The 56,916-nt window shown below is 38.4% G+C and overlaps 1 protein-coding gene across 2 annotated transcripts; it reads right to left on the reverse strand.

The window, feature by feature from the left end:
• Window positions 1-1,557: 1,557 nt before the first annotated feature.
• On the reverse strand, window positions 1,558-55,365 carry COL3A1 (collagen type III alpha 1 chain). 2 transcript variants are annotated; one of them, XM_075093960.1, is made up of 51 exons: window positions 55,157-55,365; window positions 36,610-36,815; window positions 34,778-34,816; window positions 34,057-34,182; window positions 31,875-31,946; window positions 28,303-28,368; window positions 27,644-27,697; window positions 27,390-27,443; window positions 26,586-26,639; window positions 26,375-26,428; window positions 25,856-25,909; window positions 25,285-25,329; window positions 25,027-25,080; window positions 24,013-24,057; window positions 23,229-23,282; window positions 22,632-22,730; window positions 22,463-22,507; window positions 22,245-22,343; window positions 21,404-21,457; window positions 21,159-21,266; window positions 19,895-19,948; window positions 19,673-19,771; window positions 18,480-18,533; window positions 18,024-18,122; window positions 17,822-17,875; window positions 17,643-17,696; window positions 17,022-17,075; window positions 16,614-16,667; window positions 16,352-16,396; window positions 16,162-16,260; window positions 15,950-16,057; window positions 15,340-15,393; window positions 14,282-14,335; window positions 14,124-14,177; window positions 13,460-13,513; window positions 13,015-13,122; window positions 12,788-12,841; window positions 12,251-12,304; window positions 10,841-11,002; window positions 10,607-10,714; window positions 9,735-9,842; window positions 8,520-8,573; window positions 8,243-8,350; window positions 7,565-7,618; window positions 7,347-7,454; window positions 6,214-6,267; window positions 5,886-5,993; window positions 4,936-5,212; window positions 4,246-4,433; window positions 3,815-4,057; window positions 1,558-2,719 (listed from the first exon to the last, which is right to left on the reverse strand). In XM_075093960.1, the coding sequence occupies exons 1-51, from the start codon at window positions 55,233-55,235 to the stop codon at window positions 2,573-2,575; spliced, it is 4,386 nt and encodes a 1,461-aa protein (XP_074950061.1). In that variant the 5' UTR covers window positions 55,236-55,365; the 3' UTR covers window positions 1,558-2,572. The 2 variants fall into 2 exon arrangements, with proteins under 2 accessions (XP_074950061.1, XP_074950062.1); XM_075093961.1 differs by lacking the exon at window positions 31,875-31,946.
• Window positions 55,366-56,916: the final 1,551 nt, after the last annotated feature.

The following is a 56,916-nucleotide window of genomic DNA, read 5'->3' on the forward strand; positions in this document are numbered from 1 at the left end:
GAAAAAAATGAAGGTATTTGGATCAACTAAATTGTTTCATGGCGGTCTTGGCTATTTTTTTGTGTTTTCTGCAAATGTTCCAATAATGACCTTTCGTTAGTAGAAATCAGTAATCAAAGACTTGATGACTATAGGTTTTCTTTAAAAAAAAAAAAAGCCCCCCAAGCCTTCCGTTTTAAGGTTGAGTAATTGCTATTGGTCATTCACTCAGCCACAGTAGCACTGGAGATTACAGAGATTTCCATGCAGATTAACACGTTTTTTTTCCAATGCATTTTTTTTGCACCAGCCAGCATTTTTCTTAAAATTTTAACTCCAGTCAAAAGACTTCCTACCATGTAATATATGTCAGATTGATATTATTATGTACCTATAATTCTCATCTTCCATAACAGTAGCTATTTTCACCATAAAATGAGGAGATTGCCTGTGAAAGCCAATATTTTTAATGAATTGTTGGTGCTATTCTTTTATGTTGCATTAAGTACAGTCATGTCTGTGTTGATACTGCATTTGTGCTGCTAAAGTCTCCCCAGGCCCTCACTATTCTGCTTCTGTGTTGGCTCAACCAAATTCTGTCATGCTGGAGCAGGGCAGTGTCTTGGCTCAGACTCAAATCTGGTGAGGTTTCTTAAAAAACAACATTTCTCTGCCCAGTTTTCCAGCTTGGCTCAATCCAGAAAGTGTTCTCAGAGAATGCACAATCCATAATCATCAATGAGAACCTTTAAGCATCTGAACATTTTTCTCCCTAATTTTTATTGTCTGACTTGTAGAGGGTCCTTAATGACCCTGAGCTGTGGAGAAACATGTGGCGGTGTAGTAACAATGAGGGGCCAGGCTCTGTATATTCCTTCATAGGAAAGACTCAGTAGCATCTGAGAGGTCGCTACTGGGAGGTTTCATGGTCCAGATTCTGGTGTGTGGCTAGTTTCCACCTTCTGGCCTAAAGCTCAGGCACCGCCAAACTACTATTGTAGTTGCATTTCCTTGAATTTTTGCTAAGATCTGGGGGTGACTTAGTTGTGCAGCTCCAATGGCCATAAAAAAATATCGTGATGCTTAGATTGTCAGCTTCATCAAACTGCTAGTGCCGCTAGCCTGCATTGTAGGAGACCCTCAGGCCATTTATTTAAGCTGCCGTCTGAAAGAACAGTAGCCTGTGACTGCCTATGTATTTAGATGGAGGCAGGTTTTTTGTGGGGGAGGGAGGATTAAGCGCTTATATTTTCTCCAAACTGATTTGCCTAGGTGCACAGGTGCTGTTTTGGATCTTGCTGTCAGAGCTGAATCCATGCTGATAGTCAAAGAAGCTCACCATGCTGGAAAAAAAGAGCCACTGGATGGAGACAAGTGGAAAAAAGTAAAAACGAAAATGTCATAGTACGATGCCATAAACTGCATCCCCCAGGATTACCAAGTTTTCCTTCAAACAAGTTATCTGAGAAAAACCATTTAAAGTGGTACCAGAATTGTGTCTTGGCTTATTAATTTGTTTGAAGAAAGAGATACAGAGAGTAAAATAAAAAAAAAAAAGTCAGTTTTATGAAAAACAAGGAGTTTTAAGATATTTTATTATGTGTCTCTGTAAGGAATAGACCAACAACCATATAAAAGCTTACAAAGATGATTAACCTTCAACACTATAAATGTGTTAACGTGACAGAAGTAGTTCACAATTTTGCATCTTTATTGACTTTTACAGAGTGAAGGGAGAAAGTTCTCAACTATGACATGCCAATGATGATATTTGACAGGAGACATTTAAAATTGCTTTAAATTCTTTACTTTTTTTTTTTTTAAAGCAAGTCAATAACCCTGACTTGCAGAGTTAGGAGTGAAAAATACATTAGCACCATCATCTTAGTCTTTTACACTTCCCTAATTTTAGTGGTCTTGACCAGCAATGACAGGAAAGTAGAGAAGCACCTTTGATAACAGAATACAATCCAACAATAAAATTATAGTGACTACTGCCATTAAGGTATTAAACTCTTAAAATACACTGTACTTTTTTCACAGCTAATCAGTACAGAAATAGACAATTTTGTACCAAATGATTCCACCAAATTGACCAATGGGTCCAGTGTGTTTTGATTGATTTGTTTGATTGATTTTTGGTTTGACTCATCAGACACATCCCAGTTTCTGTCCATGTTGAGGTAGTTGAAACAGGGAGGTCTTTCTAGCTTTACGGACTGCATCTTAGAAAAAAAGGGTAAACTTTGGTACTGGGAGCAATCAGTGCTTTGTAAATTGGCTAACATTCAACTAATAGAACACAGTGTTGTTTTATTAAGTGTTGAAGTTGTATTATAGCACCACGGAGACATGTTTTGAAGATGGAATTTGGTAAAAAAAAATAGAGCAAAAAAAGCATTTTTACTGTACTTTGTGTAATAGCGAAAAAAAATAACCCTTGATATCAAATTGATTTTTCCCCCAGAAATTTTGTTAATAAATAACTGGGATACAGATGGTCACCTGTACTAGCTGACAAGGCTAAAACAAAGGAGCACAGTTGGAGTGTGAATCTGTTTGCTGGGGTTTCAGAAAGAGCAGGTTCTTTGATTTATAAGAAGCAGACTGGGCCAATGTCCACGCCAAATTCCTGATCAGGACCACCAATATCTATGGGTGCAATATCAACCACAGGCAACCTCATTGTCTTGCGCGTTCTGTATTCAAAAACTGTTTTACCCCATTCACCAGTGTGTTTCTGTAAGGTTAAAAAGAAAAGGAAAAACAAAAAACACGTTAGAGAAATCAGTGTTGGGCTAGGTGGAAGTTATCCTACAGTTTGCTAGATTTTATGCTTTCTCTTTCCTTAATAATGTGTCCCTCTCAACACCATGAGACTGGTTGCAGTCTTTCTAGAAATGAACATGAACATTATTTCTGGACATTTCATGTAAGGTCTTGTGGGGTTGTAGACCCCACGGCTCAGAAGGGATGGGATCCCTAGAACAATGTACAGTAGAGTAGTCCAGAGCCATACCAGTGCCCCAATTTAGGACTGAAATGTGCTCTGCATACTGGGGGATAGAGTAGCCATTTGTACTGTTTGGAAAGTGGTTTTGGCCTCAGCAAGCCGTGACAGCAGTAATGAGGTAGCGCTTCATGTTCATGTTAAAAATAGTGGCTGCAAAGAACATGTTTTCATGTGTTTATGTATCCTTAAACAGCAGGTCTGCCATATGCGTCAATGTCTGTTGTGCTTTTGGGACCTTAAAGAGCAGGAGGGAGAAACTGTGGATAGTGTTAGAGTTTTGTATTTGTTACTGAAAAGGCTGCAGATGCTCATTGACCAGCACGCTCATCATTGTTACTGCTCCTCTCTGGTACTTTCTGCTGCAGTGAGCAAGGCACAGGGAAGCAATGTTGCAGCTGTGAAATGACTGTGTTTGCCCCTTTCCATAGTTATAGCCTATGGCTTGAATCAGCTAGCCTTGATTTTCTGGTATGACTAAAATGATTCCTACTATTCTTTGACTTTTACAGAGTGAAGGGATCAATGTTTTAGAATTGAGACAGGAAGGATCAAAACTTGGTCACTGTGACTTCACTGACTGACTCTAAGGCAAGGAGATACCTGGGAAGCACAGATGTAAATGGGAGTGCACCTCTCTTTCTACAGTTGCTACACTACTGCAGGAGTGACGCTTCTGGTGCACAGAATCTAAGCTTCCCCTGCTAGGTGTAACTGTGTCCTTTCCTTACCCAGGCCATGCAAACCTCTCATCCTTTATTATGGGTCTAGTCCTCTAGAGGGAATTATTTATTAAAGTACCATACTAAAGTCTTGTTTACTTACGGTACAGCCATCTTCCAGAACAGCATAGGTGAATTTGCTGTTTCCTTCAGCCTTGATCTCACTTTCCATAGAGCTCATCAGTTTCAGAGCTTTTTTAACGTTTCCGCTGGCTTGGTCCATGTAGGCAATGCTGTTCTTGCAGTGGTAGGTGATGTTCTGGGAGGCACGGCTGGAGAGGATGCGGAGGAAAGCTAGCTGAACTTCTGAGACATCCTCTGGAAGCTCAGGATCTCCGTAGCTGAACTGCAGAGAGCAATACATAAGCAACGGTTTTTGTTTAATCATGTCTGGGGACAGTCCAAATAGTTATTATTTCACACACTAAATGTTTCAGTTAGTTTCACTTCAGATTTATTTACCAGTACATTGTGATGTATGTGAGTACAACATGTGTACTACCTTTTGGGCTGTTAACTGTCATTATATTTTACCTGGAAGCCTCCATTCATAGATTCTCCAAACCAAATGTGTTTGTTTCTACTGCTTTCGCTGGTCCACCAGTTCTTCTTTGGCACAGTGCTGGGGTTAGCATTGAGGCATGTCTCACCAGTTTCCATATTACAGTATACTTTAATAGCATCCATCTTGCAGCCTTGGTTAGGATCAATCCAGTACTCCCCTAGAGGTTAAAAAAAAATGTTAAGGGGCTTAATATATTTGGAGAAGAATCTGAATGTGTTATGGTGAAGCTTATTTCTATGCTAGATTCCTGAGTCAAATTAGGAAGCATATTAATTTTGACAGAAGAGATGCCACAGAAAATAAGATGATGTACAAATCTGAGTTCATGGAATATGGGAATACTGTAATATGACTGACATTTGAAATAAATGTAGAATTATACTTGTAATGGGATTTTTCCTATAAAATTATTTTTTAAAATAATGTTATTTTCTAAACATGGAAGGAGTGGAGTTGAAGTCAGTGTATATACTGCGTAAATGTATAGTAAAGTTTAAATTATTGCAGATCTCTGCATTTAAATACTCAAAGACAATAGCAGTCATAAAAAAAATAAATAAAAGAACACCAAAACACAAAAAACCAAAACTGAACCGCAAACCCAAACCCCAAACAAATCAAGATCTTCTACCATTAGTAACAATAAAAACCTAACATACCACTCTTGAGCTCAGGATGGCAGAATTTCAGATCTCTGCAGTTACGAGCTGGATTCTTCCGTGACCCATCAGGACTAATGATGTTTTCAATCTGGTTATTAATTGATTTCATTGAAGATATGATGTCTCCCAGATTGATATTATTTTCTTTTGGCTCATCTCGATATTCATACCCATAGCCTGCTGGGCCTTTTTCGCCAGACACAGTACCACAACATGGACCAGGAAGACCAGAAGGACCAGGAGGACCAGGAGGACCAGCCTGGCCTGGTGGACCCTAAAAAAATAGTGAACATAGCACTGAGTAGAGATCACAGGTTAAAACTAAGTGTCTATGTTGGCCCTAATCTTAAAAAAAGAGAGAATTCTCACATAAACATTTAATTTATTTTTTCATTAAATAATAGCATTTACTATGCATAAACATCTGTTAGAGTTTCCAGGCCTTTATTTTCCTAAAATTGGAATTTTCTTTTCTTAATTTTGTCAAGCTGTGACTGCTCTTCTACCTGGGCTTTGAGAAGGAGCCCTTTCCACCAAATCCAGAGAATAACCATTTCTTGGCTATAGAAGAAATTAGTATGCCAGTGACTTCTGCAGTGCTGGCCTTTCTAAAGGAGTCTAGGAAACCTACTTCATAGCTTCCAAGACACAAAGGGAGTCTGTGTTCTGAAGTGAAGAGGAGATCCTTCCCTCCCATTATACCCAGAGATGTCAATGGTTATCTGAGACTAACATAATGCCCGGTGCATCAATATGCATCAATAGTTACACTGACCTACAAATGATCTGTATTTTTTTTTAATTTAGCCTTGATAGCTAGATACCCCCTACCACAAACTCTGTCCATCAAGTACAGAATTTTCTGAGGGGTGTATTTAAATGGGAGAGCACGCTATCATTCCTGAATAATCCCTGAAGATTTGTTTGAGTGTGCACTATTTACTTACTGCAGGGCCACTTTCACCTCGGTTACCACGAGGGCCAGGAGGACCAATTGGACCTGGATAGCCACCTCTACCATCTTTTCCAGGTGGCCCAGCTGGTCCTGGGGGACCCTAGAACAATGTTGAACACAAATAATATGGTCAAAATAGTTTACCAGAAAATCTCAAATTCAGAAATACTTTGAGAGAGATTTCAAACATTTCTGTATGATTTAATCAGGTGTCTTTCTTCAGCTGTTGCCTGTTAAGATGGCCAATTTAATTTTTTTTTTTTTTAACCAAACAGTCTGAATCTTCCTTCCAGTTACACTAGGTAAGGCGTTTTTCTTACCCTTGCACCTGAAGGTCCTGGACTTCCAATTGTGCCTTGTGGACCTAGGGGACCCTATGAAGAAAGAAGTAAGTCATACACTTCCCAGTAATATTTTGTATCTAGCTGGAATGTACCTTAGAAAGAGATATTGCAACATCTTTAAGATTATATGAAACTTATAAATGCAAAATGCTGCATGTTACCATAAAATCATATTACCAGTAAATTTATTTAAATAATTTAACACTCATGTTTTCAAATGCAGTAAAAAATTTTCTCTAAGCATGCACCACAAAGAACTAAACCATATATTTAAAAATTATTAATCATCTTGCTTTCATAGTGTATATGAGAATTTAACAGCCTTTTCTTTTTGCTCATGTTAAGTGAGAACAACAGGTTATACTGTGTTGTTAAATAGGTTGGTATTGGTGGCATTTATAGATAACAGTTCCAACTTTTTACCATCATTGGTAGATTAACTAGGTGAGTTTGGGTTCCCTGATTCTCACTTGTATCATGAGTGCTATTAATAGTACTTTCAGTATAATTCCCTCTTAAAATTTTTACTTCTTATAAATACCTCAGGCATACCTGTCTATTACCCTTCAATCCTTTTGTCCATTATTAACTGTTCAAAAGGGTAATGCATGTTTACAATTCAGTAGTTTACTAAGTTTACAGTTTTGTACCTGTTTTGCCCTAATATTAATTACTGCAAAAGATGCATGACAGAAGTAAAGTACTTGGACTCTGTGTAGCTTTTTCATGGATTTAGATGGCTGTCTAGCATAGATTTCTAATAGACAAATATTTCAACCCCTATTTCTATCTTACAATTTAATCATGAATAGCCTATATAAATGAATGGAAAAAGTGTTTGTTCCAGGCAAAGGCAGACATGTAGCTGAAAAGGATTTTAGTAAACCCAGCTTTAGCTCCTAGCAACAGCTTCCAGTTCTTCATTAACACTTATTTCAGGTTGATTCAGGGAATCTGGACTTTTGAACACATTTGACAATCAAATTATACAGGTTCTTTATACATATTTTCTTTCCTCAGTATATTAGTTAAGGCTCACTAGTTCCCTGGGACCCAAACCACAGGAACTAAGAACAGCTGTAATTCCCAGTCCAATAAAATATACTCACAGGAGGACCAGGGAGACCAGGGGAACCAGGAAATCCTCTATGACCCTTTATGCCGTTGCTGCCTCTTTCACCTTGTTCACCTTTATCACCACGAAGGCCTTGGGGACCCTTTAAAAGTAGATTTGCAATAAATGGAATACATAAAGAAATAAGAAAGATACCCAAATAACAGGAAATAGTGAATGTCTGATATCACAAATACTTTAAATATGACTTACAGCAGGTCCTCGAGCACCAGCAGGACCAGCAGGGCCAGGAAGGCCAGGTGGACCCTGTCACAGAATAAAAATAAGATGACATCGATTACTTGGAGTTGACTAGACTGCCTTTATTTCCAGATAGTATATTCAAAGTCAACAGCTGTTCAGAAACAAGGGGAAGCTCCACACACACTATATAATCAGCAGGAACTTTGGTCAGTTCCTTTTTCTACCAATGTTAGTCTTACTCAACTCCTTGTAGGCACTGATACATACCACATGCACTAGGCACCTTCATTTTGTGAGGTGCTCAGTGCTCAAGCTGTGCTAGTGTCAGCACTTCTCAGAATTAGTTGAAGATTTCCAAAATTACTCTCTTAGTTTAAATAAATAACATCGCTTGTGCTGCGTAAGTACCAGATAGGATGGAAATTAAGACAGGGTCTGATGGGATGATGTGCTCTTTGGCATCCTAAGGAATATGTAGATTTTGAGCTTAATTTATATACAGTTATCAGGAACATAAACTGTGATGTCTTTCCCCTTGATATTCTTATAAAAGAGGCCCTCATTGCCAAGAAACTATGACAGTAACAAATGTATGACTCTTCCAAACTTCCACTTATTACAGCATGAAATGGGCTTTGCTTAGGAAAGGTATATAAGTAAGCAGTAAGCTATTTAATTTGGTCTTACCTGAAATCCTCTTTCACCAGCTTTTCCAGGTGCACCATTGCTACCTGCAGGTCCAGGGTGACCAGGAGGTCCTGGAGGGCCAGGAGAGCCACTTTCACCACGGTCACCCTGCAGACAGTCACAGTTAACAGGGTACGAAATTTAATGTTTTACAGAACTACGATGTAAAGAGTATATTCAGTAGAGGAACAAATTACATAGCACAGAAGTAGCTATGTATATTGTCATCTCTACATAACATTTATTTGGCAATCTAAAGATACTGGTGATTCCTTACTTTGCCTCCTGGGGCTCCATCACGTCCAGGCGAGCCTTCTGAGCCAGGGCTACCCTGACAGAAGAAAAAAACAAAAACGAAACAAAACAAAACAAACAACACACAACAAAGAGAGAGGTACAGTTTGCTCATAAGCTGGATGATGAATAGACAGCTTGTTTTCCATTAAGCTTAAATAATGCTCATCAAAGAGAAAGTGTTCAAGAAGGAAAAGTTCCTTGAGGTGGAGGCATCTATAAAAGATCTATCAGACCTACATTATTTTAGAATAGAATAGAATCATTAAGGTTGGAGAAGACCTCTAAGATCATCAAGTCCAACCATCAACCCAACACTACCATGTCTCCTAAACTATGCCCTGAAGTGCCAAGTCTACATATTTTTTGAACACCACCACCTCTCTGGGTAGCCTCTTCCAATGCCTGACCACTCTTTCAGTAAATAAATTTTTTTCAAATATCCAATCTAAACCTCCTCTGGTGCTGCTTGAGGCCATTTCCTCTGGTCCTATCACTAATGACCTGGGAGAAGAGACCAACAGCCACCTCGATACAACCTCCTTTCAGGTAGTTGAAGAGAGCAATAAAGTCTCCCCTCAGCCTCCTCTTCTCCAGACTAAACAACCCCAGGTCCCTCAGCTGCTTCTTATAAGACTTGTTCTCCAGATCCTTCACCAGCTTTGTTGCCCTTCTCTGGACACACTCCAGCACCTCAATGTCCTTCTTGTAGTGAGGGGCCCAAAACTGAACACAGTATTTGAGGTGTGTCCTCACCAGTGCTGAGTACATGGGCATGATTTCTTCCCTACTCCTGCTGGCCGCACTGTTCCTGATACAAGCCAGGATGCTGTTGGCCTTCTTGGCCACCTGGGCACACTGCTGGCTCATGTTCAGCCGGCTGTCAACCAGCACCCCAGGTCCTTTTCTGCCAGGCAGCTCCCCAGCCATCCCTCCCCAAGCCTATAGCGTTGCATGGGGCGTACAGGCAGCGCAGTGTCTTGTTCAGTTCAAAGTGAGACAGAGACGTGCTCCACAGGTAGTAAAAGGTATAGTGGAGACAGCAGGCTACACCACCTTACATGAAGATGTAATCTGCCCAGGCCCCTGTGCATCAGGCACTTGAGGAAGGCTTTGTGAACCTTAAAGCATATTTAGTTCCCCAAGTCTCCTGTTAGTAATTCACAAGCTAGTGGGAATGTCTAACACATCCACTCACATCTCTGCCAGGCTCTCCAGGTAAGCCTCTTTGTCCAATAGGACCTTGTGGACCAGGAGGACCGCGTTCTCCTGGGACACCATTGGTGCCTGGTTTACCGTCTTCACCCTGAACAAAAAGGGAAAGGATTTGGTTGCAGATAACGTAGTTAAGAAATATGATTATATTATACATCTTTAATTAAATATGCAGTGATTATGAAGGAGCCCTAATAAAGTGAAGGGCCAGTGTAACTTTGGTGATTGTGAATACTCAAAAGTAGAAGGATAAATTTTGGCCAGACTGGCTTGGTCATCACTAGTAATATTCTTGCAAGGACATTGAACCCAAGGAACGTTCCTTATTGTTTTGTCAACTAAGAAAAATAAACGGGTATGTATCGTCTTAAGTGCCAAAAAACAACAGCCAAAGCAGTTACAAAAATGCTGGTCTATCACAATATTAGCTATAAAATACAAACCAAGCTTCGCACTACCTTTTCTGGAGGGAGGTGAAAGTATTTGCCTGTTTGGGTCGTAATATTTAAGCAAAACACATATTGAGAATTAAATAAACAACGTGCGGTTGGTGAAACTATGACTCAATTCTTGTCTCAAGAGGAGTTTGTAGCCCATTGCCCTCCTTAAGTGGGCAAAGCTGGTTATATACTTCTAGAAAATCTGATCCAGGACTCCGGGGAATAGAGACTAAAGACAACCTCACATCCTGCAGCTGCTTGTAACTGAACATTTTAAATAACTGTAAGTTCTGTAGTTTCTGGACTAAAAATACAACACATTCACTACTTTTTGTAACACTAAGCTATTTTTAGCAGCTGGATTACAGTCATTGTGTTAGTTTTGAGGCTATTGCTGCAGTGAATGCACTCTCACCTTGGGACCGGCTATACCGGCTGGACCAATCGGGCCACGCAGACCTGGCAAACCTGTGCCACCCCGGAGACCAGAGCTGCCTGGGTGACCTGTTTCTCCTTGTGGCCCCTGTTTAGGAAAAGGTCAGATCAGTCAATACTGAGGATCTTCAATGTTCCATAACTCGCTTCTTGTTTGTGAGAGACATAATTCCTGTCAATTAGTATAACAGTCCCTGGCTGGACATGTACTTACCCTTTCTCCTCGTGCGCCTGGTGGCCCTTTTTCGCCTGGTACACCAGGCTCACCTCTTGCTCCAGCAGGTCCTGGACTGCCAGGAGCACCAGCACTACCAGGAGGTCCAGGAGGCCCATCCTTGCCTGCAGGCCCTGCATTACCTGGGGGACCTGGAGTGCCCTAAAAGGAATTTTAAACAGAAGAGTGTGAGATGCGTTATCTGAAACAGTAGCACACGCTTACTGGTGTTGATCTTTCCTCATGAAAGCTGGTCAGACTTGGTCCATTGCTTGAAGGTAGATTTAGGGTCCAACCTCTATGCACCCAAACCTGATCTGGTCTTATAAAGAGAATCCTTTCACCTACCACTTTCAAACCTTTTTTTTTTTTTTCTCCCTACAGTCTGGGCATATGGTTTGCATAATACAATACCTGCAGAGTGTGGATGCACAGTGTTTCTAATGCACCCAACACAAGGTACACATTCCTTACCCAAGGGTCTGCCACAGAAATTTGAAATAGTTGCAGATCCCACTGATTTCTTGAATCACTCATGCCAGACACATTTAAGGTGATGACTTGGACACATGCAGAATGAATGTCTTTCATTAAAACACTTAGCTTAGCCAATCAATGGAAAGAATTATGGTGACTTTAATGGCACCTTAAATAAAAACTTTACTTTTTCTTTTTATCCAGCAATATTCTAATTTGCATCTGTCTGTAACCATAGGACAGAAAATAAACATCTGTTCATTCAAATATTAAAAAGTTTTCTTACTTTATATCTCAGTTACCATACAAAGGATAATATATAATTTTCCTTTTAACATGGGTACATCCACTGTATTCTTTATACTTTGTATTAAACCGTTCTTATCTCAACCTACGACTTTTCTTACTTTTGCTGTTCTGATTCTCCCCCCCATCCTACTAGGGTGGGGGGAGTGAGCAAGTGGCTGAGTGGTGCTCTGTTGCTAAATGGGGCTAAACTACGAGACCATTCTACTGGCAAATAAAAAAATTCTCAACAGTGATCTACAAAATGTAGTTTTGAAAATGCATACCAGTTCAAAATCCTGAACTGACTATTTCTTGCATCATAAAAGAGCAAGATAGAAGACAGTATGTCTACCACCAACAGAAATACTCAAGCACCTGATCCAGGAGAAGGACTTCACTAACTGATGGGCTTTGGAAAAAAACCCTAATAGAAGGAGGAGTATCAAGACAGTCCATGTGAAATAAGAGGAGAGGAAATTCTCTTTTGCAGTGTTTTGCTAAGCCCCAACATAATATTCAGGGTGCTTTTGCTAATGTTATATTTGTGTCAAGGTATATACAGCTTAATATAGTTGAATATATTAATATATGTCCAAATATATCCTCAAGGTAAGAATAAAAGCAAAGGGGGATAAGACAACTTACAGTGTTACCAGGGGGACCAGGTAGACCACGAGCACCAGGAAAACCAGCAGCACCCTATGAGAGATCAATACTTTTAGTTGTCATTTTCTGAATATTAGAAAAACATTAACAAACAGATTTTTATACAACAGTTGACTTTGAATTATATTTAGCTGTTTTGCTTAAAATCTGATTAAAATGTCCTGGAAGAAGTTGATCACTTTTTTACCTTCCCCCCCACTGGAAGGTCCCATATGTTCCTCAAAGGTGAACTAATGGGCTCTGAGGAACTTAACAGAGACAGCATGTACATCTAATAACTGTTGAGATAAGCCATGTTATAGCTTTAGGTCATTGTGCCAAAAGTTATTTTGGCACCTTACTTATATTAAAACCAATATAATCCAGATTACTAAACACCTCAACTTTACTCCTTCTGGAACTCTTTGATTACTCTTGAACTGCGGATATTAAAGTTACTGAAGGTCTTGTTTTTCATTTACATCATGTTTGTTGTAGATAGTCATTTATCAGTGACTAAGTCAAAGAAATACTCACAGGGCCTCCAGGAGTTCCACGGTCTCCTTTTATTCCTTGAGGACCAGGTGGACCCTACATGGAAGTAAATAGATAAAGCAAATTATTTGATAAATAGATTAAAATCATAGGAAGTATCATTAAGTTTCAGACAGCTCAAATGCTTGCCCTTCGGCCCAGCCACTTTGAGGCTGAGAAAGAACTGAAGAAACTTCTCTTTGTAGCAATAAGGAACAACTAAAACTTACAGGTGCACCGGGACCACCTTGTGGACCTGCAGCTCCAGGGGGTCCAGCCTCGCCTCTTAGACCAGGTGGGCCTCTTTCTCCTTTCCCACCAGGTTCCCCGTTTTGGCCCTATAGAAAAATGATATTGTAATATTATGACTCAAAAAATGCAGATGATATCATTGTGGTTAGAAACATTATCCAAGAGCTCTTCTGAAGGGAATTTAAATATTAAATTAAATGTGAATGCAGTTGAACTCTATTGGTCTACCAGTACAGGAATGGAAGCATAAATAAATGTTGCTTTATGTGTGACTGAATACAGAAAAAGCAGTAAATGAATCAAATGTATGTAACAGATATGTATATTGAAGGGGTTACAGCAAGCCTTTTGGAGATGTGGATGAACTTAGAGAAACTAAAAACTGATAATCACATTTAATCACTTGTAAGTATTTTTACTTACTGGAGCTCCAGGGAAGCCAGCAGGTCCAGGAAGACCTTGTTCTCCTCGTTCGCCCTGTAGAAAACAACATGTCAGCAATGGAAGATTTTAGAGAGATAGGCTTCTCTTTACAGGTTAGAGAACACTCCCATGAGTACTGCTGAAGTTTCTTTGTCTTATCAGCCTTTGGAGGCAGAAAACCAAACCCAAAACAACAGTTACTCCTGAGCTCTAAAAAAACTGTTCGGGAATTATCTGATAGTTATCTGAAGTGCGACAAACTGATCTCAGTTACACCTGTATAAACCCTGAGCACAATTCATGGTGTTTCTCAGATCCAACTCAGATCCAAATGTGCTGTTTTATCAATCTAAAATCTAAATATAAGAATAAGAGTATTTTTAAAACTTTATTTAGCTGTAAGACAAGATGGAAACAACTACTGCTCACACTCTTGCCCTGATCTGTCACTGCAGTCCTCTGACCCCTTTACAGTGTAAAAGACCTGATTTTCTGAAGTCCTTAGCACATGTAAATCCCAAGAGTCAACAGGAGCCGAATGTGCTTCATTTATTTTGAACTCAAGCCACAAGTATTCCTGATAGGGTACGTGCAACACTGATGTCTACACTAGGCTAGAGAAGCCGTAGTAAAGTTCTACTCAGAGAAAAGTACTGTCACTTACAGGACCACCACGGGAACCCACTGGACCTGGGCCACCTGCTGGACCAGGTTCTCCCTGTAAGGAATAAGAATGATTACTAGGTGTTTTTAGTCTTCCCATGAGACAGCTCTGAGTCTGACAGTTTATGGTATCAAACATCATTACGGAGGACGCTTTACCTTCTCTCCAGGTGGGCCGGCAGGACCAGGAGGACCGATGGGACCTACATTACCCTAAGAAATTAGAAAACAGTATATTTTGTATCAAAATAAGACAATGTTAATTCCTCTGTTTTGATCAATAACATTTATGTTTAAGTGTAAACAGGTTGCCAAAGATATTTAAATAGAAGTAAGTCTACAATGCCAGTGTGTTGTTGCACATTACGTTTTGGAGTGACACTGCCAAGATTACACCATTTTGCAATGTGAGAGATCTCCAATTGATTTATCTTTTTTATATTTTTCCCCCACCATCTAAACCTAATCCAAAATCACCTGAATTTAATAGGTCTCCTTCAATGGTAGACAGTAAAATTATCCATTGACCTAACTTTTCCTATAGATAATTGGTCCATAGTTCTTCAGTATATGTTCAACATCTTGACTGGCTTCCTGACTTTTCTTTCTTGAGAATTTAATATGTACCCAATGGTTTGAACCACATTTTTGTATTTCTTCCAACTCATACAAGCTGCATTTTTGTATTTGTCATCCCTCATTATTTTGATGTATATATACTTGCATGTAGTCTTTAAATATATGTATTTCAAGTGTCTATTTTATGTCTATATGTGATAGAGATATATAAATGTATTGTATAAAGTAATCTGTAGAAGTATTCTATATGAGAATACTTACTATCAAGATGTCTTTTTTTGCTTCATTATAACCAGCATTTTCCTCATCAGTCAGCTAGATTTAGGAAGCTAGTAACATTTTCTCTACTTTTGTATTGGCGTTTTCCCTCCAAAATATTGTCCCAATTAATTGTAATCTTCTGCTTGCAAAAAAAAAAATAAATCTATTATATCTACCCTAGCAGCTGTAATCACAAAAACTAGTATTAAGTCTAATTTAGTATATGAAACCAGATTTGCACTGCTGGAATGGAACACAATGGGATCACTATTTTACCTCTTCTGTATGGTATTTATTCAGTGTAAGTCTACTCATGTTCTAAGTGTAGACTATGTAAAGCTAAATGATAAACTGTTAGCTGTTTAAAGACTACTTACTCTCTCTCCTCTTGTACCAGGAAGGCCATCAACGCCTTTGCCACCAGGTTCACCCTAGCAAGCACAAGATGTAAAGAGCATAAGCAAAAGGCAAGCATGAGGCAAGCATAAGGGGGGAAAAAACAAAACAACAAACATTACTGAGGAGAGGATCTCACAGTGAGGGTATCTCAGATTTCCTTGTCGTGATCATACAAATCTAAAACTGGGGATGACACTCTGCCCAGTAGTCAGCATCAGATACTGAATACTTTGATGGAAAAAGCCCAAATTGATTCAAAATTGAGTCTATGTCAAACTGTTTGCCCATGGTATGAACTGTTCTAATTGTTTATTAGCTTAATTAGAACTGTTATAATGTACCCCTCCCCAAGAGATCTAACACAGAACAATATCTAGCATGTATTAAACCAGGTGAAAAATCCTATAGTTTTTTTAACATACAGGTACCCTATCACACTGCTAAATCAACAGTACTGATACACAGTCAGTACCTCTGTCACCAGGCCAAAAGTGCAGACGTGAATAAAACCAGTGCCTTGTGGGAAGCTAACAGTGAGTTAGCATAAAATTGGCAGATCGTGTGTGTGGGTGTGTATGTGTGTGTTACCTTGTCCCCTTTTGGTCCAGGACTTCCAGAAGGTCCTCTTTCTCCTGGCATTCCCTGTAAGCCAGGCAGCCCTGTGCCTCCAGAAGCACCAGGGGGTCCAGGAGGACCCTGAGAGTAACAAAAAATAATTGGAAAAGATTAAAAAAAAAAAAAAAAAAAGAAGAACCTGAATGATGCACATAATAGCAGGAAGCAAGTAAGTCTGTGGGTACCTTGGCACCTTCTGAGCCAGCAGGACCTGGCCCACCTCTTGCTCCAGGAGGTCCTGGAAGACCCTGTGCACCACGTTCACCTGGGATACCATTTTCACCCTGTGGCAAAGAAATGTGTTATTCTATGTAGTCAGGCCCATAGTTCATTAATTCCTTAATGTAATTATAGAACCATTGCTGTAGGGTTTACCTTAGGGCCGGGGAATCCGGGTCCTCCAACATCACCTTTTGGCCCCTGTTTATGAGAAAATAAATGCAGGTTGTCCATACACTTTACTTAGTAAATCTGCATTGTGGTTGGTACCCTATTTCTCTCACCTATTATCCCTTAAAGCAGACTCCTCTGCTCTGCAGAGTGCTGATTGCTGCCTGAATTTGGAAACGTAGTCTAAGAAGAGCTTTTCATATATTTTTCATTGTTTTAGAAAAAGAAAAAAGGAACTACTGCTTACTGGTTCTCCAGGCTTTCCATTCTCTCCAGCTGGTCCTGGTCCACCAGGCAATCCCTATATGAAGGAAGAGTATTATCATCTCCTACATAGATAAATTATGCATTTTCCTATTTAGCAAAATTTTTTTACATCAAGATGTGTACTTAAGTCATTCCAATCCTTTACAAAGTGGGAGGTGCTAATTTGATAGCTAGAGGTTTTATGTGGCATAGTCTACTGAGCTAGCCATCTAAAAATTCTGAAATACCAAGGAATAACTTTTGTCAAGTGGTTGATCTGTCTTCAAAAATATGATGACATGCACCCTAATGAAAATGTTTAGATGCCTCCATTTTGAGTGTGAGTGTATGTGTATGCGTTAGTCTATTAAAAAGAATCAGAAACCAGTAAACAATAAACACAGAGCACCTGGAGGCCGGGTGGACCTGGTGGTCCTGGTTCTCCTCTATCCCCAGAAGCACCCTAGAATCAAACAAAAGAGAGAGAGAGAGAGAGAGAGAGAGAAAGAAAGAGAGAGAAAGAAATATTCTGAGAACATTTCAACATATGAACAGCTCCATGCCACCTCTATCTATGTCTCCTTATCACGATCTGATGGTGATGATTGCACAATCCCAAAGATTAATGTATCTTGGTGTTCGGTATTTACTCTTTTCATTCCAACTGTTAGATGTAATTCAGCAGACACATTTATACTTGATACTAGTCTGAAATGCTAGCTCTGATAAACATTAAAGGGAGCAATAATATGCTTCAATTTGAAAAGGTGGTAGATCTCCAAAAGCTCTAAATTGACTTTTCATTTCAACTTATACCAGGTATATCTGACTCAGGTTTCTCCTAACAAAGCTTTGAATATTAATTTATTAAAATAGCAAAGAAGAGGTCTTTCATTTGTCTTCACAAAACGAGATTTCTTTATACCAGTAAAAGTATTTTCCTTCCCCTAAATTCACAGTGTCTAGCTGTAGATGCCAGACTACCTTGCCAATAACTGATAATTGCCTCTTATGGGACTACCACACTTACAGTAGGTCCAGGAGGACCCGGGAGGCCAACATCACCATTCTTCCCAGCAGGACCCTACACAAAGACAAAGTTAGGCTATGGGTATGGTTGATAAAATGCGAGTCACAAAATTATTATTAATCAATATTCTGTCATTATTAAATTATTATATAATTAAGCAAAATGTTAATAAAACTTACAGGTGTTCCAGGTGGTCCACCAGGGCCTCTTTCTCCATTCTTACCTGGTGCACCCTTACAAAAGAGAAAGATCACCTTTAGCATACCTGCTCTGGTCAGCATACAATAACAAAGCTGCAGCACCAGATAGCCCCAGTATAGAGCAACTTAACAGGTGACTGATCAAACATAAGCACAGGAGAAGTGGAGAAATCCCACTCACCTCATTGCCCTTAGGACCAGGGAAACCCATTACACCTGGTTGACCACGTGGGCCTGGGGGGCCAGGTGGACCAGAGCGGCCAGGTTCACCCTGATTACCCTGGGATAAGCAAAAAAGAAATGAAGACATGGTGTCTGTTAGATGAAATAAATGAATATCCAAGACTTATTAAATAGTGAGTGAGGGTGAGATCAGGCTAGAGGCATCGTCATTCAAAACTTGTTATGTGTTTTGCGTTTCAACTAATCTGTATTCTCTGTATTTTAAGTAGTAAAAAATGACAAGATTTACAGAATGTTATTACAATGACACAGCATATAAAGTGCTCTGGCAATTAAAACAAACATAAAAAGAGGCAATTAATCTGACTGTGATAACAACCTGTCATATAGGTACTGTGGGATGAAGGTAAGTCAGTAGGAGGTCTAGTATAAAATATTTGCACAATGTACATACTGGAGGGCCAGGTTTCCCATCGCTTCCAGGGCTTCCTGGAATTCCGGGCAAACCCTGCAATTGAAGGGAAAAAGTGTTATTCTTCATTTTAAAATGTGTTGTATTAAGCTACAATACATAAATACAACTATATAAAAAAATATAAAGATACATTTTAAACTACTTGCTTGATTTTAACCTCTTTAAAAAACTTCTCCCATTTCCCCCCCATTCCATTAAGGGGAAAGATTGGAGAAAGCTAACAAATTCTTTTGTTGGGAGTTTATCGCTTTCTCCGAGAGTAATTGTATATAATCAAGGCATTGGACATTAATCAATGTGCACAAAAATTGTATTCTTCCATTATTTGGGAAGAAAACAGTTTCAGATGGTAAAAGTCAAGGAATGAAACAATTTTGACTGTGTACCTCTACTTAAAAGCAATATAATTTATAACATATTTTAGTTAACTTGTTCTATATTTTTAAACATAATTTTTGTTATATTTTAAATAATTCATTTTTATTTCCAGTAAAATCTTGTTTAGCTCCCAGAAGCCCACAGTCAGGCTAGCCTTTGAATTTCAAGGTATTTTTTTGTCAAAGTTGCTAATCCTTAGTATAGCTCACAGAATGTTGTTACATTCTGTACATATTACACAAGAGGTTATCTATGAAAATCTGACCAACAGCTTATTTGCCTTAACTGCAAATAAGAAAGAAATAAAAGTTAAATACTTAAGCATATTAAAATATACAAATTAAGGTATAATTTAGTTATTTAAATGTTAAATTTAAGCCTACTTAATTATTTAAAGATGCATATATTTAAATACAGTAATCCAAATACCTAGTAAACGTAATAAATATAAAGCATTTCATAATAAATTATAAAAATTGCTTAAATGTAAATAGACAATACAGAAAACTATCCAATGTTAATTCACATTAAAGCCATATCTCAGGATAGTACATGTCATACTCTGAGAACTGAGGAGCATGTTAGGCTTCTTACAAGCTTCCTCACTCACTTGTGACAGATGTTCTCTGAATGCCCTATGTCTCTGCATGGTTATCTATTACACTATGAATATATGTACTCTACTTAAAGGAATGAATAGAAATTTTTTCAAATTGGACTCCTCCATTGTATCAGCTGAGAAGAGACATCTCTAATAGAGTTTATCTCATTTTCTTGGAGATGTCCTGTCTTACTCTCATTCCGGGAAGACCTGGGCCTCCATCTTGTCCACGCTCTCCTGGGGGTCCACCGGGGCCAGAAGGACCTGGGCTACCACGTTCACCTGCAGGACCCTACAAACGAGATGTTGAAATTCACAGCAAGGAAATCAGCATCATATTGAATATAAAATTGTCCATTCAAACTCACATGCATCCTCCAGAAGTTTGGGGTTTTTTTTAAAGGAAGACTTATACCTTTTCACCTGGAAGTCCATTGCTACCGGGTAAGCCACGGAAACCGGGGGAGCCCTGCCAAATAAAAGAACAAAATATGGATCATAGGCAATATGACTTAGGTAATGGCAACTGGTTTTTTTTCCTAAACTATCTACCATTATTCACCATATTATGAAAATTAATGAAAGAGATGTAAATGACATTTCAATGTATCAAGAAAGCCTACAGAACTATTTTCACTTTGGATATAACCATCTCGTTGAAATAATAGCCCATCCTCCATTATTTTTAAACAGCCATGCATCAGTTACTTTACTGATGAGTTTTCTAACTTCATATCAAAAATAAAACAACACATTCAGTCTTGAACAATTATTTTCTTCTAATTCAATACTGAAAAGTACTCTATTGTATTGTTTTAATATTTATATTTACTATCTTCATTGCTTACAAGAAATTTGAGTTATAAAATTTAATTTGCAGCCCCATTTATTTAATTAATATGAATAATTTATTCACTATAATTCTTTGGTTTCCTCACAGCTTCAGCAAATACTGCAATAAATTCTTAAATTAGGAGTTATAAATAAGTCAGCACAATTTCCTTTGGTTCAGATGGAAACACAAATCTAAAAATTGTCAGGGTGTTGCTATTTGTTTTGTTGAATAAAACAATTCAGGAATTCCTTTGTGAGAAAGCTCTTTGGAAAGTTATTGAATCTGCTAGCTAAAAAACCTGTTGTCAATAAGTATGTTATAACGTAGAAGACATCGTGACAATATCGTTATTGACATTATCAACATTTAAGATCTATTGACAATAAACATGATGGCATGAAGCCATACCTTGAACGTAGAAGAAGTTGCATTAATTTCACTTTTGAGAGCTGAAGTTTTGTAATGGTTCATTTTTGTTAACTGAGAAGTAATTTTGAAATAAATCTCCCCCCCCCCCCCCCCCATGTAGTTCTCACAGTTTATGGTTGCTTTTCAGCCCAATTTTTTTGATAGAACTTCCAGGAATCTAAGATCACTGCTTCTTCAATAAAAAAAAAAAAATTAATTAATTTAGTTCAGACTGAGATAGATCCAAGCGCTGCAATTCAGGTGAGGAACTAAATAAGAATTCTCCCCAGTTTCATAACCCAGTTTCTTATCTGGAATTTGCTGAGAACAGATATGGAGCCAAATTTCTCCTCAAAGTATTTTGAACACCAGTTTTTGCTGTCTCTGTATTAACTCAGAATGTACTTCATGTGCATGGTCATCTACAGCAGCTTACCCTTTCTCCAGGTGTACCAGGTATGCCATTCTGGCCGGGTTCACCATTTGCACCTCTTTTGCCTTCCTCACCAGGAGGTCCAGGAGCACCTGGGGTACCATTTTCACCCTGGTAATAACAAAAAAAGAGCCTACCAGTGAAGTTAGAATTCACCAAAAAACCACTCCCCAGGTTTCATATGAGGAATGATTCAGGGTTCAGACTTCCTTGGACAAAGTCTTTGAACACATTTTAAAATCACTTACACGCTCGCCTTTTGGCCCTGGATCTCCTTTTGCACCATTCTTACCAGGTTCTCCCTAAACAGGATAAAATCCCATTAAAATTATGGATTGCAACAGGGTATTATTCTAGAGCAACTAGGTGTACTAAAATACTAAGAAATAAACATGATATCTTTCAAATTATTGACTCACATTTATTATTTTACATTCTTCAAAGGAATTAGCATGCACTAGTTTAACCTGGATGGGGCGTGCATGCATGTATGGATTCATGAGGCTTCTTAAAAATTGAGTAAAGGAAAAAAGTGATCCTGTCTTAAACACCACTGAGTAAAATTTTATCTCTGTTTCTGAGTTATTTCAGACATCTTTGAGTCTTTTACTTGAAGCCTCTGAGTAGTTTATCTGAAAAAGAACTGTGTGTGCTCTAAGGCTTTCAGGAAAGAGCCTGCTGGGGTAAATGGCAGTGTAAAAGTAGGTACAACTCACGAGGTGTAGCGGCCTGAGGACTCAGCCCATGGGAATTTAAACAGGTGAAGTTAGGATTTTAAACCAACAGATTTTGTCTAACATAGCCATTTTAGACAAGCTATTTTTGTTGTGTGTTTCAGAATTGATGGATAATTTAGGAAAACAAATATTATGATATTTATGTGTAATTTTCTTATATAGCATTATACAAATGTGTGCCAGATAAATATATTATATATGTATAATAATAATTGCCTATTTTTATTGTAAAATAATTTATTAGGCCATCTCAAGTGAATAGGCCAAATTAAAAAATCTATTTTTAATGGTATCAGAACTACTTCCACCATATTTGTTCGTACCACCATTGTAATGAATACTAGTAACTCACCGGAGTGCCTTTTGCTCCAGGGCTTCCACTTGTACCAGGAGGACCAGGAAGACCACGTCCTCCTGGCAGACCAGGAGCACCAGGAATACCAGCAGGTCCCTGCAGGGAGTGAACAGCAGACAGAGATGAAGAGATGATGGCATTGTTGGAATCCCAGTCCAAACGGCGGCCCTCACCAACATAGTGCAGCAAAAGACAGAGATACGAAAAGTACCCACCATTTCACCCTTGTTGCCAGGGCTTCCAGCTCTTCCAGGAGGGCCCTGAAAAAAAAAAAAAGTATAAATAACTGATGCTGCTAACCTACGACTAAACTAAAGTACGTGTAGAGCTTCTTGAAGAGCAGATGGCACAATACTTCTCAGTTCCCCTGAGGTATTTAGGTACCTGAGGCCCAGGTGGCCCAGCTTGACCTTGAGGACCAGGTTCTCCTCTCTCTCCAGGACTACCACTAGAACCAGCAGGACCAGGAGGACCAGTTTCACCCTACAGAAAAACAGTAAAAGGAGAATATGAGTGGATTTTAGTCTTGTCTTTGGGGCAATCAGTATTAGCTTCATGGTTTCTTCCTGTACTGTGGCATCTTTGTGTGATTTGAGAAGGTTACCACCATCATCACCTGAGTGCAAGAGCCAGATCAGCATGGTGACCCTGGTGCTAAGGCACAAGGTACCCATGCAGTCCAGCCAGCACATGCAGCACAGCTCCTCTAGTCGTGGGAAGTTCACTTAAGCCCCTCCTATAATGCAAAATAAAGCACTGGGTCTACCACTTAACCATGTTTTGGGGTGGGTATTCGTGGAGGTGATGAGAATAAGGTTTATCTTGTGCTGCATATGAAAACACAACAGTTCTAGGCTCGCAAGCAGTGTAATAGCAGCCAGGAAAAGGAGGGGTTCATAAAATAAAGATGTATAGTGACATAGGCTGGCTAACTAGAGAAAGGACCAAATCCTGTATTAGTATGCATCTTTAGCTGAATACCTTAAAACCTGGAGAGCCTGGAAATCCTGCAGTTCCAGGGGGACCTGGGGGACCCTTAAAAGTGAAAGAAATACTATTAATGCAAAAGGTAAAATCCATATGGAATTAATCTTAAGTTAAATATATGTCTGATTATGAGATTTTCCTCTGAGTAGGGAAACACCTGGCAAAATCACAAATATAAATCATGCTGTAGAAGTTTGGCTAGTCTTAAAATATCACACCTACATCTTAGTTACCCTGACTTTTTACATGCTCAGCTAAATTTCTGTGTTGTAAATTTAAAACTCATGAAAGCTTTCATTAAAGAGTTTAAGTTATAAAAAAGTTCAAAATTTCTTCTAATTATAAAATAGGTTTAAGAGAAAAAAAAAAGCTAATATAGCTGTTACACATACAAGTGGGCCTGCTCAGGTTTCTAGGCAGATGGAAAAGAAAAATTTTTGCCCACCTCAGACAGTGAAATAAAATATTTGATTGAGACCGTGCAAAATTTGATCTGCATAGAGAACAGCCATTCTATCCATCTATATTTGTACAATCTGGTTTGGATTTATGCATTTTCTGATTTACAGTTCTCCTATTGCACTGTATGCTTCAAATATCTTAACCAACACATTTATGAAATATAATTCTGTGATTCTGTGATAATTAAACAAAATGTTCATTCTTAAACCAGTGCACCCCCAGTTTTGGGTTTGCCAGCACTGCAGAATATCAGGTAGAAGTAACTAGTCTTGTGCAACACAAATGCTTAAAGTCAAACATCTGTAAATCATCTTACTGGTGGGCCTGCTGCTCCTGGAGAGCCATCTTTGCCATGGGCACCCTACAGAAAGAAAAGAGGTATTTGGTACAGAGCACTACCCCAGACACAGACCCCACATGTTTTACTGCCCATGACTCACAGACCATGTTTTTGTGTCCGTACATTCGCACTTAGTTGACCAAGACCCAAGGATGCCTCAACTGTGGAATTCTAAAATAATAGGTAACTAAATATTTTGTGAAGAAATATCCAATGTGACTTGTACTGTAATGATGAGACAGCAAGATGCAAAAATGTATCCTTACTACATTTCTTGAGGAAGTAAAAGTTACAAAGCATCATCTGTGTGGACATTCTTAAGGTTAAATACATAAGATCACAACAGACATATATTTCAAAGTAACAGTTACTTCTAATTCACATAAAAGATTAAAATCTCACTCCAAAAACCTAACAAACAGTGGTAGGATTTAAATCCTGCTGACTGTCTTGTAGACATGTTAGACCAGGTCCGCTGCTCAGGTCATGTAGCGTTTGTATGAACAAGTTGCCGGTTATTATATTTTAGCTGTACTTTGCTATGAAATATGACTTCTTTCAGAGCAAAGAATGCATTCCCTAATCTCAGTCAAAGAGGAATTTTATATTTTTCCTGCAAGTTACTTCTGAAATTGCAGTTTTTCCTCTCTCTGCCTTCTGCTGCTGCCCTTTGCTTCCACTCCTCCTCCCTATTCCTCTTGGCTGAACCTGAGCTTGTGCTGAAACACTGAACTCTCCCTCAATGTGGAATCTATTAATTTAAAAACAGGAAATAGAGAATAAGATGGTGAACATGTTGTGAGTTAGAAGTGTTACATCTTTAACTGGGGACTGAAAAGTTTTCATGTATGATTTCACAGCTGTTATATAGTTTTCTAATCCTTTGCATTACAACTGTTTTAATGTAAATCTATGAAGTTGAGAATTCTCAATGTATTGAAACAAAATACATGCTGCTCCTGCATAAGAACAACAGCTGCAATTACTTACAGGACCACCAGGATTCCCAGGTCTTCCTCTTTCGCCAGCTGGACCTCTCGGTCCCTAGAAAACATAAGAAAACAAGCCTGTTAAATGGCTTCCAAAATAATATGGCTGAACGAAGAGACATTACTCTTATTTGCATATCTCAGTATTGTTCAATGCATGTGGTGGGGTAATTAAGGTAAAAAGAAAGATAAGTAACTCAGTTATATGGGAAGTGCCATTGGCACTTGCATTTAAATACTACAGGATACATATATTTACCGGTTGGCCCGGTGATCCATTTGCTCCAGGAAGACCAGTTTCACCCTGTTACGGAAAGAAAACACCAATGACAGAATGAACTTTGCTGAGAACATTTTTTTTGTTTATTCACAATGACGAGACATAAAAACAAGACACGCCAATCCGTTGCCCCTTTCTGCATGGTGCTGAGTATCCTCAGCATGAATTGAGGTCTGTGAGGTCTGAGAAGTCTAAACAAGTGCCAGAACAAAATATTTAAATAGAAACAAGCAAACAAAAAAATCAGGAAGACTCAGTCCTTTAATAGTATGAAATAAAGTGAGATGATCCAGGCATGTTTTTCATTTTGGAATCTCATTTTTGTAACAGCTGGAAAATCGGGACATGATGTTGTACAGAAATTCTGACTCCTTTAAAACGATTCTCATTCTTTTAGTGGAGATATTCAATCAGTTTGTATAATGTTTAATGGATTTTTATAATTGCAAAATATTTGCATATAATTGTATAATATGCAAAATGTAGATAAATAAAAAATGACTGAGGGTTTTGCTCTATCTATCGCAAAGATGACGCTACAGTTTTTTACCTTTGGACCAGGAGCACCGCTGTCACCTTTGGCACCATCTTTTCCATCGAAACCCTGTGGGAAAGGGAAGCCATATCTGTGAATAATATTCCTTTTGCATTCTGAAAAACTTAATTGCTCTTGGCAAAATATTAACCTTCAAGACAAACCCGTATAAGTGGGTTTAAAAAATATTTTTATAATAATATTTTAATATTTTAATAGTGCTATCATCGGTTGGAACACATTTTGAAAGAAAATTCTGGATCCTCCATCTCTCCATGGCCAGTTAAGAGAGGATGTTTTTCTGGAGAGCATGCTTCAGCCCAACATTTGGGATGGAGCTCCACAATTGAGGTAACAAGATAAAATTTAACAGTCTCTGTTATGGAAGGCCAGATTACATTGCTCAGAAATTGATCTTTAATTGTATGAACCAGTCTCTTTAGCTGGGAATTGATGACTGAAAGAGCACAACAATGCAACACTAATTCAAGTGGAGTAACAGACTCAGCTGTACTCAATATACTCAATACTTACTCGTTGACCTTTCATCCCAGGCATCCCAGGCATTCCAGGGTGGCCCTTGTGACCCTAAATATGCAGAAATAGAAAGATCAATAAAACCCATACATACTGTATGAAGGGCACAAGCCAATGTTTATTGTGTGTCATGTTCACTTGACCAACTTAGAATGGGAAAAGAAAACCTTTGATTAAAACAACATTTTTATTGCGTGCTTTTCCATACCGGTATTCCAGGGGTTCCACGGTCTCCATTTCTGCCTGGTCTTCCTGGTTCTCCCTATTGAAAGAAAGTAAATTTTTTTAATTGCTTTGCTATTGCTTCAGTTCTTTGCTTCAGGCAAAGAACTAGGCTTAGTAGGCAGGTCAGAATAAGCAGGTGACATTTCCGCCAAATCCAATGGGGAGAATTATAGCAGGGTGATGGTTCAATATATGACTAACTTGTGAAAAACCGTTGCCAGAATTTATAAACTCAATTTCTAACAAGATTTCGTTTAATATCTAATTTATTTCAAGCCAACTTTTAAGAAGAGATGATCACAGAAAACCTATTTTTCATGGTGAAACACTCAAATGGACCAAAACTTTAGTTGATTGTCTCGCCTCTTACTATTCCTATTTAGGACTTCCAGCTGTGACACAAAAGATGTTTTTAACAGCCTGAGCTCTCAGAGCCAGACTTGAAGGGAGCAGACAACTATCATGACTGTCTGTTTCTTGTTATAACTGCTAATTTATTTTGCACTAGATCAAAAGAGGGTATTTAATGCTTAGGTTTTCTTTTTTCTTCCTTTTTTTTTTTTTAGTTGTGTCAATTAAATTGCCTGCTAAAATTGAAACTTTTTTTGAATAGATATTTATACCTAATGTAAGCCATATCTAGTTCTTACAGTCATGTTGTCAAATTGAGAAATAGGGAGAGGTTAACAATTCTTAAATGCAATGGTATCAATGTGCTCTGCTATCTTACTGTTTAATGAACTTTCTTCCCATTTATTAATCACTGGATAAATAATAGTGAACTTACATCTTTTCCTGGTGGACCAGCTGGGCCTATCAATCCAAGAGGGCCTGGAGGTCCCTGTAGAAAAATAATTTATATTAACTATAATATCTTTCAAATCAAAAATGCATTTGCTGTCATAAAATACATTTACACTTGACATACATGTAAACAGAGAAGATGAACTGTAAAATTTCAATCCAATCCAGTGATGACACTGATTCATGCTTGTAAGATCATCCCTTTAACATTTATAGTGATAGGTAATGTATACGTACAGGAGGGCCAGGTTGTCCTGGTTCTCCGGGGGAACCTTGGTATCCAGAAGAGCCCTATAATCGAGCAAAAAAACAGTTAAGATGTGAATAGTGACATGCCTCATTCCATGGTGCTACTACATTTTATAACAATTTCATAATTGTAAGGAAAACGTTAGTCAGAATTATCACCAAATGACCAAAGGTGAAACAGCAGGACCAAGCACAATACACCTCCATGAAAACAGAATTAAAACTACTCCTCTAAAAGGAGATGCACATAAAAAAACTCAGACCTTTTTTGTGTTCATGGACTGTGTATTAGGATTCCCACTTTCCTTTATCTCCTGAAAAATTTTTGTATGAATAAACATTTGGGAATATTAACAGAGGATGATAGGCAGTGGCATGTCTTAAGACAACCTTAGGTGGCACCCAACAGAATTCCAGAAAGTGCAGTGGAACACACGGACTAAAGCAAGCATGATATATAGCACTCAGCCACCGAGTCTTGGTGGTATATGCCCATGGTACAGCCCAATTAATAGAAGATGACATTTATTCATAAAATTCTTCAGCAGAGATTTAATCAGCTGAAAATATAACTAATACTTATGACAGAGAAAATGAGAGGCTCATATAAAGGAATGAGATGATAGTGAAAAATTAATTTTACTTACAGGAGGACCTACAGGACCAGGTGGGCCAATGGGGCCAGTGGGGCCGGGGGGTCCTGGAAAGCCAGTCTATAGTGTAGGTTAAAAAATAGTCATTATATTAACGTAAGATAGCTATAAAGCTTAATGTAGTTGCAAGAGTCACCAATGACTGTGAAATAAATTTTTACACATTAGTACAGAGAAAAATCCAAGGTGACATGCACTTGGTGCAGTAAAAAAGACAAAGCAGTATATATACACATTATTAAAAACATTGTTTAGTGCCTACAGTCCCTTCAGAAAGGGTTTCTCTTTGCAGCCTTAGCTAACATACTCCACAAGATATTTTCAAAGCTGTCAATTTTTTCTTTTAAGTCACTATTCCACTTCTCTGGACACCCAGAGGGATGCTCACAGCTCAGCTTTTCATCTACCTAAACTGTCAGGATAGATAACTGGAACTCTTAATTTGTTAAACAGGGTAAATGAGTTTCACCTTCTCTGCTCTGTAACTGAGCTTTATTAACCTAACCCTACATCTTCAGTGGTGGAGCCAAAGTGTACTAATAACCTTGGCTTGCTAATCTGTTGATGCCAGATTTTGTTTTCTAAAACTAATTTTAAAATTTCTCACCTGCATTCAGGAGCTATATTACATATACATATACAACCCATTAGAAGAACCTTGTATGATAAATCGTTTATGACCCTAGACTTCTTAGGACTTACAGGTATACTGAATTAAGGCCATATTCTTGTTACTTGTTAGTAAGACAACCATTTTCACCACTGAAATATTTTCTGAACTTTAGAGTACTAAGCCATAAAAAATAAATGATATCTGGACTAACCAAAGGACTCAGAGGATGGAATCTCAATATGCATATATCTTAACTCAAATCAGTAATATTGTTCCTTATTTTAACTGGTAAAAAGGGAGTAAAGTATTAAAAATATTAATAAGGAAATTTGCAATGTGGGAAGAGTGTTACTATTTCTACTTCCTGTAGCAACAGCCACAAAAGCATTTATACTGGAAAACAGAAACTATTTGAAAATTAGCACAGTGGTTTGCTGCAGCTGTATGTAGTTCTTTCAAAAAAAGCTTTTGTTAAATTAAACTCTAGAGCCAAAACACTTGAAGTATATGAATTACATGAGAATCGCTGTGTGCTGCAGTACTGGCAGTATATTCCATAGCTTAATGTTGTACACAATGTGTTTCATGGGATATTATCATATAGCATCAGAATAGGCTGTGTATTATAGATGTACAGGAATATAATTCTGCTAATACAAGAATAATAGGATAGCTATACTATACTGGTATACGTAGTATAGTATACTACCATACTACGCATATACTATGTTAATATTAGTTCACAGATTGTCTTTTGTGGAAAACAGAATCATTGTAATATTTGCTGTTTTCTAAGGCAGGGAGTACAACAAGTGGCAGAGCAGTTAGTGTCGGGGTAAATCAGGTTGCATTCAACATGTGAATACAACAAGCTGTCCCTCCCTGCTAATTGTTAGAACTTATTTGGTACAAAATAAATTTGGACTTAGCATGAATTGAAACCATCAACTCATCAATTGCAATCAATTAATTAGACTTATGGCTATAAACAAACAAGATGTTATTTTTCTTCAAGATACACACTAAGGAGATAAACTGATAGTTAGGCATGGCATTTGCTTGCTGGCAGCATCTCCAGACTGTGAATAAATGAACATACTTTAGTTAGAATATGTGCACTGGTGGAAAGAGACAAAGGCAATGTGGAGATTATATGAGCAAGTAAAGAGAAACTGAGATGTAAAGTACAAATTCAGTCTACAAGCAGCATAAAAGCTACCAGAAAGATGGTAGTGGAGAGATGTGTGACTGAAGGAATACCAGGCACGGTAACCACCCATGGACAAATACTGGTGCTATAGCTGGCATTTTTTATTTTATTATCTTCCAAATTATTTTCAATTATTTAAATCAAAAGTTTAAGTTAAAAATGTTAAATTCTATATATAAATTAACAAATAAATTAATCTATGTTATATTAGTGATAAATATTATTCAGTTCTAGTGAGTTCAGTCACATCTGCCTGTAACTGCTCTGTTACTGGCTTTGCAGTCTTGCACTGCATGATGCAATATAAAAGAACATATGACCTGAAAGCATACAGACAATTCTTGCTGCAGACATTCTAGGGTTCCCAATTAAATCTTTTATGTTTTTTTTTAACCCAAGTCCAGGGATCAGAGCACAAGAAATCATGAAGAACCTCAGGGAAGAATGCCAAAATAGAGAGGAGTAACCATGTGTGTTAGCTGAAAGGTATCTTGGTTATCTGCCTGATTCAGCACATCCCATGTTAAGACACCCAGTAGCAAAATGTAGATGATGTGATAAGCTGTGGGCAACAACTGTGAGGAGCTGAAAGTGAATAACTAAATAAACAAATACAAAAACAGATGGTTGAAGAAGACCAGTGCATGGATGATCATATTAGTGAATGAACAAGGTAGAAATAAACAGATGAAAATAAAGGTGAGAAAATAATGAACTATATTTCAGGAAAAACAGCTGCCATGATAAGCAAAATTTATCTCACAAGATGATCTGATGGAACCCTGAGAAATAACACGCTTCCTTGGAGCTGCCTTGATGTGTTACAACATGTGATACCTAAACCTTGTTAGGCAGCATTGGTCTGAAAATAATGATCGTGCTTAATGAAGCAGCAGCCAATTTCAAATAATCGCAATCCACCACATCCTCTATATAGGAGATTGCCTGAATCAAGAACACTCCATGTCATTGGTGACGAATATGTCTAAATCCTAGTGCCTAAAAGAAAAATCATGAGGTGCAGCATTTAGGTTTATTTTATACAGGAAGCATAGCTCATGCATTATGTTTTCAGGCAAACCATGCTTTATCTCACTAGAAAAACTGTGAAAAGCTTGGGCTAGGCCTAGCAGGCATATACAGTATCCTTAGTACAGTCTGAATAGCTGTGGGTAAAAAAATTATTGTAAAAAGAAAAAATAAAAAGCTTCTGAGATTAAAAAAATATTATAAGAGGGGTTTACTCACTTCTTATCAGGAAAATTTGAGTTGTGGAAAAGTAAACAAGTATGGAGTATCATACTGAATAAAGATAAAATGCTGCTGAGTGGTTAATGGAAGACTGGAGTCAGTAGAAGAGGTAAAAAAGTGGTGAAAGGGAGGGAAGCAATTAGTAAAAGAATATCAAAGCAGGTAAATGAGGAGGGTATGCAAGAGAGAAAGGGATAAATGTTTAGGTAGTGTAAGAACGTGACTCAGAGAGAAATTAGGAAAAAGAAGATAAAAGGAAAAAAGAGAGAGAAAAGGCAAAAACTCCAGATAATCTATAGTTACTTTCTAGAACGATATCGCCAAGCAAACTGCTGCCTTACATCACATTCCACTTGCAGACAACAATTAAATTAAAACTTAGCTTGTTAAATTAAAATCAGGATACATACACATCCAAGGCATAATCTAAGAGCAGAAAATTTGTTATTTAAAAAAAAAAGAAGGGACAGAAAAAAGGCTATATCATCTTACAATAGGCTGTGGGTAAATGATACCAGATGTACCAGCCTTCACATCATAGGAGTCATACTGTGGAGAAAAACTCTGTAAAAGAAATAGAGAAAAACAGAAAGAAAAAAGAAAAAAAAAAAAGAAAAATAGGTGATTGCTACAAATCAAATAAGTCTTTTCTTATGTTGGTATGGCAAATGTATAGAAATAACTCATTTGTATCCCTTGGGTAGTACTTGTTTGACATATAGCTCCCAGATTTCTAACTCAGTGCCAATATCTTTCTCTTGTGGTCATGGTAACGTTAGCTCCCTACGTTGTGTGTATCCAGTTTTCATCTTGATAGCTGGGCCTCCGCTGAGCCAAAAAATTACCTCTCTCCTCTTCTCATTCTTGTTTGACTCCTTTCAAGCTTCCCTCCCCCCGCATTTTCTTTATCAGCCTCTTTTCTGTTGGCCTTAGTTGTCACTCAAGGAAGTTGATGAAATGTTTTCTGTTGCACTAAAGAATGCAACAGTTTAACAGTTTATTATTAGTCTCCTCATTTCTTTTACCTGTCATTAATGAATGTCTCATTTCAGAGTTTTTTGTAGCAAAAATCTCTTACTTATGTATAAGTCTCTCCTTCCCTGAGTTACAAATTTTGTTTTTTACCTCATGCATGGGAACTTACACATCCTAGAAAACTGAGCATTACACTTTTTCCTAATGCCATTTACCATCTTTCCCTTTCTCCCTTCCCATTCACTATGTCACTCCAAATAATTCAATCATTACTTTTGAGCCCAAGCAGCCAAGCCTCAATTATTTTGACAATTTATCTTGAAACAAATGGAAGCTCAGCCCAAGGCATGGAGTGAACACATGTCCTGTGGGCCTTTCTGAGGGCAGATAGCATCTTTGACACACCCATTTAGATAAAATGTTGTTTAAAAAAGGAGAAAACTATAAATTCTACAGTCAGATTTTCAAGGAATTAACATGTAAGCCTCTTAATTGGCATATGCTGATTTTATTATGCAGATGTTAGCAAACTTAGTTGAATAACATGGCATCAATGCAGTTTATGCATTAATGGCCTGTAGGTGGTTGATCAGGAAAGGCTGAATATATGCAGTTTTCTGCCTGATAACCCAAACTGCTGTGGACCTAGCTGCTTCTCTGACCAGGTACAAGACGACTCCTGTGCTAATGCTGTCAACCCTCTTGCTGGGATCCAACAGCATGTCTTTGATACAGTGTTGGAGTGGGTGACTAATTCAGCCTATCATCTTCTCCTCTCTCTGCATCTGCTAACCACAACCCAGTAGCTCTCTTGGCATGTTATTGTGATGTCCACTGAGACTGGTTAAGCAACCCATGGGTGCCTCCCCCAGAAACTCAGTCCTTCAGATATAATCCCTTTCAGAATTAAGTAAAACCAAGCCATCTTTCCTCAGCTTTTGGCTTACCTGGTAGTGGGAAGCATACATGGAAGCTATAAATAGTGACCTATGTTCAAAAGCAGCAATTGTTTTAACATAAGATTTTTAAAAGTTTTGTGCCAAAGCAATCCCATCTTGTAAAGCTAGGCTTGCTCAGTTGCATGGGAGATAATGTAATTAACAAAGCACTACCTGTGGCTCAGGTCTCTTAACAAATCCAACTGCACAGAAACTTTAGTTCAAATTATCTCTCTTGCTGCCCAACTCTTCAGAAGAAAATTCAAGATTCATTGGGACAGAAATAAAGAAGGAGCATGACAAATAGTACTTACATGGCATTTCCCTGCAAGCAGAGGATCTCTGTTTTGGTCTAGTCTCCTGGGAATGTTTCTTTATTAAACATGTATTGGGTAAAATATAGGAAAGGAAGACAGTTCCCTAACCATTAAGCTTGAGGTGATATACTTCCTCCTGCACACTTTCTTTCTGGTCAGATTAATTTCTGAGTTACATATGTCCTGCATCAGATCTGGCTCCAAAAGTTTTTAAAAATAAGATAAAACAGAGATTTAATTGCACTCCAGACAAATTTTGTGGACAAACCCTCAAAATCACAACAAAACCCCACCTACCACTCAGCCGTGTTTTTCAAAGGCTCAAATGAGAGACAGATGCCCCCGAAAGGAAAGTAGGTGTGAAGGTGCAAGGGCTAGGTGCCTACAGTATTGCTTTTATGCTTATGAGCAACAAGGTAGAAGCTGAACATAACAATGACTTACGCCTCCGTTTATAGTGGGACACGACTGGCAGATCCCAGGGGCGCCAGGGGCGCCAGGGGCTCCAGGACTTCCTGGCTGTCCTGGAGGCCCAGGGGCACCGTTTCTGCCCGGGAGCCCAGGAGGACCCTGCAAAGACACAAACAGAGCAGATACAGCCATCAGCCCTTGCCTCCAACTGCAAGGGCATCGCAGGATGAATCCTTTCATGTGTAACAAAGTCTGTGAGATTGTGGTGGGAAACTTTCTCTGCTAAACATAACTAAGACCACAACCGAACATTCAGGAAAGACATACACAGTAGACAAAATTCATATATGGAAACACTTCTTAGTTGCTGGAGCCTTATTACTGCTGATATTTGATCAAACACACTACAAATACTAAACAGGTCAATTCCTGAATCTAAAATTATTACTGCTAGTGGAGTCCATAGCTTATGGGTTTTTTTTCCTACTGGGAAGAAATATAACAAAAAATAATAATTGTAATACAGTTTGGACTAAACTTTCTCTCTTTCTCTCTGTTTTTCCAGTTTAAATTTTTGAGAGTTTTGTTGAAGCTAAAGGGCTACTTCAAAATAACTATATGGCACAGTCCTGCAGACAGTGCAGATATCAATGATAGCTGGATATCTCAGAAGCTTGAATGGGATATATAGCGCTATAGGAATTGGCTCTTGATTTTGTTAATTTCCTTGGGAAAGAAAAGAAGCTGCACTTACAGGGTCTCCTTTAGGCCCTCCATTGTGTGGAGGAGAAGTCTAGAAAAAAAGGAAAAGTAATTACATTTAGAAAGAAAACCAAAATACAATAGAAAACTGAATATATATATATTAAACAAGAGGAAAACATATTTAAACATTGGAATATAGATTTATCAAATGAATTCCATTTATTCTTATTCATTGTATTTAAAAGCCGTGGGGTTTTTGGTCAATCTTTCATTTACATTTTCTCAGTTCATCCATAAAGCTACAGCTTTCTTGTAGGCAAAAAAAATGGCACTAGTGAAGTCAGTAGAGCTTTGCCATCGAGTATAATGAGGACAGAAATCCACTGTGGAGAGTTGTAAGGGACAGTTTTCTTGTATCCTTTTAAGTCCAGCATGTTAAGTGTGACAATGTAGCTAATTTTAATTTCTCAGATCTACTCCTCCAATTCAATAGTTTTTCAATTAATAGTTCAGTTACACATCTTGATTCTCAATTAATAGTTCAGAACAGTTTTTATGTATTCAGCTGCTAGTAGTAGCAGGGAATATTCAGCTGAAACTATCTTGGATCTTTCAATATGGCATTTCCCTATATACCATCCAGGGTCAGCACGACAGCTTCCAGTGGGCTGACCAAACTCATACATATCAAAGACAGAGGCTGGAGGAATTAGTCGACATGTCCTTTATTATCAGGAACCACAGAACTGATGAAAGAGTCTCTAGAGTCAACAAGAGAGGGAGCTGTGCTTATATCTCCAGCATGCTTGCATGTACCACTCATTTACATCCTGAAAACTGTTCATTGAAGTAGCTCAGGTAATTCCAGGTAATCCTGGAAGCAGTAGAGTTGCACTAGCATGGTGAAACTAACACTAGGTGATGTATTTGTATATGCCATTTCATGTTTAAGCAGATATACTAAAGAGGCGCAGAAATACATCTGCTGCCTTTCTCTTCCATATACACATCTCTTTCACCCTCTTTTACCTTCTGGATAAGAATCTTCAATGTGTCTTTGGAAATCTATGTACTTTAACAGAATCTCATGGATCTTAATCAAGGATGAAATGTTCAGATAACCTTAGCGCTCGGTATAGATGGTGCGCTCACTGAAGCGGTTTAGGCAGGGGACCTGGCATGCACTAACATTCTTGATTTTCCTGAGGTTAAGTTGCTGCAACTAGTTTAGATAATGTTGGTGTCTATAAACAAGATGATGATAAATTAGGGATGTAGGGCTTGAATCACCTTTCCTTTACAGGGCATTAAGTCAGCAATAACTCTGCAAAAGGAAATTTACTCTGTGATGATGTAGCATTGAGTTGATAAGAAATGCAGACTCTCAGTGTGCTGTGAAAATTGTCTAACTTGCTTTGGCATTAGTTTCATGGATACAGACTGAGCGTGTAGTCAACAAATAAGCTGTTTGCATTATACCTATGCTTCTCTGTAAGATGAAAAATGTAATGGTTAGTTGTTGCCCTCTGTCCCTTTCTACTATTTATCTGTGCCTTTTGTCTGTGTAAAACTGGGTTGAAGGACTTCATCCTTTCAGCTGCATAGCCCAAAGGACTAACAAGTATTTGTCAGATCTGGTACAAATTCTCTGACAGAATACAGAAGTATTCTTGAATTTAACAAAAAAGATAGAACTCTGCGAAAGTTTAAGCTGATTTTTTATCTGATCTGGAAAATTTTGCCTGTCCTAATTATTTGCCTAGAGTCAGAAAGTCAGAAGCTTAGCATTTAAAAAAAAAAAAGTATCTAAAAGAAAATGAATGGAGGCTGACATGGATCAAGGTGGCAACACCAAAGTAACAACATTGAGAGCAAACTTACTGTTGCAGGTTGTGGTGTTGTTTGTGGACAAATTGGACAGCACTCTCCAAAGGGAATCTCTGGGTTGGGACAGTCCAGCTCCTGATCATCACAGATGATGTCATCGCAGAGAACAGATCCCGAGTCACACACACAGATTTGGCATGGCTCTGGTTTCCAAACATCCCTGTCAGCATAAAGCTGCCCAAGATGGGTACATCCTGCGACTGGAAAGAAAGACAAAATAGTGTTCAATATTATTTCAAATGTGTTTTCCAAATCAAAGATGACTAACATGAAAGCTGATGGATAGTCTGTTTTGTTTTCTACTGTAATATAGTTTATGCCTGTGAACTAAAAGGCTAAATATTTCTTTTCAGACACTGGGAGGATCTGTTACATTAAATGCAGAGTCTGCTCTGAATCTATAAAAAGACATCAATGGAAACCTCCTGGAGCTGATCCAAAGACCAATTAAATCTGTGATAATCTTCCGTCTCAAGTAATTTTAGTGTCAGACTGAGTTACTGTGTAATTAGCAACTGAATTCTCTGCCGCAGCTAAAAAGAAAATGTGCCAAATCTCTCAAACAAGTGTATCATTGGCCCCCATGTGCCAACATGAGCACTTACACTTGGATGTGGAATAAGTCATCTGTCAAGCAGGAACTCTTGTCACTAGAATCTTGCATTATTAGTTAGCACCAGGTGTTTTTAAAGTGTTTTTTTGAAAGCTAATGTATGTGATACAGCTAAAAGAATGTTCACATTAATTGCCCAAATTGTTTGCCATTAATCTGTCATCTGGCCCTCTCAAATGTTACAAGCGTCCATATTTTCAGAAAAAACATTGTTCATCTGTAAAATCCATGGCTTTGTGAATGCCTTCCAACAGCTATTCTACTCATCAAATTTGTTGTAGATAATGAATTTGAAGAGACTGATGAAAACCAGCATCAAACATTAAATTTTGGGTTTGTATTTTCTTAGAGAAACAAGATCCAGGAACCTGGTCACTTAAGCAACCAATATGAAAATAACACTACAAAGTTGTACAAGTTCCTTGTAAGTTTTGTAGAAGTCTCAGATTGCAAATAGAAGTATCACTGAATATCTTGAATAACCGAATAAGATGTTTTCCATGAATAATTCAAAATATTTACTTTACAAACACAAAATTCTGGAGAAAGGACTATTTGTGTATCTACATCATCCTTAAAACTTTAGCATCAGAATAAGTTATCTACTACACAACACCCTTCAAAAAGGAAAAAAAAATGCCAAAAGATGTAATTCAAAGCTCTGACATTAAAATTATCACTGGCTCCAGACAGAAAATTCTGAATGCCATCAAATTGTCGTAATGGTCATAATTACATAGTATGAGACTGAGTCCAAATTTATGGTGCAGTCCATTCCTATAGGTTATGCAGTCCCTTCTTCCTTTCTCACTTGTAACATCTTTCATCTCTGTTTTTTCTCTTTTCCAAGACTGAGGTAAGAACACTGGTCTCTTTTTCCTCTTTACATGCTTTTTTTTTCTTTCTGTCTGTATTTGTGGGTATCTGCATACCCACACCCATGCTCTTTGGCATATTATACACTGGGACGTGTTTCCTCCCTTCTCATGCTTCTGCTTCAGTCCTTTGTTAGGTTTCATCTTTCCCATAACACATAACTTCCCTTTTCATCTTCCCTGAATCCTCTTGTCTTTTGTACTTGAACAGTTCACCTTCTTTACTGCCAGGTACTCAGCTGAGCTTAGCTTTTTTGGACTCTGCTCCCTTCCCAGTGTCTCACTCAGCTGCTTTTCCTTGTCTGTATTAACCTGACTTTTTCCTCTATGTCACCCATGAAATTCATCAACTCCTTGTATGTGCTCTGTCAGGGTAATTGGGAATATAACCAAGACCTCCTGGCTCACTGAGTGGAAAACCAGCGTGCGGGTCTCAGAGCAGGGTGCTGCATGGGACAGGGGGTCTCTTTTGCCAATTTCAACCCCACTACAGGCTTCCTGTGTACACCAACTTAGGTTACGTTTGCACTTCAGCTATAAAAGAAGCAAGCAGGAAAATGTTGCCTGGTTTTGACTACCAGCTTGGTTAGAACAACAAGATCCAAAAGGTTTCAGAAATCCTTTCCAGACCTTTTCAAGCCAATATTTTTTTCTGTGCTTGATGTCAGCCTGGGATCCATTATTTCATCCTCCTTTGACAACACAGAAAATCTTAAAATCTGAAACAGTGCAGCAGCGTATGAAAACTAATCCCCCTCAGACATTTTCTATCAGTTAGAAATTAGCTTTTTCCTTTTCCCTTCACTTCTCCACCTTTTGGGCCTCACCAGAAACTTCAGGCCCTGCACAAGGGAGGTGAAGAACTCCTTATTTCCCAGACAGTGTCCTCCTCACACCCAGCATGACACAGGGTCATGGCGTCAGATGCTGCTTCAAAGGACACTGCCTAACAGGCAGTACCTCTGAAGACCATCTAGACATCCTTTTTTTAGTCTGACAAGCTAGATTTAGTTTCTAAAAGAGTTGCTTAGCTTCCCAGCTCTCACACCACAGAATCATGTCCGTGGATCCCAGTTAAATAAGCTGATTCTCTGCTTAATTAATTGCTGACTGTTTCTGCCAGAAACATTTTCCTCATTTAACAAACCAGGATTTCACTGTGGGCACTTAGGGAAAAAACAAACTGCCCAGCCTTGTCAAGAGTCATGACAACAGTTTCCTGACAAACAAGAAGGCTGAAATGTATTTTAAAAATGAGATGTGCAGTGTTATGAATAAAATCTTTTTTACTGTCTCTCATGACTCATGAAAAAAACCTGAATTATAAAGCTGAGTAGCTCAGTGTATGAGTCGCTTGCTGTATACAGGAAGACCTCGAAAACAGTATACTGTGGGAGGCAGAATACCATCAAAGCTCCTGGGGGCATTAGAGCTTGTTATCCATCTATAAGGAGCTGGTTGGATACACCCTAGAGAGCACGGGTGGACATAGGTCCACTTCACCTGAGAGCGATGCACTCAGCTCTCATTCTGCTTAAGCACTTCCCAGCTACACAGGTTAAAATGTCCTTCTCATTTACAAACATGATGAGGAAGGGAAGAGATGATTTTTCTTTAGTTTAGGACAAAACATAGTTTATATATAACTGTTAAATAAAAATACAATGATACAGATCTAAAAGAATTAATACTCTTACTGTGTGCACATGTACAGTTATATGAACTGCATAGACATATAAAAAAATGCATACTGTACACATACTTCTGTACCCATAAGATGTGTTTATTTTTAATATTCAGATTTTCATCTCTCTGTATCACTCTGTTATAATTTCAAAACTACATTTTTTTTTAAACTATGTGTTTAAGACAACAAGGTTCTTATTCACTAGGAAATCCCTATCCAAGAATTTGCATTTTCATATGTCATTTTTTTCTTCATCCTTACTTCATTTTCATTGACCTGTTTTGTTATTTCCAGGGACGTGATCCTGCTGCCTTACAGTGAAGAGAACAGTGTGAATGGGGAGTAAAAAAGGGCCATCTTTTCCATATTTTTGCACTGCAGGTTAGAAAATGTGCTGGTTTCAAGACAGCTGCTCTTTTCTGAAGCAGAGGCTTTTCTCAGTGACTAATTTTTCATGCTGAGAATACTCACCTTTCCATATTTTAGTCAACAATATTGATGAAAATAATGGAAATTTAAAATATGTCACAAAATGACTGACATAATTTTACAGTAATAAGGAAATAAAGCAGATTTCTCTGCATTTTTACAAGCTCGTCATTCAGTTATCCTACAGTAGATGGCATCATTTAACAGAAAGAAAAGCCAAAATTGGAGACATCTGGATATAATGACATTTATATTTGCCTCTAACTTTCTGGACATTGTTAAATGAATTAAGAAATAAGCTAGGAGAGCTGCAATGAAAATCATTGCAGCTTTTGGCAGAATGGAAGTATTAAATAGGTTTCCAAAGGAAACTTACATCTGGGAAGACTTAGTCTGTTCAAGACACCCCCTTTGTGCCCAGATGTAGATCTATGTGTCAGCATGTTATGACATAATGCATTTTGCAATGCTCATAAAGATTAACCGTTAGCTCCAAAATCCTTTGGAAAGCTGATTTGTGCTAAAGCACTGACAAGTAACATATAGGAATAATAAGGTTATAAAGAAGTTGACTTGCCTACTTCTAGGCCCACAGTAAAACAGTCACCTACTTGCCTTAGCCAGCTTTTCTTGCTGATTCCTAAACGTATATATTAGCCTAAGATTTCAAAAAGTATCGGAACTCAACAGTATTTGCCTATGGCAATGCAAAATCTTATTCTTCTTCCCAAAGCCCTAAATATGGTACCTATACAATACTTCACTTCTATGGCAGTTATTGCAATGTTTGTTGAAAGCTGTGTCAATCTCTGATTCATTGTACAAAACATTAAAGTTTAGTATTTGGAAGGCAGAATAACTTTGCATTTATGCTGTTTACCGAGCACTCACATTTTTAAAGACTTTGCTGTGAGTAGCGTTTCCCTGGACCAGCCTAAAAAGTGAAGAAAAGAAAAAAAAAAAGGTAACACAGTCTTTGTCATATGCTGGTTTTGAATTATTTCCCATTTTCTAAGCAGACTAGCAGCTGTATGTAAGCAATCCAATAGGGAAAGCTGAAATGAAAATCACCATTTAGTCTCCAAGGACCTGTAAGTGTGGTGTATAAAAAAGCCCAAATATGTACAGGGGGAAACAAATATGGTTGTTGTAGGCCTGAAGGATGACAGATGTCATAAGGGACATAATCCCAATTCCAGTGAGGTGAACGGGAATTTGTTATCGAGTGCTATGACCTGAGAAGCTGACCTGTTTTATAGTTGCTTTTGGCTTTGCATTTGTGCAAGTGCTGTGATCACGACTTAACCACATTTATATGGCAAAAGGAAAATATATCCTAATAGTATCCTCAAAAACCACAGGCTTTTCCACTTTGGACAAAGCAAGTGTCCAGCTATTGCATTAGCAACAGACTCACATATCCCATTTGTGACTAAATGGTTAGAAATTAAAGAACATCTTGAACTTGTCTGGTTCTGCCTCAGAAAGGGCAATAGTCCACACAGAGGTGACTCACGATCCTCCAGCAGCCACTCAATGATGCCTTGGGAAGCAAAACCGAGGAGCTTTGATCTGTGAGAATCTGATCACAAACACAATGAGTCAAGCAAACAGTTTTTGATGTTATTTAAAGTGAATCTGGTGACGGCTAAAGCACTGAGATGAAGGCGGCCTTGCCTCTGGCTTTGCCTGGATCCAAAGTCTGCTGAAGCTAAGAAGGGTCTTTCTGTTGCTTTTTATGGACTTTTAAGTGTACAAAGCCTGTTCCTTACTCTGACTTGGTTTTGGCCATTTGCTTTACAGGATGGCTACTTCGAAAATTGTTTTTACGTTTCTCCTCTAGCAAATACATCTATTTAGTGTGTATTCCAGCACTGCTTTATACATTGTTTAACCAAAGGACAAAGTAGAAAGGAAATATATTGTTCATTCTCAATGGAAATGCTGTAACTCTCCCCTACACTTGAGTAGATGGAGGAATCAACTCCAGTGTCTGCAGCATCGCCGCTTTCCATTTACTGAGCAGAAAAGAATGCCATGGCATCTACCTCAAAGCAAACGGTTTGGGCTCCCTGTCTGGTATTATGATGATGTTTATAAGAAAATCAAACATCCTTGTTCCATCCTGTGATCAGTAACGGAAACAAATGGACTCTCATAACGAACTAATTGGTTTGCTGAGCCAGAATGGCCTGGTTTGTCCGCATGTTCTCCTGTCAGGTAAGCGCTCAAAAAGTCTGAAATAGTGCCTGTTTCATAGAATTCAGGAAAAGGGGTGGAAATATATGAAAAGAAATAGTTTAACAAAAAATTTTTTTTTCAGCTGCAAGGCCTACAAACAGTCTCTCAGCTGGAATTGTCTTAAAACAACCAGCTAATTAATGGAATTAGTTTCACACGGTGAATGAGGACGTAAGGGTCAATTTGGGCATACCTACCTATTAGGACATTTTCAGATTTAATGGTACTGATGTAATATTTTGTAAGGCTTGTCCACCATTAGATTGGAGGTATCAGGAATGACACCTCATTGATGAAACACTTAAATGCAGGCTGTGAGAGGTCAGAGTGAGTCCATCTTAAAAATCCTTTCCTGCTCTGTGTCCTGTAGGAGGAAGAACTACTATCAGGTGGAATGGAAAAGCAGTTCACAGAATTACGAAGTTTCACACCAAAAAGGATAGCTACATCATGTGCTCTCAGACCAAAACTGAAGCTTTCCTACTTCTCGGGATGCTTGTCTGCCAAAAAAGCTGTTGTTTGAACAGTTCTGCCACTGTGCCAGTCCCAGTCATTTTCCAATTTACTCAGATACAGAGCAAGAAAGAGAAAGCAGCATAAAAGAATGCTGTTAATCATAATACTGTAATTGTCTGTCAGAGGTATTGTGGGAAGGAGACACTTTCACCGGCAATTTATCGAAAAGGCTGGATTCTCAGGCAAAGGATCATTATGTCATGTAGTCAAACTGTCCTTGCTCTGAGACCCACCCAATCTGACTTTCAGATTACAAAATGGAAAAAAAAAAATATCCAAACCCAGGCCTGCACTGGTACAAACAAGTATCTGCATTTTAAACAAATCATTGCTTGTTCTTTTCATTCATCTTTATAAGGTCCAAATGTTGCAACTTTTAGAAATTTTAGAAATATCAGGGTTAAAAAATATCCTTACACCATATTTGCTACCAAGTAAAACACAAAATGCCTCTATTCTCCTTGCAGATTATTGGCTTTTTCCTAATCATTCAAAGTGTGATTTATGTTAAGAACTCTACTTTTTCTCCTTTATCTTCAGAGGGCTGTTGTTCTTCTGAAAGGTAATATGGTCTAAAGTAGCTGAATCTGTCACGTTGTTCTGTCTCAACATTTATGTTTCACGGATTGGTCTGTTCAGGCACTCACGTTGTCATCCCTGAATGACATTCTTCATGCAACTTCTAAAGGGCACCCTGCCAGATAAGCGTTGCTTTGAAATAAGAACCAGCGATACCCCATCAGTAATACTGTTACGCAATAGCCCTACTGGCTTCAGCTGGTGTCTGACATGAAAAAAATGGCAGAAGAGTTTTCTTGTTTCAAAACTAATAGGAAAATAAAAGTGCAAGGATTTTTTTTTGTTGTTTGTTTACTTGGTGGGGGTTGTTTTTGGCAGAACTGTCATTTCAAACTGAGTCACATGAGGGGCAGGATAGAGCAGACTGCTGTACATCTATCACCTTGCTTTTTTTGGGGCGTTGCCCAGAGGACTGTTATACCTGTTTCTGAACTTATAAAAGTAATTTTGAGAAATATATCTGACGGATGCAAGAGATGGCTATACTCTTTTTGTTACTATTAATTCCTTGACAACATCAGGGCCTAAATTGTTTTTTGTAAGGGAGGAAGATATTCCTGATTGACCATCTGTACTGAGGCGTTATTCTGGGATTTCCTCTCCAAAGTCCTCTCTCAGCAGTTTAACTCTGTAACTCAGACAATTATATTTTTACTTCTGTCTTCTCAGTAGAAATAGACCTCTTTTGCTACAAACTGCAGAATGTGTGTCATTCATTCCTGATGAAGGGTAAACGCCGCCTGATCAGAACCTCCCTTGATTTTACTGGGCTTTGGATCAGACCTAAAGAACATCAACTTCCAATTATTCTTGTGGGAATTGAAGATCTTCAGTGCCTGACAGATCAAACCTTTAATAAAGGTAACTGCATTAGAGCAGAACAATCAGTAAGTTAGAATTTCATCTCAATTCAGTGCATTCAATGCCTTTTAGAGGGGTCATTGCATAATTTTTCAGCCACTCTTCTAATTATTGGTAAAATGCCTATGAGGTTTTTCCATCCCCTCTATTCTTACATTACAATATTTTTTGGCACATCACTTTTTGTGCCATTTGGTGTCACTCTAAAAATAAACAGCAGGCTGCAATCACTTTATTTGTGGCCATCCCGTTGTAGTGCTGGCATAAATTCTCACTGCTCTGGAGTAATCTGATTTTAATGTGCTTCTTGTCTTTAGAGTGAATGATGCCAAATGGCATGAAGGCTTGTGCCTTAAACCAAGAAGAAACTGATATAAATTCAAGGTCTGATGTGATTACTGAAGATTTTATGGATTTATTAGTTTCCTTAAAGATACATCCTACCCACTCCTTGGGCAGTCAGTGAAAACTTCTACAGTCAGAGTCCAAGTGTCAAGGTAATCTTAATTTTGAACACTTAAACACCTGAACACTTCCAATTTTATTCCATAAAAAGCTGGTCTAACATATTTCTAAAGAAAAGCAATAGCTTCATGCTCAACATTATTAGGATCAATTAAGTGGAAAAATTACCAAAATCCAGAACAACATTTTGTCAGGAATTTAAAAAAAAGAAAAATCACCCCAAGGTATATCTCAAAGACAACACTTCTGCATTGCCAAATTTATCTAGGACCAGGAATAGTTTATAATATTGGAGGATTCTTTGCATCATTTCTTGCAGTAGGTCTGTCCTGGCAAGAATAAAGGAAAACTGGAAAAGTCATTGTGTACAAGCAAGTTTCCCAGACTGTACAACCAGTCTGACAGATCCAAAGCATCATGAAAGTGAGATTCAGCTTCTGAGCCACTAAGTGAAAGGGAAGCACTGGAAACTGATAGTTGTTACAGCTTGTTCTACATAGCAACTTGTATAAAACACTGAACTGTAACTACTTAATTCGAGCTAATTTCAGCTTCTCGTAAGATAAAACCCAAAGGCTGTGAGGGAAAAAAAGTATGATTTTTGTTTTTCATTGCCTAACTTTGTAATTAAAACAATTTTTATCAGGTGATTAAAGTTTCAAGTGGGACATGATGTTCTCTTTCCCCTTAATTCAGTGAGAGGGCTAACAATTTTATGCAATATTTTTTCTGTGGTTTTCCTTGGAAGAAATTAGCTTGACTCAATGCTTCTCTCCTGAGACTGAAACAGATGGGAAATGTAACAATGCAGTATAGTACATATGGAAATATTCTTTATATTTTCAGATATGTTGGGACTCCATGGCCATAGTGAATTTACATGAGAGATGAGTAAAGCAGCAGGGGGTCAAATTCTACACTAACATTACTCCCTGCAAAATTTTATTGATTTCCCTGTAATTTCAGAAGTTGGAAGTAAATGAAGGGTTTGATTCTTGTATTTCATATTCCAGTGATGGATTAAAGAACTCTGGACTATTGTCTAAAGAAAAGAATCATATCTTTGGCTGCCAATAAATTAGTTATTTGTAATTCAGAATATTGGGGAAGGGAGGGATTCTGAATGCACAGAGCATCATTAACCCAGTTTCATCTGCAAAACCGTTTGTATTCATTCACTCCTTATTCCAGTTTGTACTAATTCACCCTTCATCCATTTTGGACAGTTGGTTAGTTACAGATGGAAGTATTTGAAATTCTTCTTAATCTGCCTCATAGAGGATATTAAATGGCTATTTGTACACTGGTTACAATATTCTTATTGTCAACTTCCTAAGGCTACTAAAGTAAGTATTGTGAGGGTTTTCTCAGGGTACCAAAGACAACTTTCTTAATTTTGGGGCCACTTTTAAGCATCAAGTTCTACGTCTATTTTTCAAGCATGAAGACCTAATCTTCCTACCTAATTCCCTTGTCAGGTGAAAATCCGCACTTTTGGTGCAGTGAAGAGCCTGCAAGCACAGAGCTGACTTTTATTAATATCAGAGGTCAGAAGCATTGCTACTGAAGCAGCTCCCTGAAGCCTGGCACTCATTTAGCTCTCCCTGCTCTGTGCAGCAGCAACGTCTGCTGGCAGAGGGAGAGAATGAACAGTGCTGTGTAGCAGAGGAGGGCTAGAACGTCTTCAGCAGACACAGCCAGATCCACCACAGTTTATCTGCCAGAGTCCTTAAAAGGTATGAGTGGAAGAGCCTGAGCAGAAGAACACCTGATAAATGAGGAGGCTCTATACTTTTTTGATTCTTCACTGAAGAAGTTTACAAAACACTTTCTCTCCTCAGCTGCTCTAACAGGAAAAGAATCAGTGGGACCTGAACGCCTCTCTTCTTTCCTTTTTCTTTTTTTTCCTCCCCCTCCATGTTTTGCTGTTCTGTTCATACAAAAAAGAGGGATCTACAAAGCAGACCACCCTGCCAATGACTAAGCCACCAACAGGCTTAGAATATTGTGTAAAGAATCTTCAAAATGTCTGAGCAGATTTCAATTACCCTTTTCAAAGATTTGCAATTCCCACTACACAGCCTATTGTTTGCTTTTACTAGGACATTCTTCTCTTAAACAGCTGGCACAGAATGACTACCGCTCTGTAGGGAAACAAGCAAACATGATTTAAAGCCAAACAAACAAAAAACCATAATTTTTTTTTAAAAGAGCCTCTAATGAACATAGAAGTGTTTTCTAAGATAATATGAATTCTACTTTTGCTGCTTATAGCTGAAGGAAAGCATGGAGGATGCAGTTCATTCTCCTTTGATTCTCAGTGTGGCTATTATACTGAACATCAAAGGAACAATGAGCGATGCTTCCCATATTTTCCGTTGTGTTTGGGTGAGCAATTGTTCCTCTTGAGTCTGTTTGAAAAAGGAGCTGCAGTTTTGCCCTTGCCTCTTTTCCTAAAAGAAAATGGAAAGAAGGAAAAGAGAGAGAAGAAGAAGAAACACAAAGGGAAAAAGTAGAGGTAAAGAGATGTTTGCAGCAGACAACCTTCTAATGTACTGACTGGTCACTGGCCATGAATTGCGGGGAATTTCACTGGGAACTAATTATGCCCAGAGGATTTCCAGGAACTGCCAGTGTTGGATTGCTGTGGGAAGTAGCTTCCAGACACAGATCATCCTTTCATATCTCATGCTGCAAATGTGCATGGGGTGTTGCTGTGAGTCTGCTGCCCTTTGCAGCGTTGGTGCTGGGAATAAAGCGGTGCCTGAAGCCACCATGGCAGCCCTCAGAAGGTTTGCACATGGAAGGAAATCTTTTGCTACCTGGCAGGAGAGCAGAGGTTCCTGTGCCACCCTCCAGGGTGGGATGCACAGTGACTGAAAGAAAAAACCAGCAGCAGAAAGGGATGTGTCTCCTGTGGCCGTGGACAGCTTTGTGTTATGCTGAAGGTCATTCTGGTACAAACTCAGCTAAAGTCTTAAATCTACAAGTCACATCCTCTATTTCTTAAGAGTCATTTGGGTGCCCCTTTAGCTATAAGAGAAGGCCTAGGCTTTCAAAATAACAAAACACATTCAGCCTTAAATATATATCTTTCCATTATCTTTACATTCTTCTTGTTCAATGTCCTGTGCATGCTTTCTCCTCCCTGGCAGACATTTCTTCACAGAGCACTTGTGTGAATCAAAGCAAGACAAAAATGTGCAGACATGTTAAAGGAGGTACGTTTTCATTCTCATTCTGATAGTTCATTTTTAAATGAAGGGTTTGACGTAAATGAGGGAAAATGGAAGAAGTCTCTTACCTAATCTGAAAGGAATCTCTTCTGCTGTACTTTCACTAAACAAAGCCAGAAGTCCCAGAGCTGAAGTTTATCCAAACTAAAGCCAACAAACGGTTGTTGTTGAAGGGGTTATATCATGTTTTCCATTGTCATTTTGACATGAAACAGGCAGAGCCTTCAACTTTGCAAACTTGGAGACAAGAAGATTGGCTCTGAAGTGAAAATAAATAAATAAAAGCAGTGCTTGGATGTAGGTTAGGTTTTCTCAAAGCAAAATGGAGAGAACCTTCCCTATGAAATACAAGATGAGAAAAATAATGACTGCTTGAAAATATAAACGCAAAACAAAATTTACCATGCCTCTGAGTGAAAGATGTATTGCTCTACAGTCACCAATGGAACTCATTCCTCTTTGCACTCTACCGGCATTTAAGATAGTGTAAGGACACTTATCTCTGTTATATTTACAGAAGAGACTTTCTGACTCCTGTAATATGTAACTTTTTACTGCCTGTGGAGATTATCAGTTCATCAGCCACAGCCAGGAGAAATGTAAAGGTTAGTCTTTGAAATAGTTATACAGTCTCAAAGCAATGTGAGAAATATTAATGGCATTGTCCCTACACATAAATATGGGAATCTTATTTCCCTGAAACACAAAGTGTCTGACTGTGCTAACTAGAGAAAGATAAGGAAATTCTGTGGCAATTCCTTATGGACTTTTCCAGGGACAAAGCATCTCTTGTCAGGGAAGCCATGGAGAGGACAGGAAGTAAAGCTTCACAAACTCTGTGCATCAATGGAAGAACTAAAATCCATAGAGGAGAAGCTGTCCTGCAGCAGTAACTAAGTGAGAGCACTGGCACCTGTATCTAGTAGCAGCATGGCTATGGGAAGCCAAATGCAGCATCTCTGTAACAGAGATCACATTGCCGTGAGCAGTACAGCCCCAGACAGACTTCTTTCCATGAGGAATCCACTGGATCCCCTGGGTTAGTGTTGGGCAGCATACTTAGGGCTAGGGGCTGCAGCATTTTTCTGCCCCCATCCACACTCCCCTCAACAGCCTGACCTGCAGGTACAGAAGCAAAATAAACACTTCTTGCATCACAATTGGAGAAGGAATCACATCTGTGCCCAGTTCTCCTTCCATAGAGGTATACTATCATGGATGTGTCAAAGGAGGGGCAGGCTAGTAAAGTATTGTGGCACGTAAAATACTGACACTAAAATTTTTGTTCCCTTTTGGGTTGAAGGTTATTTATCATCTGTCAAAGCCAAAATCAGAACATCTCAGAACTGTAGACATACAGGTGGTAGGTACTGAACGCTAAACCATGTTAAAGTTGTGCAATCTACAATTTGTCAAGTTACCACAAGGAGAATGAGCTAACAGTTGTCATGCTGAATCAGAAAAGATTTTATTATACTCTTTTCAAATTTGAGTTTTATTTTTTTGGCTGTTGCCAATAATAAATTGAATGTTGCTCCATCACATCAAATTTCTGCAATGATGTGGGAATCTAATCCAGTTATTTCAAGACCAAAAAAACACATTGTGTTAATAACATCTCTTTACTATTGCCAACAGTTTTCCTTTTCTTAGCTGAGATCTTTTGCCTAGTCTCTTCAACAAGCATGACTAAAGGACAGCAAAATCTGGAGTATTAATGGACATGACCATTGTACTGACTTCCACTTCTGTGGGATTTGAAGAATTATCACTTCTGTGTTGGTTTTGGCTGTGAGAGAGTTAATTTTCTTCCTGGTAGCTAGCATGGGGCTATGTTTTGGATTTGTGCTGAACACAGTGTTGATAACACAGGGGTGTTTTCGCTATTGCTGAGCAGGGCTTACACAGAGTCAAGGCCTTTACTGCCCCTCATCCCATCCCACCAGCAAGTGGGCTGGGGGTGCACGAGGAGTTGGGAGGAGCCACGGCTCGGACAGCTGACCCCAACTGACCCAAGGGATATTCCACACCATAGGGTGTCATGCTCAGCATATAAAGCTGGGGGAAGGAGGAGGAGGGGGTGATGTTTGAAGTGATGGTCTTTTGTCTTCCCAAGTAACAATTACATGTGATGGAGCTTTGCTTTCCTGGAGGTGGCTGAACACCTGGCTGCTGACAAGAAGTTACTTATTAGACTGTCTTTGTCTCAACCCATGAGTTTTCTCACTTATACTGTTCTGATTCTCTCCCCCATCCCATCATTGGGGTGCAGTGAGTGAGCAGCTGGGTGGTGCTTAGTTGCCGTCTGGGGTTATACCATGAGAACTTCAGCAAATTAAAACTTGCAACTGTTACAGCAGCTGTAGCTTGTGCTTTTCTCCAGATTACTGAGCTACCATAAAAACATCAAGAGCAATACAGTTTTCATGGTGCCTGTCTGCCTGGGAAAGCACGCTTTGTTATTGTTTTTCCCTACTGGTAGGCTGTACCTTTCAGCTCTGAAAAGACTGCTTTTAATCCAAAATGCTAAATGACAGTCTGCATCATTTCCAGTTCTGACCTATAGCATTTTTTTCCCAATTATGAAGCCAGGTATGTCCCATTTCCTGCACGTTTCTGATTAAAACAAGGTTTGAACAACATTAACATATGACTGGGGCAACAACTAATAGATCTATGTCCGCCTCGTTTATCAGCCAGTATGTGAAACAAAAAACTAATAGTAACTCACTATTTCTTTCTCTTGAATAGCATTAATTAAAACTAACACCCAGCTGTTGGGCAAGGCTGGCATCAGCTAAGATTTTGCAAGTGACACCTGGCTGCCTATTGCAAACCTCAAAACTTTGGCAGAAGCTGGAAGAGGAAATAGGATCTGTTTGTAATCTGCAGCACTAAGAAGGGAGCAAATGTAATGACTCTGAGGCATCAACAGTAATATTCATGCCAGAGACAACGCCCTTCTACCTCTGCCTCTTCCCCCTGTAATAAAGCAGTGGATGTTTCCAACTCCACCTCCTCTTTTAAAAAAATCAGTCTACATAGACTTGGTCTCAAATCAAAAACAAATCTGGAAAATAATGAAAGGGATATATAATGGTCTCATGTTCCTAAGGCTAATGCCTTCCAGGGATGCGTGATCTAAAATGTGTTTATGAAATTTGTCATATTTCCAAGAACATATATATAGAGAGAGGGGGTGGATTCTCCAAGCTTTCATTTAGCATGATTTTTCCAGACTAGAAAGGAATGTTTCAATTTTCCTAAGAGTAACCTTGCCTGTCATCTGCTTGGTAAAAAGTTAAAAAAAATGGAAGAAGAGCAGAAGACCCCTGATCTTTCACACCTTCACATAGTCCAGGTTACTTATGATGGTGTAATTATCTGTTGGAACACAGACATGCATCATCTAGTTTTACCTTCAGAACTCTGGAGGGGGACTTTTCCGTGTTACCAAAACCTCTGAGGAAAGATAGTTCTGACTGTCATTAGCATTACTCTTAAACTAGATAATTTATCAACAAAGAATATGCAATGTTGCATATAGGTAAGTGATAAAATGTCAGACTTGTAGTCTCACAAACATGCTACATCTGTGCAGTACCCGTCTTCTTAATTACCTATCTGATATTTTCCACTTAATAAAATAAGAATACAAAATGGCTAAGCCAAGCTGTTTACTGGTTTTCCTAAAATATCATCCTTCTTTTCTGTGGGATCAGAAATGGGGGCTCAGCATAAAGAGTTCTTTGCATGCTGCCTCCTGAAACCTACATGTAATGGTTATACTTAATTTTAAAACTGTAATTTGCAACTGAAAGTAATATGAAAGGTCAGTAAGTCTTCTCAGAGATATTTTAGGATTCAGTCATTACCTTAGAAATGAGCTTCCCAACAAAAATTCCAAGGTAATACTTATATTACAAGGAAAGTACTAAATTACATCAGAGCAAATGTATTTGGAATAATAATGAAGGGTTTCTAGCTCTGCTCTCACACTGATTTTAGAGCAGCAGTGTTTTCCTTATGACCTCAGTGAAGTTCCTCAAGGACTATGGGTTGTATATATGAGAAGTGTCACGCTCCAGGTGACTGAGGTGCCCTTTATCCATCTCAGATGCAGCTGAGACAGACCCAAATCCATCTGACCTCCCTTTTGGCACCGATGTAAGCAGAGCTGTGCATGTGCTTCCTTTGAGTCAGCGGAAACCGCCAAATACCTCCAGTTTGTCTAGCTAAAATTTGTGCTGTCTTCTGGAAGTAGCTGCCTTGATTGAGCCTGCAAACTCAAGACAAATGGGATAAATGTAAGCTGTAAGGCTAGCAAATCCTTGCACAAATTTTTCTGGCTGGGTAGAGGATGGATTTCTGTCCTAAAGAAGCATTTGAAGTTCTTACACTTTTTGGTAGTTTAATATGCAGGATCTAAAGGTGGAACTGAAATATGGTGGAACTGAATACACATTGTTGGAATCTGAATCATCTGTCATGTCTGAAGCACCAGCTTCATGTCATGTCAGCCACCAGGAGGCATTTTATCTTGAACATGGTCAGGGCTTGCAAATGTCTTATGTTAGCTTGACATATGTCAGAAAACCTGAATTGTGTCAAGGGGATTTAATTTGCAGGCTAAAAGCATCCTAGTGAGTTACCAGGACATACAGTTTTTGTTCACGGAAGCCATAGAAAATTCCTTGTTCCACAATATCCAGATCCTGGGCTTTTGAAAAGGTTCAACCTGAGGCTGTACTCAACTCTCCATTCTTAGCTGTTACAGCAAGACAAAGAAACACATAGCCCAGAGGTACATCTGAATGTCCTAAACTTAGTGTATACCGAGCAGTTTCCTTAATATCTTGCCAAGTCTTGTCTCCTGGCAGGCTTTCCCAAGGAAAATTTTATATTGACTTACATTTGATACTAACCATATAAACATTTTTCTTGACAAGAGAGAGAATTTTAGCATGTCTGGAAATTCTCTTTTGAATCATGGAAAATTTGGCTTCCCAGTCCATCGCTGCCCTGCACACGAATTGGTGATGCTAATAATCAACTCTTACAATTATTATTTTCTGTGAGAAAAGCATATTCAAATGTGTGGAAAGGAACATTCCAGAGAAAGGACAGAATTTGATATTTTAAGGGATAGCTACTGTTTTATCAGTCTCTCTGTGTAACCTCATCCCTGTAAGTAGTATGGAAGTTAGCCCAGTAAGGAAAAGTTACTGCACCATGAAATTGGAATGTGTCAGCGAAATGAGAATACTCCCTCACACTTCATTTGTATATTGTTCCTCTACCCAAAATTTACCATTTCTTGAGTCAAATATGTGTTGCACCTCAGAAATGTCCAGGGATAAGACCAGAGCGAAGGAAAAGACCTGGCAGTCAGTGTGGATTTGTTTATTGGGAGAAACAAAACTGTTGTTCCTTCTTTTGACATTGGATGGTCCCTTCCACCTTATCTCTCTGAAGACATATATATATCCACATACATAATGCATATTAAATATAAGCAGTATGTATATTATTTGCTGCTGCAAGCAGGGAAAACTCACAACATACTTTTGCTCAAATTTTAGATATTCTTCACTGAGAATTACTGAAGAGACATTTTGTATACTGGAAAAGCAGAAACAGAAAAGCATCAGTTCACAGTATTTTATGTTTATTCTCTACAGAACATCATCATATGCACTGGGTTTTTTTTCAGATACTTTACTTCACAAGGCTTAGCCTGTATCTATATTTGGTGAGGGAGGCTGGTATTTGGGCACACTGCTGTTGCAGACAATGTTACCTGATTTGCCCATGCAGAGCCCCATGGGCTCGAACTGCTCCACTGCCAACAGCCTGCTGGTGGACTCACAGTCACCCCCTTGGCAGAGGTGCCTTTCCAAGTATGCTGAGGCAGACAGATTTGCCATCAAATGGATAAAGTAATCGTTTTCATTATTTGTATCACACAGACTAGGGTAGGGTGTGGTTTTAAAGGCATTTGGCTTTCCTTTGTTGCACTACAGTTTATTTGGCTGCTGCTTATCTAGTTATTTGCAAAGTTATTCATTGCCTTGATGCAGGAATAAATACTTTGCAGATCTATTATATTTACAAGTAAGAAAAATGTTTTATCTTAAGGAAGATGTGCTTTACAATGTCTGGCAAGCAGGAACAGAGCACCTCCAAAAAAGGTCAGCTGTACTTGTGGAATGTCATCTGTTTAACTTAAGTACTCACATAACACTTATCTTCACCCTAAGTTGAATTATGGTATACAAAGTATTTTTCCCCCCTCTAAATTCCATGTTAATTCAGTTTTTAGTGTTCTTGCTTTCTGTAAACATGCACACACATACTTGCATGGACTCCCAGATACCATCAGCTGCTGATCAGCCTCGTGAGGGACCAAAGCAGACTGCAGATGCACAATTCAAACTATTTCAGCTGAGGGAATTAATTTACCATCCTGCTTTATGTCAAAGTAAAAATCCCGTAAGCTGACATATTTTCACATATCGCTCTTAAAAACTGTTTCATCAAAACTGTGGGAACTCTTTTCCGCATGCAAATCATTTAAACAAACCCCCACGCTGCCAGTGGAAAACACACAAGTACAAAGGAGAACTCCAAGTAAAAAAGCTGGAAGCAAAGACGTATTGCTTGTGACAGATAACTTCTAGGCAGGACAGAGCTAACAGTTAAAATGTTATTCCAAAAATTAAAATAGATAGTTTAAAAACTCTCCAGTGTCTGTAACAGGAAAACAAGTAAGAACAAGAACAAATGCAGCTAAGGCAGACAGCACTGTACAGTCCTTTTAACCACAGAATAAAGCAAAGGGAAGAGAAACCTTTGGGATGGTAATGCAAACTCCTGCAGCTTTCAGCTTTAGCATTAAATATCTGACTCTGCTGGATTAGTGAAGGAAAAGTGTTCTGGTGAGATTTGTGAATACACATTTCTTACAAGTGATTAAAATAATTGGTGAAAATAAAAATAAAATAAAAACATTAAATCATAAGAAGCTTGAATTACTCACCGTCTTGTTGTGCCAAAATAACTGAGGGTTGAAACACGGCAAGAATGAGCAAAGTTACTTTTTGCACAAAGCTCATCATGTCTAAATATTAGACATGAGACTCTCTGTGCAAAAATAAAAATGGGGGTGGGGGAAGAAAAATCTATTCAAAATAGCAACATCGGTTGTTCCCTGCCCTTCCAGCACCGGGCCATGTACAGAACTCAGCCACAAGCATTCCCCAGCTTTGGCCTTAAATAGGAAAAAAATTGGCTTACTTTACTTTTCCACCCCCTTTACTGAAACATGAGAAGAAGACCCATCCCCTAACAGTAAATGAATGATTAATATTTCTCTTGGCTTTACAGAAGAATAAAGTCAACTAAACAAGATACACAGCACATCTGGAACTTTTGTGTGCATACGAAATGCATGCTGAGACTGTATATGAATAGTTAGTGTGCGCTGTGTGTGAGATATATGCACGTGAAAACAGAAATCCTGTGGTAAAGCCTCTGTGGTAAAGCATTTTTTCATGTTAATTAGGAGTTAACGGGTACAGCCCAAAGAGGATTTTAAATTCTTAGTGCTGCCTAATGAAGATAAAAAGTAAGTACCTGATGTGGCCACACAAACTGAAAGAATCCTGGAAGTGGAGGAGCAAACCTAGGTATTTCTGCTGATGAGCAGAGTTAATGAAAGGGAGGCCTGCAAACTGCCACATTTCTGTTCCAGTTCTTTTCTCACCATCTCTGCCTCACCCCATGATTTTGTGTAACCTGGGGAGAAAGCAAACATAAAAAAATGTATGAAGCAAGCAAGATCCCAAGTCAGAAGCACCAATCTCTCAAACCAAACTTTTCAAATAATTCTGTTTGATGCTGTCGTTAGAACATTTGAAAGGAATGCAGACCAAGTACCACCTTTTTCTTTACTGTTAACTGCTCAAACAAGAAGGTATAGTGGACAATAAAGAAAAAAAAAAGAAATGTTGAGACTACTAATCCATTTTAAGCCTAGTTCTTTCTTTATTCCATGCAAAACTTTACTAAGAATAGGATCAGACCACATAAACTTTTCCAAATAATATGGCTTAAACAGATTTTGTTATGAATACAGTTTTGCTTTAAATACAGGTTTGGGAGACTCCAAAGTAAATGCAGAAGGTTGTCACAGTGTGCATCTCTGCTAAAACAATGACCAGACTAATTGCTACTCTCAATTGATTAATTTGATCCAGGTCATTAACTGCAGGAGCGCTCCTTCATTTCTTCTTAAAGTGTTGCTGAGGTTACAGTGACCCAGGGAACCATCCCTCTTATCAATAATTCCTTAATGTAATGAACTGTCACCCCAAAAAAGGGACCCATGTTTCTGTATGCATGACAAAATGAGAGCATCTTAAGGTTACCTTTTAATCTGATGGGTGTTGGGTCTAATTTCAAAACCTATTTATCTGAAATATATTTGCACTTAAACTGGAAGGTCCTTTTCTGCTCACCTGAGGTGGAAGAGGTTGAAGCAAGTATGAAGAGATCTAAAGTAATTTGATACCACTTTCAACATATCCTGAGGGTCTCTTCTGGTTTTTATACACTCATAAGGTATGAGTAGCTTGATACATTTCAAAGAATTAAACTAAATTTACTGTTTATCGAAATTGCATCTAGATCAGATTCTTATTGCCACCGTGTTTTCTGTATCAATGTCTATACGTTCATCACAATAACTGTTTAACATACATGAAATTTAATGAATGTTGTATGGTAAGTATTCACATT

The sequence above is a fragment of the Phalacrocorax aristotelis genome, chromosome 5, assembly GCF_949628215.1.
Source record: "Phalacrocorax aristotelis chromosome 5, bGulAri2.1, whole genome shotgun sequence".
In the NCBI taxonomy this organism is placed as follows: domain Eukaryota; kingdom Metazoa; phylum Chordata; class Aves; order Suliformes; family Phalacrocoracidae; genus Phalacrocorax; species Phalacrocorax aristotelis.

What these genes read in the sequence shown, in the direction of transcription:
- COL3A1 (XM_075093960.1), bottom strand. Translation starts at nt 55,235, where the DNA reads ATGATGAGCTTTGTGCAAAAAGTAACTTTGCTCATTCTTGCCGTGTTT. An exon ending in CTGGTACACCTGGAGAAAGG is followed by an intron (nt 19,949 to 21,158) that starts GTAAGCTGCTGT and finishes TTTATTTGGCAG; the next exon opens with GGCTCCCCCGGTTTCCGTGG. An exon ending in CTGGTCCTAAGGGCAATGAG is followed by an intron (nt 17,876 to 18,023) that starts GTGAGTGGGATT and finishes CTCTTTTGTAAG; the next exon opens with GGTGCACCAGGTAAGAATGG.